The sequence below is a fragment of the Sander lucioperca genome, chromosome 5 (genome assembly GCF_008315115.2).
Source record: "Sander lucioperca isolate FBNREF2018 chromosome 5, SLUC_FBN_1.2, whole genome shotgun sequence".
In the NCBI taxonomy this organism is placed as follows: domain Eukaryota; kingdom Metazoa; phylum Chordata; class Actinopteri; order Perciformes; family Percidae; genus Sander; species Sander lucioperca.
The window spans coordinates 16,471,347-16,534,511 of NC_050177.1; the positions used below are offsets into that span (position 1 = coordinate 16,471,347).

Below are 63,165 nucleotides of genomic sequence, written 5' to 3' on the forward strand. Positions count from 1 at the left end.
CAGTGAGTAAGATATTTATGTCTGAGCCCAACACAGTTCAAATCTAATTTTTTTCTCATACTAATGACGCATGTAAGTTTGTTTGTGTGGAAAGCTTTTATTAAGCAACTGTAGGAAGGCATTCGGGAATGTCAACAGATGAGCGCATCAGCGCACACGGGGTAACAAGCGCACGTTAACACAGGCGCTCACAAGAGGCCCAATCATATAGCCAATTGAAATTAAATTAACATAGACCTACCAAAAATGGCTCAAGCTAACAGAACAAAATCCCAAAAATCAGTGAGAAAGAGGTTCTGTGGACCTAGGTCTCTTAATAAAATTCAAATCAACATGAGTGTCCCCAGCGAAGTAACATTAACGTAACACAAATGCAGCTTATTGAAATGAAAACCACTCTTGCCAATTTCCTCGAAAACTGTATAGGCTACTAAACTGCAACATGGGATCTATTTACATAATCCATCCATCAACGTTTAGGCTAATCCATGTTCTTATGCAGAAAAAGGATTGCATCAACGGTGGATGGCTTCAAGGCTGTCCTCCTCTGCTCGATGGTCCAGCATCCTTGCTGGAATGGCAAGGATGCTGCAGGGGCAAGGAATAAGCTGTTTTAAATTTAAAATGTTCAATGCCTTATCGCACTGATGTGACCGAGCCCGACCCGAACCCGAATATCATTTCTAAATATCTGTCTGAACCCGGCCCAGCCTGTCGGGTCCCGTCGGGCTCGAGTCAAGTATCCATCCGCTAGTGTGAATGTGTGTGTTGAGCAGGTGGCTCCTTGTGCGGCAGCCTAGGCTGTGTGTGTGTGTGTGTGTGTGTGTGTGTGTGTGTGTAAATGTACAGTTTTTACATTTGTAAGCTAATGAATTTCTGCTTTGCTTAAGAAAGGTACTGTATCTTTGGAACGACAATGAGCGATTGTTTAAATCCCTGGAAGCCCTCAGGATAAAAATGCGGCTTATATGAGACAATTTCACCTTGCAGGATTTAAGACCAGTGATTGACACTACAACACACGTAGGAGAGTTTGTAGACGGCGCTGTCCGTGGTGCTGAAACAGAGCCTTGTTACTAAAAAAGAGGGGACTGTCCGTGGTGCTGAAACAGCGTTGTTACTAAAACAGCAGCACTGTCAATTTTGTTAATTTTGAGCGTTGTTACCAAAGATCCTCTATACTAAGGATAGCGCATTTCAAGCAGCACCAATGGAATTAAACGGTACACACTTCCTGTCTCCTAAAAGGTCGTGGCCTCGTTTGAACGTGTAGTGAACGTCGCGTGGATGGATGAAAAGTTATATTTGTATTGTTTTTTGCTAACGTTAGATATTTTCACAGCTAGAGATTAGTGTTGTTAGGGCGTTCACAAATTAGCTGACTTTAGCTTCTCTGTGTTGCCAGATGTCTTTGTAATGACAAGTTGACATTAACCAGGATGACATTACCAGAGAATGTCTTTGTCTTGACAACTTGACATAATGTCATCCTGTTTAATGTCAAGTTGTCTTAATAAGGACACTCCAAAGAAATTTAATGTCAAGTTGTCTTGACAAAAGACATTCTCTGGTAATGTCATCCTGGTTAATGTCAACTTGTCATTACAAAGACATCCCAAACAAATTTAATGTCAGCTTATCATGACCAAGACAACTTCTGGTAATGTCACTTTGATGAATGTCAACTTGTCATAATCAAGACAACCCAAACAATGTCAACTTGTCATGACAAAAACCGAATGACATTTAATGACCGAAGTCATAAACGTTCATGACTTGTTTCTAACGTTTATGACATGTTCATGAGTGTCATATCATGATTATGTCGATACCTTCAAGTAAAGTGTTACCTAAATGACTAGGTATAATGAAAAAAGGGTCGCTCGTAGTGACAAACAAAAGTTGTTCAGTTCTAAGAAGTGTTTTTAGCAACGTCCAGGTCATTTCTTATGTTTCGTAGCCTACAACTTCACTCTCACTGCTCTCTTCAGCACAATTTCCATCAGCAGCAGGCAGCTGTTTTAAGTGAAAAAAGTTCTGATAAAGCCACCTAACCAGCACTAAATGACAGAGAGAAACAGTTACAACTAGCCGGTGAACATAGTTGAGCATTCGGCAGCTAAAAAGCCAGATATTGCTCTCACGACTAGGCCTGTCACGATAGTCAATACATGGACTTATCGCACAATATATGGAAATGAGCTTGGTAGTTTTTGGTGACACAATATATTGCAATTGATCATTTGTATAATTGAAAATAAAGATTTATTCATTTTGACATACAAATGAATGTTACCAACGTTTTAATCGTAGATCGTCTGCTTTCTTCGTCGGAGGAAGAGGCGGGGCTCAGGCATATCATTAAAGGTGCAGTAGGTAAGACTTATAAAACTAACTTTTTGTCATATTTGCTGAAACTGACCCTATGTTCGAGCAGAATTACATGAAACAGGTAATTTAAAAAAAAAATCTGGCTCCTCTGGTACCACCTACAGCCTGTAGTGCAGCTCCCTGTTCAGATGCACCAATCAGGGCCAGGGGGGGTGTCTAACTGCGTGTCAATCACTGCTAATGCACACGCATTCATTCTCCCTTTTTGGCTAAGTCCTGGATTGTCCCAATCCTACCTACAGCACCTTTAAACCAAAACTACATGTATTAAAATCATAGGATTTATTGATTATTCCCAAAAAAGTAAACTGATAATTGATCTTACCAAATAATTCAAGTTTGTAGCTGATTTGACAATAACCAGTGTATATTCTAAAGCATTTCTTCTTCATAAAATGTTGAATTGCAGCTGTGTTTGAAAGGCTCTGTGACCTAAATAAACCTGTTTGGTCTTAAAGTCTAAAGCTACATGAGACTCGTAGTAAACCTGCAAAATGTCCCTGAAAGAAATGCTCCCGTGTTGTTAATTTAATTATTTTCTTTGGATGACCAACATGTACCTCCAGACAAAAACCTATATTTAGTATATTATACTTAATATATAAAATAATTTGAGCTAACTTATATTTTGGGGGTTTAGGATGCAAATGAGCATTTGTCCCCTGATTTATACATCCAACTATATTACACACGACTGTAGTGCAACTTAACGTTTAAACATCAATAGACTAGCTCAACTAAACCAAATTGCCCCAACAGCAACTAACTAGGATTAATTAAAGAAAACCACAAACAAGGTCCTGGTTTTATACTCACGGCAAACGAGCCCCCAACTTGTTACGACCGGCTCACAGGCCACAACAAAACAGGGAGATGCACAGCAACGTAACAATAATAAAGTGACATTTATTAAATAATGATGCAAACAAGAGAACGATGAGGTGTGATTGTTAGTATCAGTGATGAATGAAGGTGTATGGATGTAATGGAGAATGTGAGGTGCATGTTGTCAGTAGTTAACAAAGGGAAAACTCAAACAGAGAGAAAACATGTTGGTCGGGAGAATGCGGCCGCCTGGTCTCGGGGCGGGTGGGGTTAAATAGTCTGGGAGGACCGGCCAGGTGATCACAGTCATCTCATTATCTCCTCCGCTACACCTGCAAGTTAACAAGACAAGCCACAGTACACATGTACGACAGGCCCAGGGCCATCACACCAACAAACAGACATCATTTTTATGCATTTATTTTAAAAGATTATTTGTGTAGCTAGTGTTTGTGTGTATGCAGTAGTTATTATATAGTTGTGAGGATTAGTTTCTGTTTTCTCACATCGCCACAGGGTTTGCTCCCCCAGCCACTGTACCCTCCCGAGTTAACCCACGTGGCTGTGGGGTTGCCTTCTTCCGCCTTCCCAGCCGTTGTGGTGGTTCTCACACCACCATCTTCCGACTGTGCCGCCGTTGGGGTCTTCACTATTTACCCATAGCTGGGGCTATTTACCCATAACTGGGACAGTGGTTGACGGGCATCAGGGCGTTTCCACTCACCGATGGGCCTGCATGCCACGTCTCTGGGGCCCACTGCTGCTCCGAGATCCTGTACAATTTAGCCTGGAACCACAAGGGACCAGTTACCATGTGTGCCACGGGGAGGCGTGTACGAGATCTTGGCAGTGGAGAGGCTATGTACCGGCTGAGGAGCCTTACACACTCGGTTCCTCTTTTCGCCCCTGAAAACAAAGAGCTATCCGGTGGCAGTAGCTGAAAGCAGAGAGTGACAAGCAGAAGCAGCACGCACTAACTACAGGCACTACTACTCCAACACTACTGCACTGACGCATCACACACCCTGCGTGCAAACGCGCGCACACACACACACACACACACACACACACACACACACACACACACACACACACACACACCCACACACACAAATAAACACAGACAGACAGACAGACCCACCCACACACATACAAACAGACAGACAGACCTACCCACACACAGACAGACAGACAGACACACCGACAGACACACAGACAGACAGACAGACCCACACACAGAGAGACAGACACACCGTCAGACCCACCCACACACATACAGACAGACCCACACACAGACAGACAGACAGACCCACACACAGACAGACAGACAGACCCACACACATACAAACAGACAGACCCACACACAGACAGACAGACAGACACACCGACAGACAGACAGACCCACCCACACACAGACAGACAGACCCACACACAGACAGACAGACAGACCCACACACAGAGAGACAGACACACCGACAGACCCACCCACACACATACAGACAGATCCACAGACAGACAGACAGACAGACCCACCCACACACACACAGACAGACCCACACACAGACAGGCAGACAGACCCACACACAGACAGACAGATAGACCCACCCACACATAGACAGACCCACCCACACACAGACACATAGACAGACCCACACACAGACAGACCCACCCACAGACAGACAGACCCACACAGACAGACAGAAACACCGACAGACAGACCCACCCACACACAGACAGACATACAGACAGACCCACACACAGACAGACAGACAGACACACAGACAGACCCACCCACCCACCCACAGACAGACAGACAGACACACACACAGACAGACAGACAGACCCACCCACAGACAGACAGACACTATACAAGTACAAATTAATTTTCTTTTCCTCAGCCAGGCAGAAGCTTTTTGTACCACTTCTTCTTCTTTGGCTTTGTCATTATCTGGCTCTGAAGATCTACCAGCTGGGACCTCATGGTGCTCTCGGTCCTCTCCCACTCCTGCTCTTTTTCCTGCTGAGTCAGCTTCAGGCTTTCTGTGGCCTGAAGGAGGGATGCCTTGTCCTCCTTCCACTGGTTGAGATTACTCTCCAGCTGCTGCTCAGTCTTCTTCAGAGCAGCCATGAGGTTCTTGTTGCTTTTGTCCTGCATCTCCAGCTGGGCTCTATGGGAAGCCTGGGATCTTTCCAGTATCTCCTTTGCCTCTTCGTCCTGTTTTTGGAGAGCTTCCTCCATCTTGCTCAATTTATCCTTCAGCTCCTGAGCTTGAGCCCTCTCAATCTCCAGATAGCTCTCCAACGTGACGTTGGTGGTCTTACCTACCGCGAGCATCTGTCTCTCTTTACCAAGCTCGATCTTCTGAGTCTCCACATTGTCTTTAAGGGCCTCCTTCTCTCCCTTCATCTGCTCCAATTCGACTTTCAGGTCTTCAGTAATGAAGTACTGCAGGTCGAGATCTTTCTGGGCTTTTCGCAGTCTGTTGCTGATTTTTCCCAGCTGGGATTTCAGATACTCTGTTTCCCTGGGTGGGGAGTGGACATGTTCAGCCAGAGCCTCATCCAGCTGGGCTCTATGGGAAGCCTGGGATCTTTCCAGTATCTCCTTTGCCTCCTCGTCCTGTTTTTGGAGAGCTTCCTCCATCTTGCTCAATTCATCCTTTAGCTCTTGAGCTTGAGCCCTCTCAATCTCCAGATAGTTCTCCAACTCTAACTCCACGTTGGTCTTAGCTACTGCGAGCGTCTGTCTTTCCTTACAAAGCTCAATCTTCTGAGTCTCCACATTTTTTGTAAGGGCCTCCTTCTCTCCCTTCATCTGCTCCAATTCGACTTTCAGGTCTTCAGTAATGAAGTACTGCAGGTCGAGATCTTTCTGGGCTTTTCGCAGCCTGTTGCTGATTTTTCCCAGCTGGGTTTTCAGATACTCTGTTTCCCTGGGTGGGGAGTGGACACGTTCAGCCAGAGCCTCATCCAGCTGGGCTCTATGGGAAGCCTGGGATCTTTCCAGTATCTCCTTTGCCTCCACGTCCTGTTTTTGGAGAGCTTCCTCCATCTTGCTCAATTTATCCTTCAGCTCCTGAGCTTGAGCCCTCTCAATCTCCAGATAGCTCTCCAACGTCACGTTGGTGGTCTTACCTACCGCGAGCATCTGTCTCTCTTTACGAAGCTCGATCTTCTGAGTCTCCACATCGTTTTTAAGGGCCTCCTTCTCTCTCTTCATCTGCTCCAATTCAACCTTCAGGTCTTCAGTAATGAAGTACTGCAGGTCGAGATCGTTTTGGGCTTTTCGCAGCCTGTTGCTGATTTTTCCCAGCTGGGATTTCAGGTACTCTGTTTCCCTGGGTGGGGAGTGGACACGTTCAGCAAGCTGAACTTGCAAGTCACACATCTCCCTCTGCATCAGCTTTTTGTCATGGCTCAAAGTGCTGCCCTCTCTCTGTTGTTGGAGCTGATCGAGGACATTGGCCAGCAAGTCCTCTCGGATGATCAGGTGAACTCTTCCCTCAGATTCACATTGGGTGAGCCTTGCCTCGCTGTCCTTCAGTTCACGCCGTACCTGTTCTTCAAGTGAACTGAGATAGAAATTAATTTGCGGTTCAATCTCTCTGGAGTGGAATTCCATGTTTTCCATCTTTGTATTCTGCTGACCAGTGTCTTTTCTCTCGTTGCAATCTGCACCTTTGGATTGTCACAGTCAAATGACTCTCTGATACAAACTGCTGTCTGAGTGAATTTGTGTCAGAACTAAAGTTGGGTCCCAGTATTCATAGTGTGTCGTTATGACGACAACAACAACATGTATTCTTATGTTTTCAATCCAAATGGTTATTGATTCTATTCCATTCAATCTTTGATTCTATTGTTGCTATCGTATACCAGTTTGTTTATGTTTGAATATACAGTATGAATGTAATGATTTCTGATGATTCCTAAAATATGGCAAAGAAAGAACACTCTACGAAATATGGAAAGGAAAAAGATGGATGTCTTTGCACAAGAGCAGTACACACAAGTATGCGCCAGTTGGGACGCCATTTTCTCTAACTCCAATAACCATGTGCGCTCAGCAACTACCTATTATTTAAGATGTGCATTTACCAATATAAAACTTTTTCTTTTTTTTTTTTCTTTTATTCAAACTGTCCAATACTTTTTATGTTGAATTTGAAAAGCCATTTAGACCCTGCTCATGTTTATTTTGCACGTTAAAAGTTGTCGTAAAGGAAGCGAAATATGAAGCTATTTATTGTGGGTTTAACCAATTATGATCAACCAAAAAGTCAAACAAATGATAGAATTATGTTATGCAGTTTCACAGTTTTTCTTCTATTTGCCACACAAGCCATTTACATATGGGGGTTTCCGTGTACCGTCTTCCAATGCCACCCTGCCAAGACCTTTCGCCACCCTATGTCAAATTTTCTAGATCCGCCACTGACCACGGCCCCTAAAAGCACCGTGATCTGGCACAGCTAAACATCTGCTGCTGGTAGCCACGTGCACTATGTGTTCACGTTACAACAGTCTGTTTTGTGGAGCCATGCGTTTTGTTGACATGTTAACAGAGTGAGATACAAAGTATTCTAGTTTTACTGGTATGTAGCCCATCTTTTGAAATTGTGCCCCACCAATTTTTTTAGATATAAAAATGCCACTAATTCTATTTTTTTTTAATTTATTTTTTTTTATTATTGGTGGTTATTTAAGTCCTGATATTACACACTCCGGTACAGTAGGTGGCGGCATACACCTTTAAACGTTGGTTTGTAGCCCGCCAATAAACTAAAGAAGAGGAAGAAAAAGAAGTCGCTAGGCGTCGCAGTGATGAGGGAGTTCATGCAAATAAGGCATGCGTTCAGGTGTGTACGTTACGCTACAGCGATCCTCACCTTAACTATTTTATCAGCTTTTTTTTACTGCTAAGCTGACTACAAACAAAACCCTGGCGAAATATGACAGTAATATGTGTAAGTAAAGACTCAGTGTGTGACTGTGACATTGAATTTGAACGTGGTGGAAAAGTGTTTCTCGCTAATCCTGAACAAAATGGCGGGAGCAGATAAAATTAACGTCGGTAAAGTTAGCTAGCAAGGTACAACGAGAGTAACTTTCTGTGTAAGTGAAACAAATGTTTAGAGTAACATAGGGCAAAGATATGAGAATGTGAATATTCTGAAACACATTGTTATAGCAATATAGTAGTTTTGTACTGCGGGCTGCCAAACTAATGGTGACTGAGCATTATTTAATGAAGCTAATCGTTGCTAGTGCGCTAGCTTAACGTACAGTGTCATTTTCATGGTCTCTCTAGTCATGGCTTCTAAAAATGTGATTTAACCGTGTAAATGTAGACGTGTTCTAGACCAGTCATTCCCAAACTGTGGTCCGCGGACCACTAATGGAAAAGCAAAATAAAATAAGAGTTTTTTTAACCATTTTACCAGGAAATTCCTATAAAAATCAAGAAGATGTATATTGATATAAAATTTAAATTAAATTGTCAAGTTATTGTGTGATTACTAAAATAGGCTAGTGGTGCTCAGCTGTGACGTTCAAGTCCAAACTCTGAAGATGAATAATCAAAGCCTGCTGTTCAAATGAACCTGATTATGCCCTTGGATGCTTGAGTAAATAAATAAATAAATAAAATATGTGGCAGCCGTGGTGTGCAGTAAACTTTCTTTTAACGAGCCTGATGTACTGATGCGATGACTGGTTATAGTTTTAGTGCTAGTAGGCCTATTAAGAGGTGCAGATAAATTCAGGTAGGACTGTGTGTAGACTTATTTTATTATGTGTATTATGAGGTGGTCGGCGAAAATTCTTGATCACAAATAGTGGTCCACACACACAAAAAGTCTGAAAACCCCTGTTCTAGACAACTTTTTGCTCACTGGGTCCAGGTTAGGGAGTGAATTTGAATTTGTGAGTTTGAATTTAATCACCATGTATACCCACAGTCACAGATAACCTGTAACATATAATTTTTTTCTTTAATAATTTATATATTTTTTTTCTGGTTAGAAAAATGATACCACTAATCATCTGATACTTTTTATAATTTCGCACATAGGCAGAATCCTGTTCTCCTGTTGGGCAGTTCTGTTTTCCATTGAGGCTGGAGTTAACAATGGAAAACTGCAAGTGGCTAATGCATCACATCACACAAAAGGTATCTAATTATCCCTCTACATATTTATACAACTGTCTGATTGAAATGACAGTTTTAAGATAAACGACATTTACAACTTGTCTGTGCACTCATCTCTGCACTTTTCTCAGTATTTGATTTTTTTTCATTTAACATTGAATACAAAATGCTACTACTATTCTGCCCTACAAAGGCAAAACGACGTAACATCATGTTTGGTCAAAAATGAGTTAGTCATTTTTGGGTTATTTGAGACCTCCTTATCATGTGAATAAATATCGTGAGTCAATTTGATTGTTTTAACGAGAAAATAAAGGGCTATGACAACCGTAACATCCAAAACGATACGAGAAATCACAGCAGAACGCCGTAACAGCCGTTACGGCTCTTTGCCTTTGTTTCGGCACGCTGAAGTTGAGTTACGGTGTTCTGACTTTGTTTAGCCAGGCATCAAGAGAGATGTTACTGTGCCGCCGTGATGTTACTGTACTCTGGCTTTGTCATACTGTCAAAGTTTGCCGCTTTTAATTGTCACCAAACCACGTAACATACAAATGACACATCTTTGAAATAAAGTGGCGATGGTTCAGATCTGTCAACGTCAGTGACAGCCCGGAACTAGCTAAATTTAATCTGTGTCACGTAGCGCTAACGGTGATGCTGACACAGCTCCTCACTTGGCGGAGCCTCACATCAGACGCCGTAAACCAATTATTAAATACACAGGCATCCTACCTTTCCATGCAATCCGATATAATCCATGGAAGATATAATCCATAGCAATGCACGTCATCTGCTGTATCCACAACAATCCATACGTGTTTGAACCATATTTCCTTCTTGAAGGTGTTCATGTCAGATCGTACACAAATCCATAATAGCAGCTAGTTATCACTAACGTCCGTACAAAGTAGGCTAACCTAAATGGTCGGTCAACTCTGTCTATGTTATCTCAGAATTAAAAAGTAGTAATCCAAGTCGAGTTTGTTGACTGCGCATCGTGAGCAGTTTGGTGGCCCTTAACCCTTAACCAGGGGCGATTCTAGGACCAGACCTTTAGGGGGGCTCAGCCCCTAATGAGAATATGACACGGATACAGTGCCTTGCAAAAGTGTTAAACATAATATATTTATCGTTAAACAATAAATATTCCTTTGTATTCAATTATAATTAAATTATCTTTATTGAGAAAATATTTATTGTATTTATTCATATGGTATACTGTACTGCAAAGTAACTTATCTGTCATATTGTTTAACTGTTAGTGTTGCCGCACTATCCTGATCTTTATAGCACTAAATAGGAACAACCAAAGGTCTTCTATATCATTTAAAACTAATACCATGATGACTAGACCTTGGTTAGGTGTTCTTATAATGGATGTAAGTATGGATAACAGCAAGCAAATATTGATTATATGTCAGTTACTGTCTTTTGCCTTTGCACGACTCCTTGTTTTTTGCCCATGATACAAAGGCAGAGTACAGTAACTGCCAAACAAGGGTCAAAGGTCAATTTTGAGCTCAAGATTTTTTTGCATACAAACATTTCTTCATTATAGCAACTAGTTGTCAAATTTTGGGAGTCCTACCTATAATACTTTTGTCTGGACAAAACAGAAACTTTAAAGTCATTTTTCTCAGTTTCACACTCTAGCGAGTTAAGGTCTTTTGCCTTTGTAGGGCAGTATTATCAGCCTTTTGCAAAAGTTTTCGTGCCAAGGCTCAGTAATGTTTGGCCCTCATCCCCTGGGGCCCACTTACGTAATTTTGCAGGGAAAGCAAAAAAAAAGAAATCTGATTTAAATGTATACCATTATGATTATTAATGTTTATTTTGTGGAAATATATTTTGGTTTGAGTGTTTCCCCTACCATTGTTTGGGGGGGGATGGCCCTCCGCCCCCTGAAAGAATGACAAAATTGTATAATTATGTTATAGCAATATTCAACAACAAAAAAACGGATGCGTGAGATAAAGCTGTTTTATTACATACAGGTAATTCACTTCTCGTTCCTCGCCTAAAAGTTTAATTCATTTAACTTTAGTCGCGCAACCTTGCCCCTATTTTCACCTTTTGCTGAGTAACGTACGTTAACATCCCATGGTCTCGTGAACATTATGGTTAAGTAATCGGAACGAATAGTTAAGAAAAGAACTAACCATAGAAATAAAATGTCATTATACTATTTCTATGGAACTACTGTAGTCCCTGTTGCTGCCATGTTGTTTGTGTATTTCTTTGGCAAACGTGCGGGGGGGGGGGGCTGAGCCCATTCAGAACTACAGGTGCCCAGAGGGAAGCGGATCTTTAAGAAAACCGATTTTCATTTATACAAGTCAACGTTAACTACACATTCAAGTTAATCGATTTATCACCCAGCCCTAACAAAGATATTATGGTGATTAGTCTGAGTTTTCCCAAGGTTTCTGTGCTGTGTGTCTCAGGTCAGTGTGGGTAGGCCTGTCGCGATAGTCAGTAAGTCAATTAATCACATGATAAATAAAAATGAGCTTGATAATATTTATGGCCGAGATAATTTCCATTTGCATGCTTGTTTGTTTTCCTCTGCCGCCATGGTATCAGAAATAGGGCAGATGCACAACAGGGTTTCCGCTACGTACACCGCGCACCTCCGCTCCTTCAGTTGTCATCACTCACGAAGTCATGGCAACCAAATAAACAACAGGGCGAGTACTACTTGTCACTCAGTCTTAGGCAAAGTGACAAACGGCGACGAAAGCCGCGACATGAAATCCGCACTCACGCGGGTCCCGTGAAATATGACAGCTACAGTTTATTGGAAAATAGCATTGTTTATCAGACCCCAGATGAGACAAGAAGCTAACGTTAGCCCCGCTGCTGTGACGGCCCCTCTGCCTCGCCGCTGCAGGAGTCTGTGTGTGTGTATATACTGATGAGTCTCAAATATTTGTGGTTTCAGGCTGATTCCCCATTTGCATGACTTGATAGTAAAGTTTGCTGCCCCCTGATCTAAATGATGTGGTCCCTGCAGCTCCATCCTGACAGTCTGTTCCCTCCGACCTCTGGTACCGTCTACATCCTGAGCAGAGACATCTGGAAGCACCTGAGCGCCATCAGACAGGATCTGGGAGTCTGTCCTCAACACAACATCCTCTTCAGCATGTGAGTCTGAAAACATTTATTTATTATTTCCTCCTCATCTGAAAAACTGCTGACCACAGACTGAAAAAAGGTGTTTGTAGACTGCCTTTTTGAAGCCTCAAGTATGGCGTTGCCATCTTGTTTTTTCTTTTTAAGTCATTGTATTATGGTGCTTTCCATCTGATCTAATGGCAGCACAGACACTGAAAAAAAAACAACCTGCGTTACCTGGCGTTTGGGTGTTTTCTGTCTTTATTCTGTCCATTCTCGCTGTCAATATCTAAATATCGTCTTAAATTTTGGATATCGTAATATCCTGATATGACACAAGTGTTGTCTTTTCCTGGTTTCAAAGGCTGCATTACAGTAGAGTGATGTACTTTTCTGAACTTACCAGACTGTTCTAGCTGTTCTATTACTAACCCTAACCCACAGAGTTATTATATCAACATAACTGATGATTATTTATCAAAAATCTCATGTGCATATTTTGTGAAAGCACCAATTGTCAACCCTACAATATCGCCACAATATCGATATCGAGGTATGTGGTCAAAAATATCGGGATATTTGAATTTCTCCATATCGCCCAGCTCTAGTTGAACTGCTGCTTCTTTGTCTGCTTCTTCAGCATTCTCTGCATCTTTATTTCCTGGCATTTTGGAAGAAAAGAGGCCAAACATGGGTTTAAATACAACACAGCTGCTCGCTCATTGGTCAAAGTGAGCTTTATATCGTAGCCGGATTATTCAATAAGCATAATGGGCACTGGCGCCTGGCGCATTTACAGAAATGTTGATTAATGTGCATTGTCCTAATCAAATAAACTTAAACTTAAACACGTGAGCAGTTTATGGAGAAAAACTCTCTTTCCGTTTTCTTGGGACTTTGTGTTGATCTCGAAGTCGTAATGTAGAACGTGACGCTACAAAGAAGAAGTGTTATATCTTATTGCTCAGAGCTTCTAAACAACAGGTTGATAGCGGTTTCCACTGAAAGATGGCTTCATGTTCAGCAACTCATTTATCCGATTATTTGGAAACCATATGCTCTCAGGTACGGAAATTAGGGACGGTTTGATTTAACGTAAATCTGTCCTCGGTATACCGATGTAATTCGGTCGTCACCCAAATTCGGTAATGCGGCTGCTGCTCTGTCCCTGCAGGCTGAAGAGTAGGGGTTGTAGTGTTGTGGCGACACGGTTAGTGTCAGTTGCTTCCGGGCAGCTGTCTCGGGAGCACATCAGCAGGTTTTTGTGGGGTTGCCTGCGTGCAGGCGGCTTTGCTAGTCCGCTGGGTTTCAGTGCGTAAATACCCGCCGCAAGCCACATGAAGACTAATGGGGAGCTTAGCTAGTTTGTGTTGAGGCAGTTAGAGGGACGGGGCTGCAGTCATGCTTCTGCTGGGTGCTGGACTGTTGAGCTCTGCCACTTTGTCCAACATGGTTTGGTGTCAAGCGCGTCGGGAACGCCTCAGGCCACGAGTTCTCAAACGGATCACTCAAAGGTCCGCTGATCTGACTTTCCATTAAGCTCAGAGGGAAGTCAGGTTTTCGACATACAGTATATTATGACTTATTTCCTTCAGTGGTATCTATCCATGGAGTCACAACTGACAGGAAGTCAGAAATAATGCTAAGTGAGACAACAATGTTCTTTTCATTTCAACATTTTTACTGCATCGTTGCCACAGTTTAGAGGGAGACTGATTATCAGGTGATATTTATTTTTTTTGTATTTTTGTAAATTAAATTTAAATTTTTCGTCGCTGAACAGCGGCAGTAGAAACATGGTGTTACCTGTGAGGAACAGCCTTCCCCTGGATCATTAGGTCCACTCAAGCCATGGCCTTGTGGGTCACAGCATCTTGAGCTGCAAGAACTCAACACGTCACAAGACATGAAATCTGTATCTTTAAGAGACAACGGCTCAAATTATCTGCAGGTTTCAAACCTTTGCACCGCAAACAAATTTCACTTCAATTCATGGAGATGAATAGAGTAAGTACAATGTTGGCCTAAAACATCCGATACCGATGCTTTTGTTGTTCAGCTGTAATACAGCCTCGTTGACAGCTTTGTCACTGCACATCAGAATGTGATTGTTGGTATGGGGGCTCCATCTTGTTGAACTGTACATGCTACAGTAGTTTCCTGTTCAAAAGGAAAGCTAAAAAGTTGTTTCAAAATGGTCAAATCTGATGAAGGAAAGAAAAAAAACCGCAGGCAGAAGTAAACTGCTTCACTTATTGTTTGACCCTGTTGTGCTTTGGCGTCTAAAGGCTAACAGCGATGAGGAGTTGGGCTCTTTTTCTAACCGCTCTTTATTAGGGGTGGAACGGTACACAGAAGTCACGGTTCGGTTCATACCTCGGTTCAGACATCACGGTTCGGTACAATGGAGGGAAAGGCAAAACAAAAATGCAGAAGGCAATTTCTTTTTATTGTGAATTGTGCAGGCTGTATCACCTAGTGCCATACAGTCTCTCCCCTGAGCTAGCTGCAACAGCCTGAAGTGTATAAAGTAAGATGTAAACAGTAAACAATAAGTAGGCTACCCCACATCATCTCCAGACTCCATCTGGAACTTGTAAACAAAATAAGACAATCAGCTATAAAACTGAAAAGACAGCATCTCTTATTTATGAAAGTGCAAATTACTAATAATAATAATAATAATAATAACATATTCTACTTAGACAAGACCTTCCCCCACAAGATAAAAGGAAATATTCTTGCTATTAAGTGCAACAGGCATACCTTTGCCAACTGGCAAATTTGGTAACTTCAGAATAAAGATTAAGCAGTCAATTTTTTTTGTATTACCACATTACAGTTAAATGTATTTATACCACAGCTTGCTGTGGTAAACATAAACTGTCCCATAGTCCATATTTCTGATGGGTGAAGTTAAATGAAAAAAAATGTGGTACATCATCTCCTATAAAATATAAAAGAAAATAACAATCTGTGCTTTAGAGGCAGTGTATCTGGTGTATCACAATGTACCTCCTTAAAGGTAGCTTCATTGAATTAAGTTTTTTTTCAGAAACACAAGTTTGTCCACACTTTCACTAGTGAGGGTATACCTTGTGGCAGTGACTATGTCACCTGCCGTTGAAAAAAACTCTCACTTGGGACGGAGGTGGCAGGTACTGCCAGGTAGCATTTGGCCAACTTGGCTAGATTTGGAAATATTGTTTCATTGGACTTCCACCAGCCAAGTGGGTCGGATTCCATGGAAGTGCTTTCCTTGGCTACGAAGGCATATACCTCCTCCTTCACCCTCTGCTTCAAATCAGAATGGCTCCTCTGACTTCTGCCATGGCTGACGTCTTTGGAAGAGGTGGGGAGGATGATGTCTCAGACTCTGGCATTCTCTGCTAAGGAAGTAGCCTGTGAAGTTGATGGCCTGTCCTGCGGTGTCTCTGTGGTCTCAGTCTGCAGTATTATACAACAAAGACAGCAGTAAATGATAGGGTTTTATCAGTGAACCCTGTAACAATATGTTCAGTTAAGACATGACAGAAGTGAGGAAAAATCAATCAAACAAAAAACAACCTGAGCATTAAATACATACCTGCTCTGTTCTGCTCAGAACTTCTGTGATGAAATCTTCAAAGACTTTCTGGTGACAGGTAGGATCCAAGTGAGGGAGCAATTTGAACCTGGGGTCCAATGCAGTGCATTTATTTAAGAAAATCTGGAGATCTGGGTCAATGTATCGGATTTGCATGTTGTCTCTGATGGCATGCTTCATTTCCCTGACGAGGGGAGCATTGTCGTCACTTCGTTCCGTAGACTTCATTATCATTGTTTTGAGTGGTAGGATCATTGAAACAGACGGTGTTGTTTCAGTGCTCAACATTGTAGTGATGGTCTTCAAAGGTTTCATAATCTTAACCACACTCTCTGCGAAGCTCACCTCCTGATCTGACAGATGTGAGGCGTCATTGTTCTTTACTGACTTGTCTGTTAATGCAGAGTAAATGGCAACTTGCTGTTCCAGATAGCGCTCTACCATTTCATAGCTGCAGTTCCAGCGTGTTGACACATCGTGTATGAGGCAGTGTTTTGGCAAGCAGAGGGTCACCTGTTTACACTCTATACCAGGGGTGTCAAACGTACGGCCCGCAAACGGGTTTAATCCGGCCCGCGAGATGATTTTGTAAAGTATAAAAATGAGCTGCAATTTTTCAATAAAATAAACTGCTGTTCCATTTGCGTCCACTGGATGGCGCAATAGCAATTGTGTTAAGCAAGCAAACTGTTTATACCGGGGCAGAGCAAGTAGGTCAAGCAAGTGCAGCCAGCCCGCGATATTTATTACGGCTTCTACTTTTAACATTATGTGCTTTGGCACCCTCATTGCCCCAATATGTCTGTCAAAAAAGAGAAAAGTGGACACAGAGTGCAGAGTGTTCCAAGAAAAATGGTCATCCTCCTATTTATTCACAGAAGTGAATGGGAAAGCTGTATGTCTGGTGTGTTCACAGCATGTTGCAGTGCTGAAAGAATATAACCTTCGTCGTCCACTATGTGAGTCTTCATGCCGACAAATATGACAACTTTCAAGGACAGCGGAGAAGAGAGAAGGTGAATGAACTGTTGGCGGGTCTGAAGAAACAGCAGTCTGTGTTTACTCACAGCCGAGACATCAGTGACGCTGCAGTGAAAGCTAGCTACCTCATTGCTAATGAAATCGCAGTGGCTTCAAAACCATTTAGTGAGGGTGAATTTGTAAAAACATGCATGATGAAGGCAGCGGAGATTGTGTGCCCTGAAAAGCGCCAGGCTTTTGCAAATATCAGTCTGACAAGAAACACAGTTGCAGACAGGATTTCCGATCTTTCAGTGGATTTGGACAGCCAGTTGAAGCAAAAAGTAAAGTCATTTATTGCGTTTTCAGTTGCAATTGATGAAAGCACGGACATTACAGATGTTGCACAACTGGCCATTTTCATCCGCGGAGTTGATGATACATTGACCGTCACCGAGGAGTTCGTGGAGTTGGTGCCGATGACAAATACAACGAAAGCAGCTGATATTTTCACCGCACTCGTCGGCGCGCTGGACAGGGTCGGAGTGGACTGGTCCCGCGCTGTCAGCCTGGCTACAGATGGTGCGCCCTCAATGATCGGGAAAAAAGCAGGAGTTGTGACAAAGTTCAGAGAGAAAGTGCAATCTGCAAATGGAGGACGTGATTTTTGGACTTTTCACTCTATTTTGCACCAGGAGGCTTTGTGTTGCAAGTCATTAAAGATGGATAACGTCATGAAGGTGGTCATCCAAACTGTTAATTTCATCCGATCCAGAAGCCTGAATCACGTCAGTTTGACAGCCTTCTCAGAGAGAAAGACCACGTCTATGGCCTGCCATACCACACTGAGGTAAGATGGTTAAGCCGAGGTGCTGTGCTGAGGCATTTCTTTGATTTACGAGAAGAAATTGAACAGTTCATGGAAGAAAACAACAAAGTTGTCACGCAGTATTATGACAGCATACGTTCTTTCAAGTTGAAGCTGTCATTGTGGGAGACGCAACTCGCCGGTGGTGATGCAGCTCACTTTCCCTGTCTGAAAAATGTGTGCGCGACCCAACATGTGGCAGACATGAAGCGGTTCAAAGATAAAATAACGGGACTGTTACGGGAGTTTAAGCAACGCTTTCAGATTTTTGGTGAACTGGAGAAAGACTTCAAAGTTTTTTGCTCGCCATTCACCGTGAATCCCTCTGATCTGCCCGTCAGCATCCAACTTGAAATAATAGACTTGCAGTGTGACTCGGATTTGAAGGGCAAATTTGCCGCAGCTGGCTTGGACACATTTTATCAGAATCTCTTGCCAGGTTACCCCAACTTGACAGCCCTCGCCGCAAAACTGTTGTGCATGTTTGGAACCACATATCTTTGTGAGCAAGTTTTCTCTGTAATGAGCATAAATAAAACAAAGCTGCGCTCAAGGCTCACGCACAAGCACTTGAATCACATCCTGAAGTTGGCTGCCACTCAGGATGTGATGCCTGATATTGATGCGCTGGTGAAAGCTAAAAGATGCCAGGTATCAGGAGTCAAATAAACTATGCAACCCCACTTAAAGTGTTGCATGAGACACCCTGATATAGTTCTGTGATCTGTGATATACTTCTGTGAATCACTGAGGCATTGTGTGTTTGTGTGTTCTTTGTCCTCAGAATTTTCAAATAACTTGAGGTGTTTTATGATTAATAGTGATGTTGTGCTTGTACTATTTTGGACACACTGTCCTCAGGCTCCAGCTTTATGTTTTATGTTGATCGTATTAAAGCAAAGAAAACAATCTGAAGTTGTTGTTTTTAAGTTATATATACCATGATTTTACCGGTCCGGCCCACTTGGGAATAGATTTTCCTCCATGTGGCCCCTGAGCTAAAATGAGTTTGACACCCCTGCTCTATACACAGCCGTCGTGCTACGATGGAAAAAAGTCTTTCTGATTTTTCCTAATAATCGAGATACCTGGTTGACTGCCAGTGCTTTTTGTGCGGCTAGATTTAGGGTATGGGCAAAGCATGCTACATGCGGACCCAGCCCTGCTTCTCTGATGGCATTAACAATATTTTTTGCATTGTCTGTGGTCACTGAAATAGTTGTTCCAGGACTCTCTAGTTTACACTCTGCCACGACCTCCTGTAGCTTCTCAGCTAGGTGAGTGCTTGTGTGCTGCTCATACAGGGGCCGCGTCTGTAGAACTGACGCTTTAATTTCCCACTCAGAGTCAATAAAATGAGCAGTCACCGTGAGATAGCTTTCTGTAGCACGCAAAGTCCAACCATCAGTCGTTAGTGAAACGGAGGGTGCAGCTTACAACTCGTGCTCCATCAACGTCCGTGTTTGGTGTGTATGGAAGGGACTACAGTTTGCCTCATATGTGGATGGGATGGCATGTGGCACGAGGTTCAAGTACATGCAGCAAATACTTGAAGCCAGGTTCCTCTACGAGTGAATACGGGCGCGTTGAAGATGACATGTAAATTCCGATAGCTTCAGTGATTTTTTTTTTTTTTTTTTTTTTTTTTTTTTTGGCCCTATTTCTATGTGTATCTAAAGGCTGGTTAAGCACTGTAGGGAGGAGAAGTTGGACAGTTTTTTGTCTCGTTCCAGTGATTGGCACATCTGGGTGATGGCGGTGATGGAAATTCTAGCCTTTGCTTATGCCTCTTCAATCGTCGCCCCTGTTTCTCGTGACGTCGCTGGGTCTTTAACTCTTTAATTTTCTGCCGCTGCTCGTCCCTCAGCTCCTGGTGACACAATTTTGGGCTCTTCCTCAGCTGCACCTACTGTTTTTTTTAGCAGCCCCAGTTGCCACTTTCTCTCCTCCTTTAATTGGTCCTGCTTTTTCAGCCGCTGTCTCCGTTTACGGGAGGGACTGTCCTCCCCTGCCCTACAGGGAGACGGACTACTTGGAGAGCTGGAGGAATAGCTGCTCACAGTGCTGCTGGTGGGGCTGCTCCTTTGGCTGCTTTTTATTTTTTATTCAAGCTTTATTGAAAGATGTGGATATACAGCAGGAAACATCTTCTGTGCATCTTGAGAGCCTATGTTCATAAATGAGCCAGGGGGTTACTAAAGGAAAAAAATCAAAACCAAGCAAAAACTTCATATAAATATTTTGTAAAGCTTACAGAGGTCATATGATCGAACAGCTTTTTTGTTTACAGTTAGATATGGAAAACATGTATTGTTTAATATTGGCAGGCAGCTCCAAAAAGCTTGGCTTCTTTTTCAAAAACTTTGATGTAAATACATTTGGTTAAAATAATTATTAAATTTATCACATAATACTCTACTCTGAATAAAACTTTCTATCATATTGAGTGAATCCAAACAATACATTTTCCCAAAGTAAAGTGAATTGAGGGTAAATAGGAACAGCAATAAAATGTGACAATCTGCTCCAAAGTTTCTTGGTATATTGGCAAGACCAAAATAAATGTGCTATAGAAATAAAGTTACCTTCCAACCTCCAGCCTGGTAACAACAACGCGTCACATGGGTCTTTTTTCTTCGGAAATGACTGTCATGGCGACTTGTTCAGAATACAATCTCATATTGTACTAAAATAGTTCACCGTAGTTTTTTTTTTTTAAAGATAATTTGTTGGGCATTTTAGGCCTCTATTTCCACAGGACAGATGAAGATATGAAAGGGGAGAGAGAGGGGGAATGACATGCAGCAAAGGGCCGCAGCTCGGAGTCGAACCTGCGGCCACTGCGTCGAGGAGTAAACCTCTATATATGCGCGCCTGCTCTACCAACTGAGCTAACTTGGCCTCGCCAGACTGTATAATCAGGTTGGTGTGTCAGGGCCCTCAAAGAAGGTAAAAAAGCATGATGTGATTTCATTTGAGTTGAAAAAGTACACTAGCTTTTTGAATATTTCTACTTTAAACTAGGGCTGGGCGATAAATCGATTTTATCGATTAACTCGAATGTGTAGTTAACGTTGATTTGTTTAAATGAAAATCGATTTTCTCCTTAACATCCGCCGACGCTCCCCTCTGGGCTCCTATAGCTCCGAACGGGCTCAGCCCTCGCCCCGCGCGTTTGCCATAGAGATACACAAACAACATGGCAGCGACAGGGACTAACATTAATTCTTTTCTTAACTAGTAGTTTCATTACTTACTTATCCGTAATCTCCGCCGAAATGACCGGCAGCTCGCGGTGCTCTGTCCCCGGCTGAGAGTCACCTATTCTCGGATAACTGAACCACCAGCTACCACTGACCTAAAGGACCACCATGCGGGGCACCAGAGGCGGTGTTGAGGAACTCTTTTGCGGCTCAACACATCTACTAAATGCCGCTGATACGACCGAGCTGTGATGGAGGTCTGTAGCGGCTTAAACAACTAGCAATCGCCGCTCTGTAGCACGGAGCTCCTCTTCGACGTTTGTTTCTACCGCTAGTTACTATGAAGGAGCTTGCTACAGGTATGCTACATTCAAGAGACCATGGGATGTTAATGTACGTTACTCAGCAACAGGTGAAAATAGGGGCAATGTTGCGCAATAACGTTAAAATGATTTGAACTTTTAGCGAGGAACGAGAAGTGAATTACCTGTATGTGTGAAAACAGCTTTATCTCACGCATCCGTTTGTTTGTTGTTGAATATATAGCACCCCCCATCCAAAAAAAGGGAAAACACTCAAACCAATTTATATTTCCACAAAATTGGCATGAATAATCATAATGGTATACATGCCCCATGTGTGTGCGTGTGTGTGAGTCAAAACAAAATAAAGTTAAAACTTGTTTTGAACAATTTCTTTGTCATCTGCAGATTGTTTTTAAGTAGGGGGAGAAGAAAAACGATTTCAATCTTAAATCGGATTTTTTTGGAAAAAATCGGGGATTTTATTTTTAGGTCATATCGCCCAGCCCTACTTTAAACTTTAACTGTAAAGACTGCTAAACAAGAAGGGGGATTTACGGCACAACACCCTTAGTCAGATCAAGTTTCTGTGAATCATCACAGTTTCTCCTGCTCGTTCAGCCGCCGTCTCCGTTTACGGGAGGCACTATCCTCCACTGCCCTACAGGGAGACGGATGACTGGGAGAGCTGGACCGCGAGCTGCTGCTCACAGTGCTGCTCGAGGAACTACTCCTTCGGCTGCTTCTGGTCTGTCTCATTCTCTCATTCTCTCTTTAAAATGTGTTACCTGTGCAGGGGATCTAGCAGTCTGCCCGCTGGAGGGGGTCTGGGTCATGGCCACCTTTGACAGGTGCAGTCACGGGTGTTAAATCCACCGCTGTCCTAGGAGCTGCATAAACAAATAACAAGTCAACACTTAAAGATGTGAAATTACATTACATTACATGTCATTTAGCTGACGCTTTTATCCAAAGCGACTTACAATTAAGTGCTTTCAACTGTGAAGGTTCAAACTCCAGACCACAAGTAGTAAGTGCAAATACAGTAGCTTTAAATAGGCAAAGCTACAAAGAGACATATGAACGTGCAGGTTCGAAAGTGCAAGTTCAAGATTTTTTTTTTTTTATTATTTTTTATCCGAGGTGTAGTCGGAAGAGATGCGTTTTTAGCCTTTGGCGGAAGATGTGTAGGCTTTCGGCCATCCTGATATCGATGGGGAGCTCGTTCCACCATTTGGGAGCCAGGACAGTGAACAGTCGGGATTTCGTTGAGTGATTAGTTCTCCCTCGCTGTGAGGGAGCAGCCAGCAGTTTGGCTGATGCAGAACGAAGTGGGCGGGTTGGGGTATATGGTTTGACCATGTTCTGGATGTAAGCGGGTGCTGATCCGTTCGTGGCCCTGTACGTAAGTACTAGTGTCTTGAAGCGGATGCGGGCTGCAATTGGTAGCCAGTGAAGAGAGCGGAGGAGAGGTGTAGTGTGAGAGAACTTGGGGAGGTTGAAGACAAGTCGAGCTGCTGCATTCTGAATGAGCTGCAGGGGTTGGATGGCACATGCAGGCAGGCCAATCAGGAGGGAGTTGCAGTAGTCTAGTCTAGTCTAGACGCCTTCTGCGTTAGAAGGGGACGTATCCTTCTGATGTTATGCAGCATGTATCTACACGATCGGGTGGTTGCAGCAATGTTAGCAGTGAAGGAGAGTTGGTCGTCAAGTGTTACACCCAGGTTTCTAGCAGTCTTGGTGGGGACTACTATAGAGTTGTCAATTGTTATAGTCAGGTCTTGGGTAGGAGAGCCCTTCCCTGGAAGGAAAAGGAGCTCAGTCTTGTCGAGGTTGAGTTTCAGATGGTGTGTGGACATCCAAGAAGAGATGTCAGTCAGACAGGCCGAGATACGTGCTGCTACCTGAGTTTCAGACTCAGGAAAGGAGAGAATTAGTTGGGTGTCATCTGCGTAGCTGTGATAAGAAAAGCCGTGCGACTGAATGACAGACCCGAGAGAGTTGGTGTACAGAGAGAAGAGGAGGGGACCCAGGACTGATCCTTGAGGAACCCCAGTTTTAAGTGGGCAAGGTTCTGAGCTAGACCCTCTCCAGGTTACCCGGTAGGTTCGGTCTGCCAGGTAAGATGTGAGTAATGAGAGCGCAGAGCCTGAGACACCCAGATTTCGGAGTGTCGAAATGAGGATCTGGTGGTTCACTGTGTTAAAGGCAGCAGAAAGATCCAGAAGGATGATGATGGAAGAGAGAGAGGTTGTTCTAGCGATGTGAAGCTGCTCAGTGACAGCAAGGAGGGCAGTTTCTGTTGAGTGGCCAGCCTTGAAGCCAGACTGGTGGGGATCAAGAAGGTTGTTCTGGTGGAGATAGGTAGAGAGTTGATTATAAATGGCACGCTCAAGAGTTTTAGATAGAAATGGAAGAAGGGAGACGGGTCTATAGTTATTTACATCAGAGGAGTCGAGTACAGGAATTTAATGAAGGAATCTGTATCTTTAAGAGAAAATGGCTCAAAAAATCTGCAGGTTTTAAAACTGCACCTTAAGGACCTCCAGAATCTCCCTCCTGTGCCTCGCCTGCATTTTTATTATGGAGTTGAAGTATTTAGTATATTAATTTCTTTTTATTTCCTCCTTCACATCTTTGTCGCTGCTTGTCTACTAAAAGAAAAAAAAGATGATACATATTTTATTTTTTTAAACTTATATTTATTGTTTTGTTTGTTTTTGTACAATATTGAAAAGCACAACAAGACATGGAACAAACAGAGCACCTACAGAGTAGGGCTGCAGCTAACGATTATTTTTGGATTCTAATATTCTAGTGATTATTTCATTGATTGAGTAAAAAATTATTTTGTGTTATTAAACAATACCAAATAATGCATAACGGAAATACAGATATTAACACTTTTATTGGCTATCAAAACTAAGCCCATTTAGTGCAACTTGCCCATTTAGTGCATTTAAGTGTCACCTGACATTGCAGAAACAAATGAATAACAACACAGTAATGTCAAGTTACTGTGGAAGAGAGAGAGAGAGAGAGAGAGAGAGAGAGAGAGAGAACAAACTCAACCACAAGGAATTACAATTAAATTATTTATTAATAAAAAATAGACATTTATAATAAATATTTTTTATAGCATTGTCACAATGAAAAAAGTACATTTTCTCCTGATGTGTCCGTCTGAAAAAAGCCATTTTAGTGTCAGAATGTTCTGGAGATATATGGCTTGTAAAGAATGGCTCCAATATTTAGGTGACTATGGAGTGAAAGAATCTCTCATAATCTGTGTTCTCATTCACTTCTCCTGTTGGCAAGTTTATTTCTATAGAGCACCTTCTCATACACAGGGGTTATTCAAAGTGCTTTACAGGCAAAAAATACAATGCAAGGACAGACACATTTCATGAAGTTACTTTATAACAAAGTGTGAAACCTAAAATAATTAAAATGACTGTAAATAAGACTAATTAAAAGCTCTGGAAAAGAGAACAGCCTTATGTTAGTTTTAAAATAGTTATAGTTTGTGCATGTCTTAGAAGCTGATTCCAGCAATGGGCAACATAATGGCTACAAGCTGTTTCACTGTTGGAATCAATACACTCAGGTAGGGCTGGGCGATATGGCCTAAAAAAAATCCCTGATTTTCTTTTCACATTTGGTTTAGCTTGAAACTGTTGAGCTGTGTCTTCCTCTTCCTCCTAAACATACAGATCAAATGTATATACTGCATATTTTACAGCAGTTTGTCTGCACCAAGCAGTATTGGAGGTTGGCACTGTGATATGAATGAACACCTAAAGTAAATATGTAATTACTAAATGCCAACATGTGGACTTGTGTGGGAGTGAAAAGAGATGAGAGGTGGAGGAAACCCTGCACCGGTTTAAAAAAAAAAAAAAAAAAAGAGCGAGTCCTTCAGTTTTACTGATCCAATAACATCAAGAACTTCTGGCAGCTTGTGTGGCTATTGTTTGGGACAGAGCTCTTCATCTGTTGGCTACTTTAAACTGTTGTCATTTGCTCCTGAAAGTCACTCGGGCTGCAACTAACAATTATTTTGAATTGGTGAAAAATGTGGATCAGAGTTTCCCAAAGCCCAAGATGACGTCCTCAGATGTCTTGCTTCGTTTTCTTGTTTTCGTCACAACTCAAAGATATTCAGTTTACTGTCCCAGTGGAGAGAAGAAACTAGAACAAGCTGACATCAAGTCAAGTTTCACTGTTTTTGATTCAAACGGATTAATGGATGTTCAAGTAGTTGAGATTAATCTAAGAGTTGAATGTTTGCAGCTTTCTTCCTAAAGTAGAAACCCCTGATGTTGTCATTGAACTGGTGCACTTCTCCATGTGCTCTGGCCACATGAGGACGCTGTTGTCCAGAGTTAGCTTAGTTACAGCAGAGAAGGTCCACGGTTCGATCCCCAGCTGCAGCAAAGATGGATGTCAGAAAAAGGTAGTTAAACAGAGACATGATAACTGGAGAACAGTGGGAGGTTTAGTAAACCATGTAGAAAGATATAGCTGTAATGTATCTAAAACAACTGAACACTAGTGCTGCCAGTTAACTTTTCGTAGACTGTGGCTGCACTCAATGGTTCTGGTTCAGATAACTATTATGATTTGGCACCATAAATAATATTTATGTAGATTGATTGATACATTGATTGATTGATTGATTGATTGATTGATTGAAAGTATTTTACTTGATCCCAGTGTCTCAAATGCTCTGTGAACTGGAGCGTCTGAGGTTCACAATGCTATTCACAGCACAGATACATGATACCGTGCATTTATTCTTATTTTATATATATGTATATAAACATTTGTTTTTAATAAGTCATTAGTTTAATCCAACTTAAATCCTGCTTGACATTAAACGAATAATGTAGGATGGTTGCTTGACATTATCAAATGCCTCCGCTGCCAGTTTGAATCCAGCTCTGCAAAGCTGCTACCTTAAGCTCCTTCTCTCTCTTCTTCTCTCAGCTTTGTTGTGAAGGCACACAGAAACTAACATAAGGCTAGACATTTATTTAAAAATATAAAAGTTTATTATATCAACCAATTGGGACATTCGTTTATCATCTCATAACAAAATAAGCTAAGGTGATTTCTATCCGCTTTCACTAACGTAAGGTTCCATCTGATTGTTGCTCTAACATATTGACTGTAAAAATGTGTAATGTAGCACGAGTTAAGAGTCCCAAGCATCCCATCCCTGAGCCTCTCTTCTCTACAGAGACACACTAATGGACCGGACGGGACGTAGCTACGTTAGCCTGCTGCTGCTACATGGGCTGCTGTTAGCTTTAGCTCTTAACATAGCATTAGCTATATGTTAATATAAGGCAATGCTGCGCTACATGATGCAAACGTTACAAGCTGAAGCTGCACATTATTATTATTATAACTATCCACAGGGCATCTGTCATCATAACTCGTGAAGGCAGAAGGGCTTTCCCTCTCTTTCACATGCACTGCTCCGTGGGTGAGAATAGAAACAAAGTCACGTGACTGGGGGCAGAGGGCATCGCTGAGGGCAACACAAATCAACACGAGATTGAATGATATGGCGATTTAATTTGATTTAACTTTACTTATGATGGGCTTATTATATTGATTCAGCCACAACAGGAAAAAAAAGAAAAAGAAAAAAGTTTATTTTAGCTCTTCCTCCATTCAGGGCAACAATAGCCCATAGGTGTGCACGTCCCTGCATTGGTCCATGAATAGAGATGTGATCAGGTGAAGCCACCTTACTTTGACTAAAGCAATGCGTTGTTCTGAGTGTCTCTCTGTGTCCTCAGGAGGCCATCCTGACCACCATGACCTCATGCACCATGGCTTTGGTTTCACGTTGCCGTTTGGTGATCTGGTGTGGGTTCCCTTCACCTACACCCTGCAGACCTATTACCAGCTGGTCAGCCATCCCAACCCCCTGAGGATTGTGATTACTATATTTGACAGAGACGGCCAGAAAATATACTTCACTATCAAAACTTCTCAATTTTAAGATAATGGCTTGCCTCCAAATCTGCCTAAAACAAGCTGTCTTCAAAAGTGTTTGTGCTTTGTATTTGTAGTTAATTTCTAACAGTTTTATTTGCTTTCACTAGCCATACAATCATTTTTATCTGATGACCCTGTATTAAAGACCATCCTAAATGACTCCACAATGTTGTAAAAGTAAATAAAATATGAAAAAGTACACTGTATGCATTTATTTTGTCTGCTCAAAAATATTGCTGAACTTCATAAAGGCCTTAATATAAATTATATAGATATATATATATATATATATATATATATATATACATACTAAACAAAACTATAAATGCAACTCTTGCTTTTGCCCCCATTTTTCATGAGCTGAACTCAAAAGATCTAAGACGGTTTTCGATGTACACAAAAGGCTTATTTCTCTCATTGTTCACAAATCTGTGTTAGTGAGCACTTCTCCTTTGCCGAGATAATCATCCACCTCACAGGTGTGGCATATCAGGATGCTGATTAGACAGCATGATTATTGCACAGGTGTGCCTTAAGCTGGCCACAATAAAAGGCCACTCTAAAATGTGCAGTTTTACTGTATAGGGGGGGGGGGGTCCGAAAACCAGTCAGTAGTGAACAATATTTGATGTTCAGTGTATATAAACACATACATTAAGAGTGTGTGTGTGTGTGTGTGTCTGTCCAAAAACTGGGGAATACAGTATACTTGTGGGGTCTGCACAGCCTTGTGGGGCCCAAAATGCTGGACCCCACAAGGTTAAAGGTCTGTTTGAGGGTTAAGACTTGGTTTTAGGATTAGTGTTAGAATTAGGTTATGGTTAGGGTGAGGGTAAGGGTTAAGGTTAGGGTAAGGGGCTAGGGAATGCATTATGTCAGTGACGGGTCCCCACAAAGATAGTGAAACAAACGTGTGTGTGTGGGCCGCTGTGGCTCAGGTGCTAGAGCGTCACCTACCAATCGCAAGGTCGGTGGTTCTGGCACTGCAGTCCCATGTCGAAGTGTGAATAGTGGCGTGTGAATGTGTGTGTTGAGCAGGTGGCTCATTGTACGGCAGCCTCGGCCGTGTGTGTGTGTGTGTAAAAGCACTTTGAGTTGTCATTAAGACTAGAAAAGCTCAGTCCATTTACATGTGTGTAATTGAGCCTGTACATCAAACATGTATTTATAATGTTTTTATTTGATGTTTTTTGTGCTCTTTGTAAAAAACACCATAACACCATGTTTTTTTTTTATAAAGTTGAGCAGATGCCATGTTGGTTGGGTAATCAAGTTTTGGAAGATTATACCACTGGGCCTAAATTGCCCCCCACCAGGCCGAAGTCTCTGGGAATTATTTAGTAATGTTTTTTTAAGACTTTTCAAACTAAAGTTACAGTGGGACGGCTCGGTTGGAAACTTTTTTTCAAATCTCTCCAGTCAGTTTTTAGCACTGACTTAACAATGTAGGGAGGTACCCGGATAGCTCAGTTGGTAGAGCGGGCGCCCATTTACAGAAGTTTATTCCTCGACGCAGCTGGTGCGGGTTCGACTTTCAGGTCTTCAGCTGTCCTGTCAAGTAAAGGCCTAAAAATGTTTTTTATTGTATTAAGTACGATAATTAAATCCAACTCAAGCTTTTTATTTGAAAATAGCAGATGAGAGAGAGAGAGAGAGAGAGAGAGAGAGACTAAAAAGGAAGATGCGGAACTCTTCAAACCTCGCCGCTGTCTCTCGTCGGATTGTTTTTACGGACGGAACGCAAGCCAACCGTTGACGCACAAAGATCTTCGGTCTCTTGAACACAACCACCTAGAAAATATTTAATTTGGCTTCGGTCAAGCTACGGATAGTATTTATCTTACTGTAATGTCACTGCATTGAGTACATAGGATGGACGGAGGTATTACTGATGTACCTGGTGAGTATATTACTTAAATATAATATTTATATAAACGGTCACAGGCAGATGTAGCTAGCTAACTATATGGCTAGGCCGCAACGCAGCCCGCGCGCGGGAATAGCACTGATAAGTTAGTCAGGAAATAACGTTAAGTATAGTAGAGGTAGCTCACTACATAACGCATTAAAATGGAATTTAGTAATCCACGGATATACATTTTGTTCACCCTACCGTGGAAACCGGTAGCTAGGTTAACGCTGGCGTCACTACATGAAGAGGCAGTTTGGGATACGTGCTAATGCTAGCCATGTCAGCTAACGCTAGCTAAACGAACGCTAGCTGCGTGTTTTATGTGTTATCTACTGGCTTCCAGTGAACTGCGACAACCACTACACGTTTGCATGGTGTTTGTAACTATATTTACAATGTATATGTGTGCCACTGGTTATCGTCGTTTACGTTAACATGAGGTCAATCTTACGTTAGATCACGGAAATAAAAGGGAGACACATCCGCTTCAAGAGCTTGGTATCAGTGTTTTAAATTACCATCACTTCTGACCACAGTTTTGGGATCAGTTTATTGATTTATGATTGGTGCAACGGGATGATGATCAAGATGCTAACGTTAGACGCTAGCTTCACAGATGTGTGCTCTAATGGGTTTACTTGTTGCATTATCTCATACTCAAGTCTGGGTAAACTGATTGCTGTAACGTTACTTCTGAACATAAATATAACCCTTTTGCAGATACAGTTACGGTGTGAGCTGTGGACAGTGGATTTGTTTGTGCTCCTGGTGTTATTCAACATTTCTGTTGGAGAACCCATGGTATCTTGTATAAAAAAAAAAAAAGTGTATCAATCTGCGAAATGAGTCTTGATCTAATGTGAAAGTGGTGCTATGTCATCTTTTTTAAACTGTATTTCCCTGCGTGCAGGTCCCTCTCTTCCCCTCTCCACCCTGCGCCTCCTAATCCCCCCCATTCGGCTGGTTTCTGCAGCCATCTGGCAGACGGTGGAGCAGAAATTTGTGACGGATTATGGGCTGCTTGAGGAGTTTGTCTTCATGGTGACGGAGATGGTTCCTCAACTTCTCTCCACGAGGCAGCGGGCCGAACTCATTTTGGGCCTCAGAGCACGGGTGAGGAAGAATTGAAGTTATTGTTTTGAATTTTTCTGGGGATAATAGGGCGTGGCTGCAGCAGTTGGCAGGTAAGGCAGTATGATAACATGATGAAATCAACAGAAACGCACTGGAATCTATTCAGCTTTATTGAAACTCTATATAATTAAATACAATTTAAAAAAAAAAAAAAAGCTACAATGACAAAACATAACAAAGCCTAAAACATTTTAAGACTTATAGACATACTCATATTTATACACAATTTTAGACTAGTGAGCATTTTTAATATGCAAGATAATCAGCTACTTCTTATTCACAAACCAAACAATCAGAATATACCATTAAATGACAATACACCAGTCTGCATTTTTGTATCAAGTTGGGGGGGGGGGGCACAGGTGTCAGCACTATGGCCAAAGCTTGTTTATTGTTTCGGTACTATTGGGACTACATAAGAGTAGCACAGATAAATCACATACCCTTGCTCTCAAATACTTTTTTTGTTTACATCATAGTGCTGTCATTCACCACACATTCATCTCAGCGATGCAGAAATTGGCCTCAAACAGCCTACTGTTTGACACTGATTGTGACCGAGATTTTATTAGACCCCAGGGCTCCACACTGTAACAATCTAGTTGCATTTTGTGACCATTTATGGAAACGCTACTACTACATTTTATAACCAGGAGCACCAATGCGACTTGCAAATATGCCCCGTTTTGGTTTATTTTTCAAATCCTCGTACGTCATGTGAAAACAACAGGAGGGCGTCGCTGTGTGTTGTCTGTTTGTTACCAAAGCATTTATCAGTAATAAGTTAAGATGGTAAAAAAAATAGATGTGTAGTGTTGCATGTAGATTTAAGTGGTGCTCCAAAATTCTCAGTAGGTGCTCTTTTGATGTCTTTGTCTTGCATTACCCTGTTGGGACTAATGTATCTAGCGCCACTCCTTTACAGCGACTAGCAGCCTCTGCTTTTATGTCTACCTGTGTCTTAAGATGTCAATCGGGAGGTTGTCACAGATCCACTGTTTTTGTTTTGCTTTGAGGAAAGACATAGCACCAGGACTATATATAACTAAATCACTCAGATATTGCACGCAAAACATTTTCAGTCAGTGTGCCAGTGTTCAATAATCAGAGAAATGGTAGTTATTTTAGACCCGGGGCTGCGGTCCAATAGTCCGTTTTAGCTTAGGAAGTATCCTAACGGAGAGAAGTGACCCAGAAGTATCTCAATGGCAGCCATCATAAGAGCGTAATTCTCTAAACTAAAGGCTTGGAAAGGTGCTTCAATGCCTACTGTCTTATCTCCTTTAGCAGAGGATACACTGGACCATCCTTTACCAAAAGAAAGGAGGTGATGCCATCCCACAATTCCTTGCAGCAGCAACATTAAAAGCGACTCATCACCATTTGCCCATTCATATTTAGAATATTATGGTGCGCAGTCACACCAGCAACCATTATCCTGTATAGCACTGTGCATATTTTCTGTATGACATCTTATAATAATACACACATCTTATAATAATAATAATTTAATTTAAATAGCTTTCTGGCTTGAATGGTTTAATAAACTGATTATTGCAAGCATTTTGCTCCTGTCTCTGACTCGTAGTGGAATCTTACAGTGAGCATGTCTTTACAGAACTGTGAATGAATGGATTGCTGAATCTAAAGTTGCACAGCGCACAGACTATTGGTTTATTTTTTAACCCAGTGCAGCGTCCGAAACAAGTTCACCCATTCGCCCCTCAGTCGCTTATTTAGATGTATTGGTTGTTGTTTTTTAAGTTACTACATATATGATTATTGATGTGAAAATTGTGTAGAGTGCGCGAATTGTCTCTGATGACGTCCGAATAATATATCCTGCTTAAATCATCCACCCAAATTAATTTTTTTCACCTCCCCTCTACAGTCCCTGGAGGCTATTGCTGTTGAAGTTACGTATTGTATTGATGCACGTTTACTTAAATGATTGGAGAGGCTGCTTTCAGTTATTGTGAATTCTCCTTCACATCTTTCTTTGACCTAATGGCGTTTTCCATTGCGGTTTAGGAAAAGGCATAGGGCGTAATAATATTCGACCGCAGCCCCGGTGTGAATGGAAACGGAACAGCAGGCAGATGTGCAGCTCTGGACTGTTTTTTTTTTTTTTTTTTCTTCAGAGACACTTGTTCATTGTTGCTGCTCTCCTCTGATTGCAGCTGATCCTGGAGCTGTGTCGCTCTGAGGAGACCGCTGACCTCCACATTATTCAGCCACATCTGGACCGAATGCAGAACCTCAGATCTCTGTGGAACGTGGAGGTGAGTCTAAACCTGTAGTCAACATGAAATATCTGGAGTCGCTTTTTTTTTTTTGGTGGTTGGGGGTTTTGCATGTATTCACATCACTGTTGTTATGGCAGTAGTGATCTGTAGTGCTGAAGTGTTTGATTTTAGTGCGGTGTTTGTTCTGCCACTTTTTAAAGCCTCTTTTGTTGCAGACCGATCATCCAGAGCAAGAAGCATCTGACTCGCATTTCATGGGCCTTGTCCAAAATCTACTGAGAGATCCTGAAGAGAGAAGAAACTTCTTCCAGGTAAGTTTTGGTTGTATACTTTTGTTAAGGTGATTGATGGAGTTTATAGTGTACAGGGAACTCTTTGTCTTATTTTGCTTTGTTTGCCCCGTATTTGAGAAGTCATGTTTTGTATGGACGGCTCAGATATTTGACATGTATGAATTTCTTTGTGGCCCAGGATGTTTTCCCCGGAGACTTTGGCCCCACATATGACAAAGCAATCCAGACACTGATGTGGCTGTTTCTGTCCAGACTTGAGAAGCTTCTTCCCACCCAAACTCTCCAACAGGTAGACCCCAATGTCGATTCAAAAATAGGTTATCGCACACAGCATATTTCTACTTCTGTGCTTTGTATTTCTACTAGGGGTGGAACGGTACACAGAAGTCACGGTTCGGTTCATACCTCGGTTCAGACATCACGGTTTAGTTCGGTACAATGGAAGGAAAAGTAAAACAAAAATGCAGAAGGCAGTTTTTTATTTTAATGTGCATGTCTCAGGCTGTACCACCTAGTGTCATCCAGTCTATCCCCTGAGCTAGCTGCAACAGCCAGAAGGGTATAAAGTAAGATGTAAACAATAAGTACCCCACATCATCTCCAGACTCCATCTAGAACTTGTAAACAAAATAAGACAATCCGCTATAAAACTGAAAATACAGCATCTCTTATTTATGAAAGTGCAAATTACATAGAATAATAACAAAACAAAATTCTACTAAGGCGAGACCTTCCCCCACAAAAGATAAAAGAAAGTATTCTTGCTATTAAGTGTGACAGGCATACCTTTCTAGTTTACACTCTGCCACGACCTCCTGTAGCTTCTCAGCTAGGTGAGTGCTTGTGTGCTGCTCATACAGGGGCCGCGTCTGTAGAACTGACGCTTTAATCTCCCACTCAGAGTCAATAAAATGAGCAGTCACCGTGAGATAGCTTTCTGTAGCACGCAAAGTCCAACCATCAGTCGTTAGTGAAACGGAGGGTGCAGCTGACAGCTCGTGCTCCATCAACGTCCGTGTTTGGTTGTGTATTGAAGGGACAGTTTGCCTCATATGTGGACGGGATGGCATGTTGTACATGAGTACATACGGCAAATACTTGAAGCCAGGTTCCTCTACGAGTGAATACGGGTACATTGAAGATGACATGTAAATTCCGATAGCTTCAGTTATTTTTTTTGGGCCCTATTTGTATCTAAAGGCTGGTTAAGCACCGTAGGGACGAGAAGTTGTTTTTTGTGTCTCGTTCCAGTGATTGGCACATCTGGGTGACGGCGTCGGATATGCGTTAGCATGTTAGATGTATTTCCACTACAGATTAGGGGTCCCTAAAGAAACGCGTCTCTAACAATAGTTCCGCATTACATTAATTAATTTGCACGTGAGCTTTATTTTTATACTGTGTATTCTCCGTGTAAATTCATGTACTGAACCGAGACACCCGTACCGTTTCGGTTCAATAGGAATACATGTACCGTTCCAATTTGCTTCACAGGAGCAGTTTAATTAGGTTTGGTGCTTTTGTTTTTGCATCAGATTGTCACAAGCACAAAATGTCAGTTTGAATGTATTTTGACCTTACATTTGGGAAGTGCAGTGCTGTTGCCTCACGTTAGTTTTCATTTTGTCTTTGTCAGATTGCATCTCTGCTCGGCGATGCCTCCTCGGTCCTGAACGAGTGCATGGAGACTTTTGCTCAAACTGAAGAGCTCAAAACGTTGCTGGACACTCAGAAAGACCTCGGCCAATTACAGGACATTGGTGAGCTTATCGGGATTTAGCTACGCTATTCACAGAATATTATAGCTACTCAGTGCTGTATGTTTGGTCCAGAAACAAAACACTATTGGACAGTAAAAAATTTTTTTTTCGTTTTTCATTAGGCAAAGGTTTCAATAGCAATATTTGCATACAACTTTATCCACTGGAATAGGTCTGAAGATAGTCATAGTGCCTTTTTAATCGGAGTCTTTTATTATGTCATTTTAACACTTACTGTAATCTCCTCTTCACAGAATCTTACATTGTTGACAGTGGCATCCTGTCAGCCCTGTGTCTCCCTCCTGTGGAAAGAGTTGTGATCGTCAATGAACAAACGGAAACGGATGCAGAGAGCGGACTCATGTATACAGTCTGCACAGAGATGGAGGTGGAGTCTGAGAACAAAGAGGTGTACGTGGAGGGAACTGGGAACTCTGAGGAGTGTGCGCAGGCCGAGTGGTTTGGTCTCGGCGGCGAGGTGAAAGCCGAAATGGACAACGTGGTGGTAACGGATCCTGTCGAGGGCGCCGTGGCCAGTGAGAGTGAAATGGCAGACGACCAGTCGGGAACCCTGATCATCGGGGAGGACGGCCAGGTGTCGGTGCTCGAAGGCGCGGAGAAAAAGCCAAACAGACGCGGGAGGAAAAAGAAACGTCCCGAAGACGAGGACTATGAAGTGCAAAGCAAAACGAGACGCAAAGAAGAAGATCCAGACTACGACGTCTTGTGGGATAGACCCGTGCGAAAGAACCGCGGCCTCAAGATGAAACGGTACCTGTCACAGTGGAGGAAATCGGGAAAGACCCAGGGCAGTGAGACTGCCAACAGCACATCCCAAGGCGCAACCAAGAGCAACGACCTGGACGATAGAACGTGCAAAGTGTGCGGCAAGGTGGTGAGTCGTGCCAAGTTCTTGGAGCGTCACATGAACCGACACTCGGAGGAGCTGCCCTTTTCTTGTCCTGTGTGTAAACGGTTTTATAAGAGCTTGCGTTACTTGCAGCAACACCGATGTCCAAATCAGACAAAGGCAAAGCCGGGCAGGAAAGCAAAGGCACAAGAGACTGCAGCCAACGAGGGTGAACAATCGTCCAGTGGGGTTCCGTGTGAGGCAACCAATGACGAGCAGCCGTCTGGCAACACGGCCCAGGACCCCGATTACTTGCCCTCTGCAGAAGGGAGGCCTTCCAAAGAACCAGGACAGAAAAGCCCGGAGGGCAACAAAAGTATGCTTGAAGGTCCGTTCTACTGTCCTCACTGCAGCGTCGAGTTTAAGTGCAAACAAACTTTTAGGTTCCACTTAAGAAACATTTGCTACAATGAGCAACAGGTGGATCCCGAGAAGCCTGAGGATGTTAAGCATTGTTTCAGGTGTAATGAATGTGACAAAGCATTCAAGTACAAATCGACATTGGATTCCCACAAACAAACCCACAACCCGCTCTACTGCGAGGTGTGCATGAAACTGGTACGGGACTCGGAGGCGTTGGCAATGCACAAAGAGTCCCACACTCCGTTTCAGTGTAACCAGTGTGAGGAGAATTTCCCGGTGTTCAAGTCCCTTCACAAGCACTACATCGACGTCCACAATCCATCGGAGCCCTTTACCTGCACCCACTGCGAGACCACCTTTGCCAGTTTGAAGCGATTCATCCGACACGAGTGGAAACACACCGGTTACCAGCCGTTTCAGTGCGCTCACTGCAGCAAAAGATTCCGATCGTACTCTGACCTCGTGGAGCACCAGAAGAAACACACTAAAGCGTATCCCTTCCTCTGCTGGGAATGCGGCAAGAAGTTCCGGCACGGCGTTACACTGACGAGGCACGTGGAGCGGGTGCATCACTCGGGCGAACCCGTGATCGAGAAACCCACGCCGACCTTCACCTGCGCTCAGTGCGGCAAGACCTTCACTTCCAGACGATGCCTTCTGAAACATGATAACTTCCACCACAAAGGGCTGCGTTTCCCATGCGAGCACTGTGGAAAGGGCTTCTTTGGCAAGGATGCTCTGGTGAGGCATACGTTGATTCACACGGGCGAAAGGCCTTTCAAGTGCGACGACTGCGATAAGTCTTTCCGATCCGCCGCAGAACTGAAGATACACAGGAGGTACCATACTGGGGAACGGCCATTTAAGTGCAACATCTGCGAAAAGGGTTTTGTCCAGTCGTGCTTCCTTACCTTGCACATGCGAACCCATACGGGGGAGAGACCATACGTTTGTACGGTGTGTAGCAAGGGCTTTTCAAGCTTGCATGGCTTAAAACGACACAGGAGACTTGTTCACGCGTAGTTAATGTTAACATACTAATTCACATAGGGATTTTCTGGTAAACGTTCCTTTACTGAAGGATGTCAGCATTAGATTGCACACCAGAACTTGAGGATTACACTTCAACAGTGTGGATGTTGACTGAGATGGGGAGTTAAAACCAGGTTTTTCCAGTTGAAGGACATTTTCCTTAAAATGTTAGCCACATTGCCGTCTCTGTGGCTGTCACAGCTTGGATGGTTGAGAGCGGTGTAAATGTATAGTGCGTTATAAAAAAAATTAACTTTGTATTTTTTACAGAAATGTTTGCTGTAGTTACATAAGATTTGTATGTATAAATGATATAATCCTTGATTCCTTTGGGAATTGATTTAATTTTCTTGAATAAATTGAACATTCAAATCCAAGTGTCTTACTCAGGGGTGAGCTCATTCATATGATTTTGAGCATTTGAGTTGCTTGCTCATTGTTTCTTGTCAACAAAAATTTGGGCTGCAGGAAGGAAACAAATATGGTAACCACTAAATAGGTACTGTTGTACATTATGCCATTTAGTATTGAACCAGTGTATATGAATGTTTCTTAAAATTGTGGTTATTAAATTACATATCAGCAATGCTCAACCATGTGAAAGGAAAGCTCTTGATTGGTTTGGGCTATTATGTGAAACGGGAAAAAGTAATTGCCTGGTTAATGTCTAATTTTTACAGCTTACAGACATTTTGACATGTCACAGTAGAGAAAGCGCAGGTGTAAATAAAATGAATGAGTTCTAAATTCCATTTAGCTCCTCCAGTTCCAGGGCACTAACACTTGAATAGTATGGGTCTGTTTATGTTATTAGTAGCATCTTTGCTTTTACTAGTATAAGTCAAAATACTCTGTATAAAACCATACAGCTCTGAAAATGATTAAGAGACCACTCCAAATTCTTCTTAAATCAGCATCTTCACATGTTTGGCTGCCATTTCAACACATGCACACTTCATTCTACTTCTACTGATTAGAGGATCAGCTGAACCAAATCTTATACTACACGGAAAAATATAAAAACCACTGCTGTGGCCATCACTATCCTCTTGCAATAGCCAGCCAGATGGCATAAATAGTGTTAATAGTACATAATAATTGACATTAAAAAAAAAGATCCTTCTAGGAGCAGGGCTGAAATTGTGCAAAGCTATAAATATATAATATATATAATAATGGATGGCCACAAGCCTTCAAACAAAGCGGAGCTGCTTAAACGTATGCACCAAGAGCGGAATAAAGTCCCCCTTCCTAAGTTAAAGCGTTAGTATTGTCTTTAAAATGAATATGAACTTGTTCTCTTTGCATTATTCGAGGTCTGAAAACACTGCACATTTTTGTTATTTTGACCAGTTGTCATTTTCTGTAAATAAATGCTCTAAATGACAATATCGTTATTTGGAAGAAGTAGGTAAGTTTACTCAAACGCATACCTATAAATATTAAAACCAGAATATTTTCAGGTGCGAAGCTTTACTCAGGAGGAAGAGATCCATAGGCGTCGATTTCGGTGGGGACGGTGGTACGCGTACCTACCAGATTTCTTCATGAGTCATTTTGTACCCACCACCTTGAGCTCAATTTAGTTTAAAAAAAAAAAAAAGTCCATAACACATAATTCTTGAGCGACTGATGCTACTTAACTGACAGAAGAAAAGAAAACTGTCAAAAAATCGAACCAGAAATGTGGTGACGATTGATTGTTGTTAAGGTACATTAAACCACGTTCAGCTTTTTCACGTTAGGACCATAGACTGTTAATATACAGTCTATGGTTAGGACTTATAAAGCCCGTGAGAACCGTGGGGAGTCAACCCACAGCCGCTCCCCTGCCCTGCTGAAAATGTGAAGCAGAAACGCTTAATGTCAGATAACGTCCATAATAATTGGACTTTGGGTTAGATTTTTTAACAGTTTTCAGTGGTTATGAGGAGCAATATGAGAGAGAAATTTGGTAATCATTGATCATTGTTTACGTACATTAAACCACGTTTTTATTCATTAGTAAGCTACAGGACAGCGTCTTTCAAAACATGACCTGCGTGAAAGAGAGAGAAAAAAAAAATGAATGCGTCATTGTACCCAGCACTTCTGGAAATGTACTTCCGAATGCGTCTCTGTCCCCAGCACATTTCAAACCAAACTGACGCCCATGAAGAGATCCCCTGTATGAAGTCAGCCATAGCAGGAAAAGCACAGGTGTTATTAATCCTGTTACCAATGGCTGCGTCATTGCCAGTTCAGGATTCTGTATGCTGCCTCACAGGCGTTGCTTTCTAGGACACTTAAATATAATGGAGCAATCTTAGGTACAATTATACACCCCCCCCTCCCAAAAAAAAAAAAAAACATGTTATCGGCATGATTTTCGAATTCATTTCATCCAACCGTTTTGCAGATTTGTAAATAACAATCGGTATATTACAAAACAAAAACAGCATAGCAGTGCAGCACCTTAAACTGTATATCAGTTCAAACATCCAGTTGATTTGTATTCAATTTATGTAATGCTGCCAATACTTTTATAATCAATTTATGTAAAGTGAAATTGCAGCACTAAATTAATGCATAAATTACTAAATAAGTATTAAATCAATAGTCTAGTTGACCGTTTTCCTATTCCATGTATGAATGATACTAGTACAAGTGTATTGCGGTAATTACTTTCTCCCGTTATAACGGCTATTATGTACACATTCAGCAGCTTTGAATTTACTCATAAATATATCAGAATAACTGAGACCGCAAAATGTTCACCCCAGATGGGACTCGAACCCACAATCCCTGGCTTAGGAGGCCAGTGCCTTATCCATTAGGCCACTGGGGCTACGTGTCAAAGTAATGTGGGTTGTCTCATTAAAAACTGCTTTTCAACGGATACGCATATTTCAGGTAGACTACTAAAATAGTTACATGTAAGCTCATGGTGAGATGCCACGTCACTCACCACCAAAGGCTCTAAACTATCAGTATTTTTCACTTGAATCTTTTTAAATCGCTGGCAATTCTAACTTCTCAGTCAACACTGGCGCTAACGTTAACGTTACACTTAGCTACGTTACAAGATCATCTCTACAGTATATTGACCTGCTGATGACAAACTATGATTCACAGGTGATTTACTCATCGAAAACGGCGAAGTCGTAGCTCCTTCCTGAAACCTTCCTCAATCTCAAATGCATTGCGATACATTTGCTACCATATATATAATATATTATACCAATATATCCAGCTGACAGCGCGCTCTCTCTCCGCTCCAGACAGGAACCAGCCTCCTCCTCATCTGTTGTTTTCTCTCTGCCAGAAACCGACTCCGGAGGAATGGTAGCAGTTAACAGTTAGCTCTTCAGTAGCTCTTCAGGCACCAGCTGGAGGATTATTTACTTGTTAACGTGATTATTTGTCTTTCGGTTGTCCTGTTAAAAGAATGAATCTACTACCGTCCAATCCTCACGGGAACGGGCTCATTTATGCTGGATTTAACCAGGATCATGGTAAGTAGCGTCGTGGATGCTAAGCTAACGTTGCTAAACCAGATCGTACATTAAGCGTAGCGTTATCTAACAACAGCTTTACATTGTTTATGCTTGTAATAGTCTATGTCGATGCTGCTGATGCAGTGTGGTAGTAGTCACACCAGAAACGGTAACTTAATGTTAGCTTAAGCTGGCCAAATAGCTTCGTCGGCTCAGTTAGCCAGCTAACGTAACGTTAGCTTCTCGTTTTCAGCCAATACATACCGTTATGTCAGCTAGCTAACCTGACTAGCTAGATAATGTTAGGGGGACATACAAATGTGGCCAAGTACTGAGATAAGAACAGTGTGTATGCAATTACTCATGTAGGTCATCTTAACTTCCAAGCTAACGATATTATCTGACCATTGGTGACCGCTAGCGCTAGCTGGCTAGGTAACAGCTACCGTTATTATCGCGTTATTGGGCTTATGTTTGCTGCTGCTGCCCAGGCTTTTATTAGGCTGATCTGTTTCTGTTAATCTGTAACGTTGCATAATAAAACTCAGCACTGTTAAAATGTTTACACACATTTACACATGCAGGAAAGTTAAAGTATTCTTCTTAATTGGTCGGTCTAACTAAACATGAAACGACTGGTGCCAACTAGCTATGCCAGAACTGAGGGCGGTGTGACGTTATTATGGTAAACTGACCAAAGGCCTCATATAAGCACTTGAACTACAGTGTTTATGTATGTGTGTGTGTGTGTGTGTGTGTGTGTGTATATATATATATATATATATATATATATATATATATATATATATATATATATATATATAAATATAAATATAAATAAATAAATAAATATAAAAAATCATATGTTTACATATGTTGTGTGTCAGTTTTACATTAGATTTGATAGAATTTATTGATCCCAAATTGGGATATTTCAGCAAAATATAAGACACAGATACATACAGAATATACAAGAAATAATAAATAGGACAGAATACAAGAACAACTATTCAAAAAAAAAAAGAGAGGAGAAATATGCACTTGTATATACAAGTGGCAAATAAAAATGTACTACCTAAGTAGTATTTATAAAGATGTAAGTAAAATCTATGTTTGTGCAATTTGCACTATTGTGCAGTATTGTGATGCATATGAGTCTTATCTAACACTCAGTGATGACCTGTTAAAAAAGTTGTATTGCCTGTGGTAGGAATGATATCTTGTAGCGGTCAGTGCGACACATGAGTTCCAGCAGAGGTTAATCATTTGTCCCACGCTCTCTGTGTCAGCGCTTTCATTTGAAAGATATTTGTGAAAAGCGCCTCCTATGACAACAGCTGTTAAAGTTATCTTTAATTGGGGATGGATTTCTGATGTTTCCACGCTGTGTGTCTCTCCAGGATGCTTTGCCTGTGGAATGGAGAACGGATTCCGTGTGTACAACACAGATCCTCTTAAGGAGAAGGAGAAACAAGGTAACATGCTCTGTAGACATCAGCGTTTATAGTTGCTAGAAAAATACCTACATACAAGTTCACTGAGCAGTCTGCCAAGTCTCAACAGTTTGATACAGTTTGGCATTTTCCCCCAGTGTAATGCAAGGGTGGTGGCCCACCGGGCCTAAGTTGCCCTCCACTAGGCCTAAGCCACGGGGGGGGAATTTAATGTACTTTTAAGGCGTTTTTTAAACTACAGTTACAGTGGGACAGCTCGGTTGGAAACGTAGGCGTAGTCATATTTTCAAATCTCCAGTTAGCTTTTATCACTGACTTAATGTAGAGCCCTGTCTGTCTTATAGCATTTTTTAAGTTATTAATTTTGGGATTCCATCCATTATTTGGGTATCACTGAAACTATTGGGCTCTACATTAAGCTGCCATCAGTCAGTGACGGGCCCCAGCCGGGCCCTCATTGAAAAAAGACACTTGCCACCGGGCTAAACAACTTTTCTGGCATCCATACAGTAGGAAAACCATTAAGACATGATTTCCCGACCAGGGGCAAGCAACGGTATTTAACTGTGAACACGTTTTTGTAATTACATTGCACATGTAAGTCATTTAAGATGTTGCATCACTTAATTGTTAACCGACATTGAATTAGGTAAATCATTAGAAGAAACCTGGATATAACTCCAGTTCCATAGCTGGCCCTCTTACGACCAGTTTTTACCAATAGCCAAGCCTGTTAAAAAGCAGAGCACGCACAGAATAGAAATCCAAGTTACCTGGCTGTTACCTGGTATCAGTCAGCACCTGTGTAGCCCTCTATTTGGTCAAAAATACAACAACAATTTTCAAACTAAACACACAATTCACTATTATGGTGTCATTGATGCGTTGGATCCCACGTAACTTCTAGGCAAGTCCCGCCCTACGAAGCAGCCCGATTGGTTGGGGTTAGGCATTGACCTCGGGTGGTTAAGGTTAGGGTAGCCGATTTGTCAGGGCATAGGACCTGAACAAATCGGGTTACGTTACCTAGCGTAGGCACGGACGCCTGGCCAATCGTAGCATGTGAATGCTATTGAAGGGCGGGTCTTGCCTCGAAGTTGCGTGGGTTCCATAATAACGCGTCATTGATGCACCTCATTCCTGTATGAACTGGTGTAATTCATTGAACTTGAGTGTTCAGAGCACATGATATGGACAAACTGCATCCAACGATTCCTTTTTTTTTTTTTTTTTTATCAAAGATTCTGCCCATTATTTTCTCAATTAATTGAATGAGTTTGCTCTATGAAATGTCATAATGTAGTAAAGCATGCCAGTTGCCATATCCCAGAGCCCAAGCTGGCGTCATCATGTCTTGGTTTTTATCCGTCCCAACAGTCTAAAACCCAAAGATATTCAGTTTACAATGATATAAAACAGAAGCACATTTTAGGGGTTTTGAGAAGCTAGAACTAGGGCAACGTTGGCATTTAGGCTATAAAAATGACTTTAACAATGAACCGATTATCAGAATAGTAGCTGAATAATTTTTCTGTCGATTAACGGATCAACACACCCGGTTTGCTGTACGTGTCACTAATGTCAGAGGAAAAGCTGTTGTATGTTTTGATGACACGGCGCCTGTCGCCCGCAGCTCTTTATCTGACATCCTGAGCAGTTCACTGTGGATTCTGCTCCTTTTTTACAACCCTTCATTTTGCAGCACTGTTACAGTTACAGTATGATTAAGGTCTTGTTGTTAAGAGATCAGGGCGGTCAACTTCATTTTTCTACCTGATGTCATCAAGAACGGTTTGGGCTGTTCTTTGGTCTCCTGGATATTTACTCTGATCTCATTTATTTCCTCCAGAAAAGTCTATAAGCCTTTATTATGCAGCATTATTGTTTCATCTTTTGAATTTGATTTGGCCATTTGATGAATAATGACAAGAGGACAGAAGCTGGAATTTTAAATGTTGGCATACATTTTTTTTTTTGATGATTCACATAATTTCCTTGTGCTTATGTATAATACATGTACTACATTTACGGTGGTAGTGCAACAAAATGCAGTTTGTTGTTTGAATACAAATATCCTGTAGAAAAAAAACATGCTTTTTGGCTTGTGACTGCAGAAATATAATTCGAACCAAGCAATTGTGCTGCACACAGGAACAAAGTATTGTGACAGAATTGAAATGTCTGAGGGATATAAGAGGAAGTCTTCCCCCAAACAGGGCTGGAAATGTGACTCAGCACATGACCGGCTCCAGAGTGACTTTTCTAACTCCTCGGATTGAGCTGATCAAGGACTCGTTCACAGGACCAAGTATGGTCTTTTGTCTTTTTTTTTCTTCCTGTGCTAATCCATGTGCAGTTCTTTGACGGCAGTCTTTAAAGCCTCGTAGCAGTTCTCTTTCCTGTACATGGAGGAAGGGAGGCAGAGAATCTCTTATCATTGTGGTTTTCTTGTGGAGGCCATTAGAGATGAATTAGCAAGGCAGTGTTATTTGTACAGCACATTTGAGCAGCATGGCAACTGCGTGCTTTATGTAAAACATAAAAACATAAAACTTTAGGGAGCAATTAAAATAGTTAAAAATATAAAAAACAGCTAAAACAGAATAAGACAGGTATGACATACAAGAATAAAAGTTACAGTGCAGTGTAAGAAATGAATAATTATTTAAAGAAAGGCAGCATCAAAAAGGAAAGTCTTCAGCCTTGATTTAAAAGAAGTGAGAGCTGCAGCAGACCTGCAGTTATCTGGGAGTTAGTTCCAGATATGTGGAGCTTAGAAAGTGAAAGCTACTTCTCCATGTAGCAGTGGTTAGAAGCAGTGTACATACTGTTACTTGAAGCACGGTTCACACTTAGTGGTGATGAAAAGGGCTGCGTTTCTTTTCTCAGTGTAACCCCTATACTTGTTATTATCGATGTTCACTACCAATGACGTTGACTTTCAGAGTTCCTGGAGGGCGGGGTCGGCCATGTGGAGATGCTGTTCAGGTGCAACTATTTAGCACTAGTGGGAGGAGGAAAGAAGCCAAAGTACCCGACCAACAAAGGTATGTTTTCTCTACTGACGTTAGCAATGCGCATTGCTGTTCTCTTCCCAACATCAGCAGTATTGCTTTATACTGGACTTATGCCAAGCTTTGGTTCTGATAAATGATGGCTTGCAGTTCTATTTTCTGCTGCTTATCCAGGTCTTTTTTTCTTTCATGAATTATATCATCAGGAAAAATATCAGCAAAAATATCACGGTATTGCTGTATTGCAATTACAGCTTTAAAATGTATTATTTTGAAATGTCTGGGGGGGGGGACAACATTTTTTCTTCTTCCATTGAACACATTGTATTTTATTTTTAAACACATTGCACACTGGCAGGGAGAGGGATGTCTAAACTGCACTTCCTGTCCTTGACGGCTCATAAAAAACAGCTCATACCGCAGGAACGGTATGACGGAACATTTGAGTGGCTTCTTCAAACCGCGGTATACCTTGAAACCGGGAACCGGCCCATTTCTTTTATACGCTGCCAGCAAGTGCTGAAAAAATGTGATATAATGAATGTCAGGTTATATCATCCCAACTGGTTTTCCTTCATACTGTGTGATACTGATATAAGTATGACACTTGGCATGTTTTGTTCATGCGGCTGTGTTGAGTATTCCCTTTTTTTGTTTTGTTGGTACTCTAGTGATGATCTGGGATGACCTGAAGAAGAAGACTGTTATTGAGATTGAGTTCTCAACAGAAGTCAAAGCAGTGAAGCTTCGGCGTGACAGGTAAAACGGCTGGTTTATGTGTCCGGGGCAGGGTTTTCCAAGGGGTCTTAAAAAGTCTAAAATTTCCAAATCAAAATGTTAGGCCTTAAAAAGTGTTGTGTTCTAGGTCTTACAGGGCTTAATTTCCCTACGTCCATGTAACGCCGCTAATGCTCACTGGAAGGTTTTTTTTAATTCTGTGGTGTTGTAGTTCAGTATGCCGATGTGCTGCAATAGAAGCAATCTGCACACTGAACACATTTTTTTCCTGCTACTAGTCATGGAGCGTTGCCAACACATGCACATAAAATATTTCAAAACGTGTGTAATGACCGGGAATGGTGTGCTATCAGTTGAATAAAAGATTTGCCGTGCGGACATGTAACTATGGAATCCACCGGACTTAAACTTTTGGCTCTGTTCATACCAACTGCTGATAGAAACAATGAAAAAAAATATCTTGAAGGACGCAGACGGTTCCCTGTTTGTTACCTGCTCTGTGTCGCATATATTTGACACCACAAACATAAAAACCACATCAATGCGTTTGCCAGGCTTTTATCTCTCTTGTCATGGTAACATTTTTGCCGTTTGGACCCACGGTTTCTGAATTACATAACAAACTTAAGAGGTATAATTATCATTAAATGGACATGTTTGACCCATTAAAGATACTGTCTCCCCCTCCCTCCTCTCTACTCCCTCACTGCGGAAATCACCATAGCAACAAGTTCTGACACACACACCTCCTATCAAGGAGACTCTTTACTGTAGGCCGTGTTGTCCTCTCTTTTCCGGACATGTCAAACAGCAGATATACTGTTAGCCAGTGTTATTTGGATGTGCACCAAAGTAGGCACACTGTAAAAATGTCTTCTTTCTGGTTCTTTCTGTCGCTCGTCCAAATATAATTTCGTGTATTTTTACAGGTTATTTCTCTGTGTCGCTTTTATTTAATTTTAATAAGTTTATTAACTTTGCAAGTACTTTTGTGACTCTGCATTTTGTTGTACTTTTATGTCGTGATATAGGTCTTAAATTTCATTCATAAAGGTCCTAAAAAGTCTTAAATTTGACTTGGTGAAATCTGCAGAAACCCTGGTCCAGGGACTGTCTTCTGGCATTTTTCGTCATTTGTGACAGTTGCAAAATACTGTTTAGATATCTTTTTGTGTCGGGCATACATCACTCTTTCTAACATGTTTCTCAGTCTTAATCACACAGCAGTACTGTGGTAAAGAGACGGGGGCACGCTATGATGCAGGGACAATTAGGGCTGCACGATATCAGGAAAATATGCAATAACGTTGAATATCGCTATAACAATATTAAGTGTGATAAGTTAAGGGTAACTAAGGGTTTTTTTCAACCTCTAAGTGACTGATGGGAACAACAATCTTTGACATTGGTCCAGTATTAAGCGAGTTCGCTGCAGTCGGCAGCGGTGAAACAAGCTACAATGTAAGTTAATAGGGCACTTGTCCAGCTTGTTTTTACCTTCACAAAAGTGCTCGTTTTGCCACTGACAGGATCAGATTATTATTCTAAGTGTCTGACAACATTATGGAAAGGATCCCTACATAGATAGACCTTTTCTAAACCTCTTTAAGACCTTTCTGTTTAACCAGAAACAGCTCTGAAGTCGCTAGCCAGACTCCATTTAAAAAAAGCAACCTAAAACAGCTTTTCATAGTTTTATTTTGTTTCTGTCCACTTTGAATGAAGTGTATTTTACGATGCTAAAATTACTGGTTTTTTACATTGAGTCTGGTGGGTTTAGCGAATGCAATTTCGCGGATGTTATGTTTAAACAAAGGATCTTACTCTTTAACAGAAAGGTCGACCTCATTAGAAATACTTTCCATAATGTTGTCAGACACTTAGAATAATAACCAGATCCTGTCAGTGGCAAAACAAGCACTTATGTCAAGGTAAATACAAGCTTGACAATTGCCCTATTAACTTACATTGTAACTGCAGACTGCAGTGATATTGCTTAATACTGGACCAATGTCAGTCACTTAGACACAAAAACATATGAAAATAGGGTCCAGGTTGAAAACAACAGTAGTTACCCTTTAACAGATAATAAAGTGTAGGCCTACCTATTTCTGCCTTTCTGCTGCTTTCAGTATTCTGCTAAAATACAACAAATTGCTTGTTGAATCCAAAAAATGAAAGGAAATAATTTCCAACATTCTTTTATTGAACAAATTAAACATTAAATTGAATATAAAAAGCAGCACTAAAAAAGAACGATAGTTATATTATTCATTATTCAAATGTTAGCCTGTGTTTCGGTTTCTCCTTTGTTCTCAGGATTGTGGTGGTCCTGGACTCAATGATCAAAGTCTTCACCTTTACCCATAATCCCCATCAGCTGCATGTGTTTGAGACCTGCTATAACCCCAAAGGTCAGTTCAAGACTTTTAATTACAGATATTCTGATACCATTTCTTCCTTCCCGATACCGATTCCAATACCTGAACTTGCGTATCGGCCGATACTGAGTACTGATCTGATACCAGTATGTTATGTCTATTTCATTATATTTTAAAAGCCGTGTACTACTGTCACTGTATGGATGTGATAGGATTGCTATCATTGTTGTTCGGCCTGGCTCAGGTTAAACTTTTTGTGAAACATAAAGAAACACAAACAATGAACGCCATAGAACTTTCTTTTGTTATCCAGTTTGATAGTCAGTCATAACGGATAAAGGACATACAGTAAATAAACTACATTTAAAGTAGATTTTCTTCTGCTACATTAGGTGGTATCAGATCGGTGCATAAACGCCAGTACTTGTTGATACATATACCAGCATTTTAGGCAGTATCGGAGGCTTTTCTGAGACTGGTATAGGTATCAGAACATCTCTACTTTTAATGAGCTTGTTCTGCTCTGTGCACATACTTCACCTCTGGAACCACACAGACTCTTTAGCAAACGTGTACCGCATGGTGTAGCGTCTTTTAAACCCACGGAACATTATTTTAAGTTGTAGTCAAATCTAGTCCCAAAGCTTTCCATTTAATGAGTCGGTATAAATGTGCCGCATCTTTTAGCAAAGCACTGGAACCATGAAATACAAATTGTTCATGTGCACATTATAACCAACCTTTTCTCTCTGTCTCCCCTTGTTCTCTTCAGGTCTGTGTGTGCTGTGTCCCAACAGCAACAACTCCCTGTTGGCGTTCCCTGGCACTCATTCAGGCCATGTGCAGATAGTGGATCTGGCCAACACGGAGAAGCCCCCAGTGGATATCCCCGCCCACGAGGGGGCGCTGTGCTGCATCGCTCTGAATCTGCAGGGCACCAGAATAGCTACTGCGTCAGAGAAGGTAAGCCATGCTGAAGTAGGGCTTGGCAATATATCAATATAAATCGATATGGTGATATGAAACTAGATATTGTCTTAGATTTTGGATATCCTAATATGACAAAAGTGTTGTCTTTTCCTGGTTTTAAAGGCTACATTACAGTAAAGTGATGTCATTTTCTGAACTTTCTAGACTGTTCTAGCTATAGCCAACTTAGTCATTGTAGCTACATTTCTGATGATTATTTATCACAAATCTCATTGTGTAAATATTTTGCGAAAGCAACAATTACAATATCAACCCTACAATATCGTTATCGAGATATTTGGTCAAAGATATCGTGATATTTGATTTTCTCCACATCGCCCCAGCCCTATGCTGAAGTTAATTGAATGCTTTTTTTGAGTTTCTATTGTTGCTGACTTAATACTAATCCCATGCTGTGTTTCCACAGGGGACTCTAATTAGAATTTTCGACACATCTGCGGGTCAGCTCATACAGGAGCTGAGACGAGGCTCTCAGGCTGCCAACATTTATTGGTGAGCATTGAGCAATAACACTGTTCACATCTTCACCTTACAGCATTACATCAGTTCTGTCCTTTTGTCCATGTCATCAGATGAAAACACCTAGCAAGGCAAATATTTACAAGATGCAGATGACAAAACAAAAAAACAATCAGCTTCTTCTACTTGACAACAAAATCGCAAAGCAGGCGGGGTGCTGACAGTTCTTCCAGTACTGGTTAACATGCTCTACAAAGCCTCTCTGCAGTCTTTGACAGAGTACTGCTCTTCCCACAAGCACATACGGTATGTTGACAAGTTGTAGCTGCAGTGCGAGTTGCTACGTCAGACATGGACCATCACCACAGGCTCCACTCCAGTACTGTGGAAGGTGTATGTTACGCCCCTTTCATTCAGAGTTACTATGAGAGTGTTGGTGAACATTATATGCAGGGTGCGATTTGCCGGGGGGGGGATGCGTGGGATTTCCCCCTTTCTGGTCTACATATCCCTGCCTCTGTTGAATTACTTTTATTCCCGGTGGGGACAAAATGTATCCCCTCCTCAAAGTGATCAATGCTACTTTACCGAAAGACCATATATTATATACCTAAAATAGCCGTATTTTAAACTAAGTAAAGTGCTGTAACGTGAACAGTCTATAGTGCGATAGAAGATCAAATCCGAGCAGCAGTTGCTGGTTGTATTTAGCGTCCAGAGCTCCAGGACGCCGGCTACCAGCAGCAGTTGTTTAGCCACCAATAGGTGACTGTGAGCCGGCTACAGGCACCGCCAGATGACGCTCCTTTCAGGGTCCGTGGTAGTGGAGTTTAGACAGAAAAAGTGGAGCATCATGCGGCGCTGACAGTTAAGTTTAGGCACAAAAATGACGCGTTAAGTTTAGGAAAAAGATGGTGATGATGGTTTGGATTAAAACACTCCCGAGGAACGACTGAGCGTTTCCTGGGTGAAAGTATTTTGTTTTGGCCGCAAAGTGAATTCCGCTCTCCAGCTTGAAAGCGCTGTGTTTTATGTAGACACCACGTTGTGCTATTTCATTTTGAGATTATTTTCCATTGAATACTGAAGTTCATAAATAAGTGTTTTGGCACGGCTGGCCTGGTATATCCATGGTGGTATTGGAAGGGGGATTTAATTCTGGCATGTTTTGTTCTGTTGTGCATGATCAAAAAACATCCCCCCCACCGCCTACATTGAAACCACGACAACAGCAGTTACAACTTCTTCAGGTTTTTACAGCATAACATGTAAATGGTCCTGATTTTAAAAAAAAAAAAAAAAAAAAAAAAAAAATCTGAAGAGGACAATACAAAAGCTGCTTTGCTGACGATAAAGATAGATAATAAAAGTTAATTATAAGCTTTGTATTAAGCCAGGCTAGAACTTAGAATGTAGCAGTAAGTAAAGACATTGAATGCATTAGTGTCATACTTGGCAGCGAGGTCACACACTGCTTTTATTGCAAAGTTGCACGCTGTAGTACTGCTACTCACTCTGCAGCCAGAACTTTGCTACACTTAGGTCTTGAGGTTTTTTTGTTTTTTTACCAAGTGGACCCACTCTGAGAATGGACTTTAATGATAATCCTGTAATAATAGTAACCCTGTTTGTATAGAAAGTGTGTTCAGGCCTTTATAATAGCGGTGAGCAGTGTCACCACTGTTCTATCTTGTGTCTCTGTGTTGATCTGAATGGATCTCAGTTGTCATAATTTCCATCTGCTCTGTCTTTTTCAGCATTAATTTCAACCAGGATGCGTCCCTCATCTGCGTGTCCAGCGACCATGGCACAGTGCACATCTTCGCTGCAGAGGACCCCAAAAGGAACAAACAGTCAAGGTTAGTCTACTAGCGCGTTAGCTGGATTAGGATAAATACAAAAAAACTAAATGTTGATGTTAAAAAGTGAAACTTTGCCTTCCAAACATGTCCTGATTGATTGAGTCCTTCTCTTTGCAGCTTGGCATCAGCCAGCTTTCTTCCCAAATACTTCAGCTCCAAGTGGAGCTTCTCCAAGTTCCAGGTCCCCTCAGGCTCTCCCTGTGTGTGTGCCTTTGGAACAGAGCCCAACGCTGTTATAGGTGAGTTCACTTTGGACTGTGCAGCTTTTCAGGATATAAGACCGTCTCATCTCGTCACTCTAAAGCGTGATTTATGCTTCTGCGGAGGCTCCGCGCAGATCTTTCGCCGTAGCTTACGTAAGTGGACTGAAGTTTATACTTTTGCGTTGGTGTGTGTCGATCTCTTTAAGAGAATAGCAGGGCCATCGTGTGTGTGTGTGTGTGGGTGTGTGTGTGGGTGTGGGAGAGTGAGTGAGAGTGACTTAGCTTAGTGATTAGCTTCAGAGTGAGTAGTGAGTCATAGTGAAAGAAACAAAGTGTCTCCCCTGTTCTTTCTGACCACGGTGGGAAATCTGCAGCAGGAAAAGTTAACCCTCTCCTTGATTTCATGTTGTTTATGGAGAAGGAGAAGCAGGAAATGAGTCGGGGGAAGTGCAACGCAACCAAGCCACGTGGAAGCCTTTGGAATTAAAATAGCCCCACATCATCACATACCCTTCACCATACCTACAGATTGGCATGGGGTACTTTCCATAAAATCATCTCTCAATGCAAATCAAACCAGCTATTAGGCTAACTGAAATAAAACCATGCCAATCTCTAGGTATGGTGAAGGGTATGTGATGATGTGGGGCTATTTTAATTCCAAAGGCCAAGGGAACTTTATCAGGATGCATAGTATCCTGGATCCTGGCCTTTCAAAATAAAAATCTGCCTGACTCTATGGGAATTTAACATAGGGGTGTACTTACTTATGCCCCCTGTATTTTAAGGAAGAACATTTATATATTGACGATACATTATTCATTCACAAACAAAATTGGTGTCCTTAAAGATTGGATTTTTCCTAATTTTTTTAATTAAGGCATTAAGATCAATTTCCAAAAGATGATTTTTTTATTCCTCTTTTTAGTCAACTTTAGCATGGGTGTCCTAATTTTTTCACATGACTGTACATTTACAACAATGTCAATATTTTTACACTTTTCTCTTTTTTTTTGTTTCAATTCAAACAATGACTCTTCGTAGCAGTAGAGTACTGGTTGAGCACCACTGGTGGTACGTGAGCTGCCTCTAGTGGTACGCAGATGGAATCTCTGATATATTTTTTAAAAATTAAATAAATTAATTTAAAAACAATACTATAGGACGTGGCCAAGACGGTTCAACACAAACACAAAAGCCACAACACATATGCAAAAGCTACAACACAAACGCAAAAGCTAGTGAGTGCGTTGTTGACAAACAGAGCTGGCGGATGAGCAGGAGGAAAGTTCTTGTATGTTTAAGAAGTAAGTGAAACATGGTTCCTTGCTAATTATGATTACTGTCGCTACGTGATTGTCACAATTACTGTAAGCAATGTTGTTCAATATCTTTTTTTTTTTCATATGTATGAACTCTGCCTGTGTGTGTGTGTGTGTTTGTGTGTGTGTGTGTGTGTGTGTGTGTGTGTGTGTGTGTGTGAAGACTGAGGGCATGCAACAAAACCATAGAGTGTACAAATGGTAATATACAGTCTATGAACAAACCCTTTTACATGGCTTGTAAATACAGTGTAAACACAAGAGTCCACAGTCTGAATTCTATTTATTTACTTATTTTATTTTCCAGTAGTAAGCCCGAAGTAAGGTCATGATTAAAATTCTGGGTTTATTTCATTCAGACCAACCGTGTATGACCGTGAACATAGACAGTGTATGTGTGTATGTATGACATATTACGCCCCCTAACACTGTAATAGGCAGCATATTGACGGTAAAACAATTAGCATTCACTTTAAACATCTGTTTACCGTAGCCATAACCACACACACACACACACACACACACACACACACACACACACACACACATACACACACACACACACTTTACAAACCAACCGTATCTAGAGAATTTGCTGCTGGGAGCTGATCAATAACCAAATAGATACGGTTAACAAGTTACAAGCACGTAACAGTGTGCTATAATATTTGTGTGATTTAAACAGCTTCCCTAAACGTGACAAACTATAGACTTTAAATGTAGCACCCGCGTGTTAAAAGACGCTGGGCACCATTTAAGATTAACGTTATAGCTGTAGCTTCTTAGCCTAAATGGCAAAGTACATACATATATACACATATGAAAATAAAAAAGATATTAAACAACATTGCTTATTTGTGATAATCATGTAGCGACAGTAATCATAATTAGCCAGGAACCATGTTTCACTTACTTCTCAAACATACAAGAACTTTTCTCCTCCGGCTCCATTTGTCAACACACCACTCACTTCCGTTGTCGCTTTTGCGTTAGTGTTGTGGCTTTTGTGTTTACAACATTTCCAATAATAATACTTCAAATATGGTCAGTTAAAAGTAATTTAAAATAAGTGTTTAAGTGTAATATTTTTAGTTTCGATATCAGCTACATAGTTACGTTCATGAACTGAGTGCACATACATCCATAATTAGATGTGGTGGCAAGATAGTAAGCGGAGGTAAAATGAATGGTTCAAAAACACTGCAATTGTGGCTCCAAACAGGAACTATTACGAAAAGAAGAGCGGATGAGTAGAAGAACATTTTGAGTGTTGAAATATTTAGGCTCTGAAATATTTGGTCATCCTGAATCTTCTATTGGCAGTTAGGGCCATCAGTTGATAATCAACTAATAACTGTTGGCATGATTTTATAAATCATGTTTTAATGGTGAACATACATGTAGCAGAGTGAATCCTCTACTGTATCTGTGGATGGCCTTAGTGACTACCTTACCTATAGGCTCAGTAAGCAGTGGGGATTTATATTTGCAAATAATATGTTGGATTCATGTTAAGACTTTTGAAATAACTTTCAAAAGTTAACAATAATTTGGAGGCCTCCATGCATTGACTCTGAGGACCCCCTGTTGAAGACCCCTGTTCTAGTGAGTTCAACTTATCAGATGAGAACTAAGAAAAGGTCAAATTGATATGAGTTCTGTAATTGTTTTCTCTTTTTGTTTTGCTTTAACCAATAAGTAGCGAGTGATGTGTCCTTCACAATGTTTTAGCCACGAAAGCTCTGGTAGACAACGTTTATGGCACTGATAAAGAAATATGTGGAAATATGTTCTAGTCGACTTTAAACAAGATGTACAGCTTTGTCAATCTCATTCATGCATTATGCATCAAAATCAAGAGTTCGCTTCCTAGCTGTGTAGGAAGATGACATCCCTATTCTTAACCCTGCAGAGAGCCATCCATACGGTTCATTTTCTATAACCCATTTCACACGAGGTGCCTGACTGAACTGAATTTTGGTGAGGGAAAACTGAAGAGATTTTGTCTTGTTTTTGGCAAAGTGAAGCTGTATCAGTACTCGATCCCATCCAAACCTGTAGTCTGACTGCTGATGGTCTAACAGTGTTTTTGATACGGTGAAGAGAAGAGATGTGGATTCTGACAGTGATAGTTACAGTCACTGTCATGTCTTAAAGGGTAACTACCGTTTTTTTTTTTCAACCTGGACCCTATTTTCCTGTTTTTGTGTCCAAGTGACTGATGGGAACAACAATCTTTGACATTGGTCCAGTATTAACCCTTGTGTTGTCCCTTCCTGTCAACCTTGAAAAAAACACTTTTTTTCCCGAAGTTTTTGACGCCTTTTTTGTTTTTGCTTTTTTTCAACGTTTTAAATTGTAAAATTTTTCTTCTACACATTTTCAGCGCTTATTTCTACATCCCATATTTTCTGATATAAAACAAAAATTGAAAACGGGTCAATTTGACCTGAAGTCAACACAAGGCAAGAACGTTGCAGTCGGCAGCGGTGAAACAAGCTACAATGTAAGTTAATAGGACAATTGTCCAGCTTGTTTACTTTCGCAAAAGTGCTCGTTTTGCCGCTGACAGACTCAGATTAATATATTAAGTGTCTGACAACATTATGGAAAGGATTTCTAAGGAGGTCGACCTTTCTGTTAAAGAGTAAGATCCCTTTTTTAAACATAAAAACATCTGCAAAATTGCATTCGCTAAACCCACCAGACTCCATGTAAATAAACAGTAATTTTAGCATCGTAAAATACACATTCAAATTCGACAGAAACAAAATAAAACTATGAAAAGCCGTTTTGGTTCGTCTTCCCACTTTTCCAACCATTACAACTCTAGTTTTGGTTGAAATAAACACATAGTTTACTGATTTACATGTGAAAATATGTTTGCTCTATACACGCTAAAAGTATTGCTTTTTTAAATGGAGGCTGGTGGGTTTAGCGCTAGCGACCTCAGAGCTGTTTCTGGTTAAACAGAAAGGTCTTAAAGAGGTTTAGAAAAGGTCTGTCTCTGTAGGGATCCTTTCCATAATGTTGTCAGACACTTAAAATAATAATCTGAGCCTGTCAGCGGTAAAAACAGAACTTTTAGTGGACCAAACTGACGATGCACATTTGCCCCATAGGATTACATTACAGCCCGGTCTGTGGATGCCGGTTACAGCAATCACGCTTAATACTGGACCAACTTCAAAGATTGTTCACATCAGTCACTTATAAACAAAAACATATGAAAATAGGGTTAAAAAGGGGTAGTTACCCTTTAATTAATTTGACTGTTCCTGATCTCTGCAGTACGGTCCACTGCATTCTAATAAAAAAAGGGTTTTCTGAGTTCCCACTCTGGTTTCTTTGCAGCCATTTGTGCTGACGGCAGCTACTACAAGTTCCTGTTCAACCAGAAAGGGGAGTGTGCCAGAGATGTGTACGCCCAGTTCCTGGAGATGACGGACGAGAAAATATGACCACACCCGCTCCCCCGCTCCCCCCCTCTCTGGAAACTTGCTAAGACACAGCCTGGTTTGTTGTTTCTTTACTCTTTTTTTTTTTTTTTCTTTTGGAGGAGATCTCCCAGGCTGCACTTCTCCTTATCTTGACAGACTCTGTAAGAGAGCATCAGAAGAAGGGAGGACAAAGAAAGAGAAGCACAGACTGGGCGGGGGGCGGGGGGGGGACCCCTTACAGCCAAGAGGAACGGACGGAAGCACTAACAGGGACGCAGACGTTTGTCTGTCACAGACTCCAGAGGACTGTCTCTGGACAGAGGGACTCCCAAACCAAACACTAGCGAAAAGAGAGGAAGTTATTTTTCTGAACGGACGACATGCCGCTTTTTAAGATGTCTTCCGAGGAATTTACAAAAGGGCGGTTCTTTTTAATCACAGATGATTGTGATAGTTAGACGGATTGAAAACTATTGAGATTTTTGTCAACTTAACACCACCTTACCTAACTATAGGGAGTGCCTCGAGACTGGAGAGAATCTGTATGTGTGCACATATTGTTGTTGTCATATATACATGTGTGTGTTGTGTATATACCAATGTACCATATTAGGTGTCCGCAGAATCCGAACGAGGTGACGTGGAACCGTTTCTTATATTCACTGTATAAACACACCGCGCCAGACCGAACTTCTAACTACACGCAGCTGTACAGAATAGTAGCAGAAAAAAATGTCTGTTTGTTTCCCTCGTTACCTTTTTTTTCATACATTGTGCAATATGTTTTTTGTTAAGAGCTTGCGGAAGTTGAGTGTTTGTCGTCTCTACCTGACCACGAAAGCTTTAAAAAAAATAGTTAACATGTATTGGGAAATAGTTACGCATTTGCTTTCTCGCCGAGAGTTGCGAGAAGATATGAAGCCGGTTATCTTAGCTTAGCATAAAGCCTGGAAGCAGCTCTGCCTGAAGGGAACGCCTCTAAAAATCACTAATTAAAACATTATACCTTCTTTAATCCTTACAAAAACTGAAACGTAAAGCTGTGCTTCTACAGGGGTTATGTGCCCGACTATTTTTTGTTTTAGCTGGGAGCACTGACTTCCCAAAGTTGTCGTTTTTACACTTTTTTTTTTGTTCAGATTAAACGAAAGAGAAAAGTGTTAATTGGACAGAGCCAGGCCAACTCTTTCCCCAGGTTTCCAGTCTTTATGCTAAGCTAAGCTGCTGCTAGCTTTAGCTTCACATTTACCCTACAGACAATAAAGTGGTATCGATCTTATCATCTAACTTCCGTATTTTCCGCAATGTTGAACTATGTCTTTGAGAGTTTGTTTCTGCTTGAGAGCTAAAGACACGCACGGTTTCCACCTTAAATCACAAAAAGCTAATGGATTGGATGAGATTCAGCAGCTTAGATCAACTGTAAAAATGTGAATATTTAGAACTTTGTTCAAAACTGCACTTCATGTTTTTAATGTTAAGCCATTATTAAATCCAAAAGTCTCCTGAAGGATGATTGGTTTTGGTTGGCCAGTGTGGCTCTCCAGTCCCAGCTGTATGCTCCCTTCTTATCCTGACAACACGTGTCTGCCTTGTCAGTGTATCTCCGTGAACTGCTTCACAATGCCCCTCGGGGCAACCATCCATTCCAGGGTTTCCCCCAGAAAAGTTGTTTAGCCCGGTGGCAAGTGTCTTTATTTTCGACGAGGGCCCGGCTGGGGCCAGTCACAGACTGATGGCAGCATTAATGTAGAGCCCAATAGTTTCAGTGATAACAAATAAAGGACGGAATCGCAAAATTGAGAATAAAAAAAAAAAAAAAAAAAAAAGCTATAAGACAGATTCCACAGGGCCCTACACATTAAGTCAGTGCTAAAAGCTGACTGGATATTTTAAAATACATTCAAAAATAATTCCCAGTTGGGGCAACTTAGGCCCGGTGGGCCACCAGGCTTTCAATACACTGGGGGAAACCCTGGATTCTGCTAATGCTAATCAGGGACTCTGAAGTGCTTCGTCAAACCCCGTGGCCATAAACAGGAGATGTGCTCGGTGTGGATCCCCCACAGCGGAAAATGTTAAAGTGGAACTGTGTTAATGTTTAATGGAATATTTCTTTCTTTTAATTTGTCCTGTTGATTGACAGCATTTGTCTTTTCATTTCAAAAACGCATTTTAATCTGTGTGGCTTTCTGCATCAGATTGTACGACGGCAGGTGTCACTCTGTTGAACATGCACAGCACTTGGCGGTCACTGACCCGTGGGGACGCTGCACAAACTGAAACGCCAACTTGTGTCTGACACACTTGGAATGATTGTAAAACCTGCATTTAAATTTGTGAATAAAATTTAACATCTGCTTTTACAGTTAAATGGGCTGTTAACATGCCTACTATATTGTGGAAAACAAGTGCCTCTCGAATAATTGTTTTTTATGTGTAAGTGACTGATCTGTGAACAATCTTTGAAGTTGGTCCAGTATTAAGCGCGAATGCTGTAACCGGCAGCCACAGACCGGGCTGTAATGTAATCCTATGGGGCAAATGTGCATTGTCACCTTGGTCCACTAAAAGTTCTGTTTTTACCGCTGACAGGCTCAGATTATTATTCTGCAGGGTTCATACGTTTTTGAAAAAACCTGGAAAAGTTATGGAATTAAAAAAAATGCAAATTCCAGGCCTGGAAAGGTTTTGGAAACATAAAAAGACCCAGAAAGTTTTGGAAAAGTCATGGAATTTTGTTTTTTAACACAGTATAATAATATGTGATTAATAAATGTATTTCACGTCATCCTAACCTCACCGTTCTATTCGGGGCGCGATATTACGACTCCCACTATGAACCACATAAATTGTCATTCATTTTATTGTTAAACCTCTGAGGGTAAACTTTAACAGATTTTTATTCTTATTGTATAATGTCGACTGACATTTTCAGGAATACATAGTCATAGAAATTTGCCAAAAAGTCATGGAAAAGTATTGGTTAAAATGCGTATGAACCCTGATTCTGACAACATTATGAAAAGGATCCCTACAGAGATAGACCTTTTTAAAACCTCTTTGAGACCTTTCTGTTTAACCAGAAACAGCTCTGTGGTCACTAGCGCTAAACCCACCAGTCTCCATTTAAAAAAGCAATACTTTTAGCGTGTATAGAGCCAACATATTTTCACATTGTAAATCGGTAAACTGTTTATTTCAACCAAAACTAGAGTTGTGATGGTTGGAAAAGTGGAAAGACAACCTACAACAGCTTTATTTTGTTTCTGTCGACTTTGAATGAAGTGTATTTTACGATGCTAAAATTACTGTTTATTTACATGGACGCGGAAGTTATTTAAAAAAAAAAGAAAAAAGGATCTTACTCTTTAACAGAAAGGTTGACCTCCCTTAGAAATCCTTTCCATAATTTTGTCAGACACTTAATATTATCTGAGCCTGTCAGTGGCAAAACAAGCACTTTTTTGAACATAAATACAAGCTGCACAATTGCCCTATTAATTATCTATTGCAGCTTGTTTCTCTGACAGCAGCTTTCTTTCTTAATGCCGGACCAATGTCAAAGATTGTTGTTCCATTAGTCACTTACACACAAAAACATAGGAAAATAGGGTCCAGATTGAAAAACAAAAAAATGAAGTTACTCTTTTAGTGCCCCATAAACATTTTAGAGGGTCTTAAAGGAAAACGCAGACGTATTGGGACTTTAGCTTATTCACCGTATCCCCCAGAGTTAGATGAGTCCATACATACCCTTCTCATCTCCGTGCGTGTCGTAACTGTCTGACGCTCCCACCGCTAGCCTAGCTTAGCCCAGATCCTGGAGGTAACCGGCTCCATCTAGCCTACTGCTCCCAATAAGTGACAAAATAACGGCAACATTTTCCTATTTACATGTTGTGATTTGTATAGTCACAGCGTGTACAAATAACAAGGTCACATGAGACACAGCCATCTTCTAACCGTATATAAACTGGGAACTATATTCTCAGAAAGGCGAAGCCTGCTACTTGGGCGGAGTGATTTGCTCGCAGCACCTGCAAAGCCCCAGGGTGAGGAGCAGAGAGTAACAGCGGTGCTTTTCAGGTGTTGCGCTAATCACTCCGCCCAAGTAGCAGTGCTTCGCCTTCTGAGAATATAGTTCCCAGTTTGTATACGGTTAGAAGATGGCTGTGTCTCATGTGACCTTGTTATTTGTACATGCTGTGACTATACAAATCACAACATATAAATAGGAAAATATTGGCGTCATTTTGTCACTTATTGGGAGCATTAGGCCGATTACACACTGGATGCGTCGCGTGAGCGTGTCCGTTTATATTTCGGCTCCCATGTTAACAGTTCAGAGCTTACACACTGCCTGCGTGACACGCATGTCTCAAGCGCGCCTCGAGCTGCGCCGAAAACGCGTGCGTGCTAGAAATAGAACCGACGCCTATTTTTCACGCGACACGCAAGCGTGTTGGAAGCGTTTCCAGGCAAAATAGAATAGGAAAAGTTGTTTATATGTCATTTTGACACTAATACATATTACTAAATGACATGTTGATGTTTGAAAGTCTCTAGGTTTTGATATAAATGCAGATATAAATGTATTAAAAAAAAAAAAATTCTAATATTCCACCTGTCAATACAGAACGAAATATTCTTGTCAATACTGCTGACGTTGTCTTTGCTGTAATCAAATCAGTCTATATTTATGTTTAACATGGTATTTCATTTTATCAATGGGAAACATACATGTGTACAGACAAGGCTAGCAGCAGCAGCGCCGCGTCATACATGTTTCTGGTGTGTAAAGACATAGAAAAATCCACGTATCCGCCACGCAGCTGACACGCAACAGAAACGTGCGTGAAAGTGTGTAACCGGCCTTAGGCTAGATGGAGCCGGTTACCTCCAGGATCTGTGCTAAGCTAGGTTAGCGGTGGGTGCGTCAGACAGAGTTATGGCACGCACAAAGATGAGAAGGGTATGTATGGACTTATCTAACTCTGGGGCATACGGGGAATAAGCTAAAGTCCCAATAAATTGGCGTGTCTCTTTAAAAGGGGCTGTACTTGACATTCAGAAATAATATCACAGCAAACAACTATTAGCCATGTCAAGATATAGTGGAGTAATGAATTAAGTCCCTCTCCCTCTGTGTGTGTTATGATCGGAGCTCTTCTGTGACTTGTGTGTCTGTAATGGATGAGTTAAGGAACGGTCTGTGAGAGACCCCAATCCCAGCCCACTTCTTTTTTTCTGAATAGCGAGTACAGCCCTTAAACGTCCAACTGAGATTAAATAGCTTTTTTGTCTGCTCCAGCAACAAAATCACTTGTTCTCCTTTGAGAACAAATCCGAAACCAGAAGGAAATGAAATTTGGTTTCATGATGGCGCCCCCCTAGCATGTGGTGAAAAGTTCCGTCTACATAAATGTAGACCTTATTAGAATACAGCCAATCAAAATCTTGCATAAAGCAGTAGCATCAGCGTTGTATCAGAGGCAGAGCAGACAGCAGCTACACAGCCCAGCCCACGTTAGCTTCACGCTAAAGTCTCCTTCGTATCTAACTTACAAACATGAACACGTCTCGGCCTCCACCTTAGCTTAGCTTAGCTACCAAACATTAACAGAGGAAAAGCTAAAACAAATTAGCTACTGGCTGATGTCAATCAAAGAGACACGCCCCTCTAGCCCAGGGGTTGGTCTTGAAAATTAGATATTTAAAGTGCCCATATTATAAAAAAAAAATTTGGGGTGTTATTTTGTGTCACTGGTGCTTCCACACGCATACAAACTTGGAAAAAACGGCAGGGCTTTTTACGTCAGTAGCCGAAACGAGGTGGCTAACCGTAGCATGCTAGCGCTAGTATGCTAGTGCTAGTATGGTAGCTCGTTCATAATGGCAAAACACTGCTACAACACACTAGTACACCATAATCTACAAAAGAACTACTTACATGTCCCTGTTCTACAGGTATTCCACGCAAAGTTGGAAGTGTGCCCTCATTTAGAAGAAGTCTCCCGGCTAATCCTGCCTTGTACTACTTAAGTTGTAGAAACAAACAGCTAGCTAGATGATGTGATCCTTAGCTACTGCTACTGTGCATGTGCGACTGCCAACAAAGATGTTACAGCAGTGAGAGGTCTCACTCTGTAGCTAAAACAGAGACCTGAACACAGGGTGAAAAGAGGAGCTGCAGCAATGTGCAGTACAACAAAAATATGGTGTTTTTTGAAAATTAAACCATGTAAACCTATTCTGGTACAACCTCAAAATACAATTATGAACCTGAAAATGAGCATAATATGGCCACTTTAATATCTCCGCTGTTATATAGATAATGTAACCACCAGTTATTTAATGTTGTCCACTTCTCCCACTGTGAGGAAATTAGTTACGTGGATGTAACGCAGAGTTTTTCCTGCGCGTCTCTAGAATGACGAGGCATTTTTCGATACTTTAGAGGCAATTCGGTCGGTGCCTAAAAAGTGTTGAATTTACTACCCAGCCCTAGATGTCGCCTTTGTCTTCTTTCCTCGTTCGAACAAAAAAAACAAAATAAATTGTTCACACAGACCGATTGTGAGTTTGCATTTGCCCTGCAGAGAAGGCTTTTACTCAAAGAAATACAAACTAAGAGGTTATGTGTTTTAAATAAATTTATAAAAAAAAAAAAAAAAAGCATTTACCCACTGAAGCAGAACAAACACCTATCACTTGTTTTTCCTCGTGTAACATAGAATACCATCTGAATAGACTGGTTA

The 63,165-nt window shown here is 41.4% G+C and overlaps 3 protein-coding genes and 1 non-coding gene across 7 annotated transcripts; 3 read left to right on the forward strand and 1 right to left on the reverse strand.

The window, feature by feature from the left end:
- The first annotated feature begins 7,969 nt into the window (after window positions 1–7,969).
- Window positions 7,970–27,612, forward strand: LOC116067466 (ATP-binding cassette sub-family A member 12-like). Of its 3 annotated transcripts, XM_031323914.2 has the most exons (4): window positions 8,084–8,183; window positions 9,290–9,388; window positions 12,384–12,514; window positions 27,214–27,612. In XM_031323914.2, exons 1-4 carry the CDS (start codon window positions 8,169–8,171, stop codon window positions 27,224–27,226), a joined length of 258 nt encoding a protein of 85 aa, XP_031179774.1. In that variant the 5' UTR covers window positions 8,084–8,168; the 3' UTR covers window positions 27,227–27,612. The 3 variants fall into 3 exon arrangements, 1 of the variants encoding a protein (XP_031179774.1); XR_004109216.2 differs by lacking the exons at window positions 8,084–8,183; window positions 27,214–27,612 and adding an exon at window positions 7,970–8,075 and having other exon boundaries at window positions 12,384–12,604; XR_004897495.1 differs by lacking the exons at window positions 8,084–8,183; window positions 27,214–27,612 and adding an exon at window positions 8,590–8,599 and having other exon boundaries at window positions 12,384–12,604.
- Window positions 27,613–29,110: 1,498 nt separating this feature from the next.
- On the forward strand, window positions 29,111–37,442 carry LOC116067465 (zinc finger protein 37-like). Its single transcript, XM_031323913.2, has 7 exons — window positions 29,111–29,315; window positions 30,238–30,440; window positions 32,642–32,743; window positions 32,923–33,018; window positions 33,179–33,289; window positions 34,637–34,760; window positions 35,015–37,442. The coding sequence occupies exons 1-7, from the start codon at window positions 29,288–29,290 to the stop codon at window positions 37,054–37,056; spliced, it is 2,706 nt and encodes a 901-aa protein (XP_031179773.1). The 5' UTR covers window positions 29,111–29,287; the 3' UTR covers window positions 37,057–37,442.
- A 2,377-nt stretch (window positions 37,443–39,819) lies between these two features.
- trnar-ccu lies at window positions 39,820–39,892 on the reverse strand. Its single transcript has one exon. It is a non-coding gene; the product is annotated as a tRNA-Arg (tRNA).
- Window positions 39,893–39,994: 102 nt separating this feature from the next.
- On the forward strand, window positions 39,995–58,255 carry wdr45b (WD repeat domain 45B). Of its 2 annotated transcripts, XM_031323856.2 has the most exons (11): window positions 39,995–40,179; window positions 40,326–40,559; window positions 41,942–42,016; window positions 44,941–45,042; window positions 45,681–45,768; window positions 48,067–48,161; window positions 48,901–49,091; window positions 49,525–49,610; window positions 51,335–51,436; window positions 51,557–51,678; window positions 56,319–58,255. In XM_031323856.2, exons 2-11 carry the CDS (start codon window positions 40,493–40,495, stop codon window positions 56,423–56,425), a joined length of 1,035 nt encoding a protein of 344 aa, XP_031179716.1. In that variant the 5' UTR covers window positions 39,995–40,179; window positions 40,326–40,492; the 3' UTR covers window positions 56,426–58,255. The 2 variants fall into 2 exon arrangements, with proteins under 2 accessions (XP_031179716.1, XP_035857031.1); XM_036001138.1 differs by having other exon boundaries at window positions 39,995–40,559.
- Window positions 58,256–63,165: the final 4,910 nt, after the last annotated feature.

What these genes read in the sequence shown, in the direction of transcription:
- LOC116067466 (XM_031323914.2), top strand. An exon ending in TGCATCACATCACACAAAAG is followed by an intron (nt 9,389 to 12,383) that starts GTATCTAATTAT and finishes TGGTCCCTGCAG; the next exon opens with CTCCATCCTGACAGTCTGTT.
- LOC116067465 (XM_031323913.2), top strand. Translation starts at nt 29,288, where the DNA reads ATGGACGGAGGTATTACTGATGTACCTG. An exon ending in TTTTGGGCCTCAGAGCACGG is followed by an intron (nt 30,441 to 32,641) that starts GTGAGGAAGAAT and finishes CTCTGATTGCAG; the next exon opens with CTGATCCTGGAGCTGTGTCG. An exon ending in AGAGAAGAAACTTCTTCCAG is followed by an intron (nt 33,019 to 33,178) that starts GTAAGTTTTGGT and finishes TTTGTGGCCCAG; the next exon opens with GATGTTTTCCCCGGAGACTT.
- wdr45b (XM_036001138.1), top strand. Translation starts at nt 40,493, where the DNA reads ATGAATCTACTACCGTCCAATCCTCACGGGAACGGGCTCATTTATGCT. An exon ending in TGGATTTAACCAGGATCATG is followed by an intron (nt 40,560 to 41,941) that starts GTAAGTAGCGTC and finishes GTGTCTCTCCAG; the next exon opens with GATGCTTTGCCTGTGGAATG. An exon ending in AAAGTACCCGACCAACAAAG is followed by an intron (nt 45,043 to 45,680) that starts GTATGTTTTCTC and finishes TTGGTACTCTAG; the next exon opens with TGATGATCTGGGATGACCTG.